At 34.2% G+C, this 72,089-nt stretch overlaps 3 protein-coding genes across 5 annotated transcripts in view; 1 reads left to right on the top strand and 2 right to left on the bottom strand.

Annotated features, from left to right (window-relative positions):
• Positions 1-13,936, top strand: part of LOC130230831 (transmembrane protein 125) — a 23,682-nt gene extending 9,746 nt beyond the window's left edge. For 2 of the 3 annotated variants that reach the window (XM_056460103.1, XM_056460104.1), the window contains 2 exons: positions 1,671-2,606; positions 9,796-13,936. In XM_056460103.1, the coding sequence (XP_056316078.1) occupies positions 9,861-10,529 (669 nt within the window). In that variant the 5' untranslated portion in view covers positions 1,671-2,606; positions 9,796-9,860 and the 3' untranslated portion in view covers positions 10,530-13,936. Of the gene's footprint in view, positions 1-1,670; positions 2,607-9,782 lie in introns of those variants that run through there. The other variant, XM_056460102.1, reaches the window with a different exon arrangement.
• A 6,245-nt stretch (positions 13,937-20,181) lies between these two features.
• On the bottom strand, positions 20,182-50,634 carry ap1m3 (adaptor related protein complex 1 subunit mu 3). The gene is made up of 12 exons (XM_056459085.1): positions 50,455-50,634; positions 46,793-46,949; positions 46,605-46,672; positions 46,053-46,183; positions 42,267-42,414; positions 38,875-39,001; positions 29,874-30,016; positions 27,376-27,447; positions 26,938-27,096; positions 24,831-24,956; positions 23,300-23,375; positions 20,182-20,757 (listed from the first exon to the last, which is right to left on the bottom strand). Exons 1-12 carry the CDS (start codon positions 50,494-50,496, stop codon positions 20,735-20,737), a joined length of 1,272 nt encoding a protein of 423 aa, XP_056315060.1. The 5' UTR covers positions 50,497-50,634; the 3' UTR covers positions 20,182-20,734.
• A 326-nt stretch (positions 50,635-50,960) lies between these two features.
• c6h1orf210 (chromosome 6 C1orf210 homolog) lies at positions 50,961-60,253 on the bottom strand. The gene is made up of 5 exons (XM_056459084.1): positions 60,126-60,253; positions 57,525-57,642; positions 55,729-56,098; positions 53,475-53,549; positions 50,961-53,372 (listed from the first exon to the last, which is right to left on the bottom strand). The coding sequence occupies exons 2-5, from the start codon at positions 57,627-57,629 to the stop codon at positions 52,966-52,968; spliced, it is 957 nt and encodes a 318-aa protein (XP_056315059.1). The 5' UTR covers positions 57,630-57,642; positions 60,126-60,253; the 3' UTR covers positions 50,961-52,965.
• Positions 60,254-72,089: the final 11,836 nt, after the last annotated feature.

The raw sequence follows: 72,089 nt of genomic DNA, 5'->3' as shown, positions 1-72,089 counted from the left end.
TATTTTGATGGTCCCATTAATGCATTTTGTTGATTTTTTTCTTGTCATGGATGTGACATCTTTCCATTATGGATGTGACAGATGTGAAACTGTCACCTGTGTGATTATGATACATCAAATATAATTGTTTGAACACATTGGCAGACACATTTTTGAGTATTTTTAAATTACTGTAAAATACATACAAGTTGTTTTGCTATTTTTGGTCAAATTAATTTTTATTGCATTTTTTAAATATTATTTTTACTGCATCTTTCAAGTTTTTCAAGCATAATAAAAGAATCATAAACTGGTTCATATGATGTGCATATTCCAAATCATTTCAAGTCATAACCAGTATTTTAGTCATTTCTTATTGATAATGTTCCAGTCAAGATAAACACTAAATCAGAGTATCCACGGGGTCTTAAAAAGTCTTAAAATGTGTTAAATTTCACAAATAAAATTAGGCCTTAAAAACTCTTAAATTTACTGAAAAACTTCAGTCTTGTAGGTCTTAAATCATTTTAAATAAGTCTTAATTTTCCAATGTCCATGTAAAGCTACCCAAATAGGCCAACATCCATACAGTCACCAACAACACACACAACAAAACCCTATTTAACAAAATGGTTCCTCACAATAACGTTTGTAAGTTCTCTATGTATTGATGGACCATACATGGTGAGGAAACTGACCAGGACGTACCGTTGTACACTTAGTTTATTATAGTTTTAAAGGTGTTGACAGACACATTTTTGAGTATTTTTAAATAACTTTAAAATACTTGCTTACACACAAAAAAAAAAGTTATGAGAGGTTTTGCTATTTTGGTAAAAGTTAATATATTTTTAATGGCATTTTTAAAAATACTTTTACTACATCTTTCAAGTTTGTAAAGCATGATAAAAGAATAATAAACTGGTTCATATGACGTGCATATTCCAAATCATATCAAGTCATAACCGGTATTTTACTTGTTTCTTACTGATAATGTTCCAGTAAAGATAAACACTAAAGCAGGGTATCCTAAACTCCTAAACTCACAGAAAAACTGTCTTGTAGGTCTTAAATCATTTTAAATGGGTCTTAATTTTACAATGTCCATGTAAAGCTACTCAATCAGGCCAACACCAATCAATCAATCACCAACAATACATGCAACAAAACTCTATTTAACAAAATGGTTCCTCACAATAACGTTTGTAAGTTCTCCATCTATTGATAGACCATACGTGGTGAGGACACTGACCTGGACACACAGTTGTACATTTAGTTTATTGTAGTTTAAAAGCTGTTGACAGACACATTGTCAAGTATTTTTAAATTACTGTAAAATACTTGCTTACACAAAAAAATAAGCGGTTTCGCTATTTTGGTCAAATTTAAAAAAAAAATTGTATTGACATTTGCATGGAATTGCTCATATATTAAATTTTCAACAAGACATCAGAATATAATGATATTAGTAAGATGAAACTACAAATGAAACTACAAATGAAAGTTGCATTTCCACCTTGCTGCAAAGGTTGTTCTGTTTTGCTCGCTTGAAAAGCAAAATCCACCCGGCTCAGATCTCCCCTCACATTAGTTTCCTCTCTTAACAATCAAAAGCAATTGGTTAAACCCTGATGAATTAGACGTATTGCACATCCTCTAACTGTCATTCTTTACTTCCTTTGTTTCCGCAGATAGTGACCTGCCTCATTCTGGCCTAGAGAAGGACTCAAAGACTTGCTCCATTGTTTTAGTCTAGCAACCGGGCAGAGATGAAGAGTATGCTAGACAAGGCATCAGCTGTTGTATGGTGACCGGAGACAAGACAAGAGCCTGCTTCATGAATGCTTGTTTCTCGGATACATCAGAGACCTGCAGTCAGAGATACAACAGTGTATCGCTTGACTAGAGAATGAATGGCGTGCTCGGCCTGCCACAATGCTCAGCATTCACACCTGTCGGGAAAGATGCCGATCGCTCTAAATATTCAAGAAAACCCACTAAACTTCAATAGCTAACAGCAATGTGAGCCGAAAAACAGGAGGAGGAATGCTGTCAGGGTTCTCCTTAAGCTGAACACCTCTGTCCTTGTTTGTGGATCACTTGCGCTCTGACAGCCAGGACATTTTGCCTATGAAATAACCTTGCAGGCATACTGAAAAAAACTAAGAGCTAATTTGGATACCTAACCAGCCCCAAGGCCACTACACAGACAGATCAGCTGTTTTTTTCATTGATTTTAGAAAGGAATCTTCCAAAACTTTCTATAACATCTCACACACTTTCAGCTGTCTGGTAGGCCTGGTTGTGTTTTTAAGGCGATCTTATAAATATACTTTCTGGAGTCTGGACTACAACTGTCGTTGACTTCTCAAAAGTGAAGAGGAAAATCTCCAAAGGAGCCGTCGCAAATCAAAACTGGAAGTCAGTGTATTTTTAGAAATGATTTTAAGTATAAGGGGACGAGAAGGACGAGAAGGACACAAATAATAAGCACAAACCCTGAGGTGATAAAGAATATTTCCTTGCTAGCCTTTTTTTTCTCTCTGCACTTTGTTGAACACTCCACTGAATGATAAACTGCCACATGGAGAAAGCGTCTCATCACAGAAACCTTCTCATTTTTTAGGGTAAGTATATTTCTACTAGAATATAAAACACTCATTCATAATGAGGTTTAAGCTTTACACAAAAGTTGTTGTTATTATTATTAGAATTACTATTATTATTATTATTATTAATTCATTCATTTTCTTTTCGGCTTAGTCGCTTTATTGATCTGGGGTCGCGACAGCAGAATGAACTGCCAAATTATCCAGCATATGTGTTATGCAGCGGATGCCCTTCCAGCTGCAACCCATCACTGGGAAACACTCATACACTCTCATTCACACACATACACTACGGACAATTTCAGCTTACCCAATTCACCTAAACCACATGTCTTTGGACTGTGGGGGAAATCGAAGCACCTAGTGTAAACCATACGCGAACACGGGTAGAACAAGCAAACCACACAGAAACGCCAACTGACCTAGCCAAGACTCGAACAAGCAACCTTCTTGATGTGAGGCGACAGCACTACCTACTGCGCCACCGCGTCGCCCCACGTTATTATTATAGTTATTATTATTATTATAGGTTTAGGTTACTCAAAAATTTTGATAATGTCATTATGCTCATCTTCAAGGGATAATTCACCCAAAAATTAAAATTGACTGATTAGTTACTCATCTTCAAGTGGTTCCATACCTTTATGAGTTTGTTTCTTCTGTTCGAAATATAACAAAAGTTTTATGTACTACTTTTATGACTCTTTTGGTTCATTTGTTCATTTTGTTTTATCACAAAAACAAGATTTTTACTGCATCTTTCAAGTTTTTAAAGCATGATAAAAAAATCATAAACTGGTTCATATGACATGCATATTCCAAATCATATCAAGTCATAACCAGTATTTTAGTTTTTGCTTACTGATAATGTTCCAGTAAAGATAAACACTAAATCAGGGTATCCACAGGTCTTAAAAAGTCTTCAATTTCAAAAACAAAATTAGGCCTTAAAACTCCTAAATTCACTGAAAATGTCTTAAATTTGACTTAGTGAAACCTGCAGAAACCCTGTAAATGTATGCTGAGTTAAACTTGAGTTAGTGAGTTACTGTAAAGTGAATCAGTCTGAAAAATGAACAAATCATTAGCGCTTACTTAAGATCAGGCAAAAGAATGATTTGTTTACACATCAAGATATTACTTTACAAACTAGTTTACAAAATTAGTTTTGACATAGAAATGCTGTCAAATGTTCAAATCATTTTTAGCACTTGATTGTCTATTATTTGCATGAGAATCCAATTTTTTTAAACACTGTAAATAACTCTAAATGCAGTAATTGCACAGTACCCCTTTAGTTATTTTTAATGGTGCCATAGAGTGTATTGAATTAAGTCAAATTGTTCTCTGATATTTACATAGGTATGTGGCTTAGGTCAGTGGTTCCCAAACTTTTCAGCCCGCAACCCCAAAAATTACAATGCCAGTGACTCGGGACCCCCAATATCCTCTGAGGTGGTAATAAATATATAAAAATTGCGCACACATACTCTTAGGCCCAAGTCTATTCATCATTTAATTTTGAAGAACTCCACTCGGAGACCATCCTCCATGTTCAGTTGTGCCTGTATTTATTTTTAATGTACGTGAGTGCCGTAAAGGTGTAAGACAGTTTAAAAGTCTTCAAAATTACCTAATCAGTCCAGGGGTTGCAAAAAATCAAAAGGCTGATGGCTTTTTTTTGGCATGTTGTTTTTTAATATATCTATTAACTATTATTCACTCAAATATGGTAATACTAATAGTTTAATGAAAAGAATTGGATTTTTGGAAATCACCAAGCGACCCTCCGATGGGTCCCGACCCCACTGGCTTAGGTAACTTCAAAAATATACTCAACAAAAGAAACTGATGGACATGTGTTTAGAATTTAAAGTATTTTGAGACTTTAAGATATATAAAAACAAAGGCAACAATTAATATCAACCTCAACATAAACAGATGAACTCAAGGGAAAGGACATTAATAGCTGAGTGATATGACACAATGCATAAATGTGCATTAAACATTCATACTCCCCAAAGTACCTGTGTTTGATGCCTCAATACAAGCATACAAGTATGTGGCAAAATTCAATATATACAGTTGAAGTCAGAATTATTAGCCCCCCATTTAATTTTTTAATTTTTTAAAATATTTTCCAGGTGATGTTTAACAGAGCAAAGAAATTTTCACTGTATGTCTGATAATATTTTTTCCGCTGGAGACACTCTTATTTGTTTTATTTCAGCTAGAATAAAAGCAGTTTTCAATTTTTTAAAAACCCTTTTAAGGTCAAAATTATAAGCCCCTTTAAGCCATATATTTTTTCGATAGTCTACAGAACAAACCATTGTTATACAATAACTTGCCCAATTACCCTAACCTGCCTAGTTAACCTACTGTAATTAACCTAGTTAAGCCTTTAAATGTCACTTTAAGCTGTATAAAAGTGTCTTGAAAAATATCTAGTCAAATATTATTTGCTGTCATCATGAATAAAATAAAATAAATCAGTTATTAGAGATGAGTTATTAAAACTATGTGTTGAAAAAATCTGCTCTGCGTTAAACAGAAATTGGGAAAAAATAATTCAGGGGGGCTAATAATTCTGACTTCAACTGTACTTGTTAAACTAACAAAAGATACATTTAAACTGACAATCTCTGTTTGGGTGTCGCTTAATAAATGTATAGTCTATATATCCCTTTTTGCATTCTCACACACAGTAAACAGATGAGAACTGCTCCTTAAAACCTGTCGCACACTGTATGAAAAGTGCCATGTTAAGCCATGCCATGACTTCTAAACATTGTTTTCTATATATGCACATCAGCATGACAATCTGCCATCTGTCCACATCACATCGAAGAATATAAAAACAAGGTAAAGATGTAGCATGGCAGGCTTTAGTCTCTCTACCTCTCATGTTTTCAAAATAAGATTCCCACATACTTAGTAAGTTTAACATAAGCTTAGATTAACTAAAAAATAAAGAGAATTTATCATTGTTGTAATCTCACTAGGAAACATTGTGGCCAATCAAACAAAGCCTGGGTTGCGCATGTTAACGATACTGTTGCTGCGTTCACACCAGAAGCAGAAGAAGCAAGCGTGAGTGATTTACATGTTAAGTCGCGATAGACATCCTGCGGTGCGTTTCACATGAATAAAGTGGCTCGAGTTGAGGATTTAACACGTGACTTACGCAAATCGCTCAAGTTGGAAAATCTGAACTTCAGCGGACATTCGCGCCGCGTTAACCAATCAGGAGCTTTCTCTTGTAGAGACGTGAATATGATGAATCGCCTGTTTTTGGTGTCTCGAGACACTATGCTCAGCTCAATCGAAGGCACCACTGAAAGCTTCCATCATCCAGGTATAGATTTTGGAGGAGTTTATGAACTCACAGAGCTGGATGCACCTCTGAATGGATCTAGTGGACTCTTATAGACAAGGCGCCAAACGAATTGACGCTGTTTTTCACCCTTCCTAAAGCACATAAACAGAGCTATTCTCTCAATAAAATCCATGTTAGCCATTTAGCAATGAAGCTAGAGTCACCGGGCAGATAGAAACCCTGCCCATGACGTGAAGTGAATTTGATGCATGGATAAAGTAAATTCCACGCACGAAAGCGAGTAAACTCAAAATGTTTACGTGTCTATTTACGCGCGAATAGCACAATTTATTTGCTCGTTCCACGTTTGGTGTGAACACAGCATGTGACAACGTAACAGTCTCCATTTTGTTCTGATAGATTGCCCTTTTACACTTTTAGTTTTAGAGTTTACATGAGAACAAGGAAACAATAGTGTTTGATGCTCTCCGTATGCTTTTATTATTCAACTATCCTTAGATATATATATAAAAAAAATTATTAGTAAAATGCCTTGTCTTTTGTTCTAAACCAGGATCTATATATTATGTGATTGAAAGAACATGAATCTGAGTAAATCATTTCAGGTGAACAATCATTTTTACAATCATTATATTATACAATAGTCTTATCACTGACTTTGGTGTTTTAGTTTCATGGGCTTTCTTGATTTCACAATTCCCTTTTCATGCTTCACCTCAGTCGCAGGGAAGCAGTATGTCAGCGATAGGAGACTCTGGTCCACAGAGACTTAATTATCAAAGCTTCAGAAACGTACATGTACACAACCCCTGTGGCCACACATGTGTGAGGTGACTGACTTTGAACAAACAGTGCAGAATAATGACACACGGGTTCTGGATGAAAAGAAGAGTTCGCCTTGGCCCTTGATTATAATGTATGCAGTGTAGTTTAAGAGCAGATGCAGTTTGCTGGTGCAGCAGTGCTGACTACGAAGCCAAAGCCACTTACAGGATTGTAAAGACAAGCTGTCTGTCCTGCAACCTTGAGGGTCACAGGGACCACAGAGACAGGCCATTTGTGAAGGAATTAAGGCTTCAGCCCCTGAGCAGGAGGGAAATTGTCTTTCTCACTATTTAAAATCTTTATTTTCTCTCAACAGGAATCCAAATGGATGTTCTTAATAGCCACATTAACAGCCTTTAAACTAAACAGTAGTTTTAAATTAAAGCAAACCTTGAGGTGTTTGTTCTTAAAGTTTACTGATTTTATTGAACAGATTTATAGATAAAGCTGTTTGTTCTTGTTTCAGAATAGAGTTTCTCACATATTTTTAAGAGTCTGCATATATTAGGGAGGAGTCACAGTGATGTGCATTTCAACATACCTCTTTTTTGCCTAGTGACTGATTGTGCATGTAACACTTTCAAGGTAATTGGATATATATATATATATATATATATATATATATATATATATATATATATATATATATATATATATATATATATATATACAGTTGAAGTCAGAATTATTAGCCCCCCTGAATTATTAGCCCCCATATTTTTTAACACATTTTTAAACTTATTAGTTTTAATAACTCATTTCTAATAACTGATTTATTTTATCTTTGCCATGATGACAGTAAATAATATTTGACTAGATATTTTTCCAGGCTCTTCTATACAGCTTAAAGTGACATTTAAAGGCTTAACTAGGTTATTAGGTTAACTAGGCAGGTTAAGGTAATTAGGCAAGTTATTGTAAAATGATTGTTTGTTCTGTAGGAAAAAAAACTTAGCTTAAAGGGGCTAATGATTTTAACCTTAAATGGTTCATAAAAAATTAAAACTGCTTTTATTCTAGCTGAAGTAAAACAGAAAAATAGACTATCTCCAGAAGTAAAATATGATCAGACATACTGTGAAAATTTCCTTGCTCTGTTAAACATAATTTGGGAAAGATTTAAAAAAGAAAAAAAAAAAATTCAAAGGGGGCTAATAATTCTGACTTGTGTATATATATATATATATATATATATATATATATATATATATATATATATATATATATATATATATGATCTATTTCTCATTGAATATAGGCAGTGTATTTTAGCACATTTAAACAAAACAGATTTATTAAACAGATATATTTATTAAAATAACATTTTAGTCACCAAATATATTTAAAAATTGAAAGATAAACAATTAAATTCAAGCAAAATATTGCAAAAATAAATTACAACCTACAAAATTTCAACTAAATTGTTAAATTAGTTTTGCTTCTCTTGATTTTTCCTCTTTAAATATTTGGATTTAATATTTTTCTATAACATATCAATTTGGGTGACTAGTTTTTGGACCATTATGGTAAGCTATTTTCTTAGATAAGCTCCAGATTTAGCTACAGTACTGATACAATATATATATATATATATATATATATATATATATATATATATATATATATATATATATATATATATATATATATATATATTCCTAATTCATTAAAAAAAACTAAAAAGCAGACAATACAGAATTTAACAAAAAAAAAAAAACTTTAATTGGTTAAGTGTATGTTACATAACCAAATATAGTAAAAAAAAGAATACTGGACTTAACGGGCAGTAATGGTGTTAGTTTTGTAAAATCTGGTAAGAAAAAACAAAGCTATAATTTTGTCCCATCAATTTGTTGTAAAAGTACATTTCCAGAAAGCCCTCCAAACACTTCATATTATGTTTTATATTAAAAATATGAGCTGTATAGTAATTATCATGAGTGTGTATACACTGAAAAAATAGTTTAGAAATGTTTTTATAAAATGTTTTTTATAAATAGGACAGTACTTTAAAAAGTGAGTAAATCTGTTGCCTTTAAAGCAACAAGTCCCATTGTAACTTACAACTGTTAAGTTGACTTAACAAATGTTTAATAATTATGCATATAGTTTATTTACTTTATTTTAAGGCAATAGATTTACTTTTTTAAGTAAGGTCAACTAATCACTTTAAAAGCAATGTGTCTACTCACTTTTTAAAGTAAACTACACTCAAATAAATGACTTTTGCTGCTTGTTCAAACTATTTATTTAAAATGAGTTGAAACAACACAATTCTTAAGTTGTTTTTGGGACAACCTAATTGTTTTATGTTGAATCCACTGTAAAAATAGTGTAACTTGGTGGTTCAGTGATTTGCCAGGTCACCTAACAGCAAGAAGGTCACTGGTTAGAGTACCAGCTGGGTCAGTGGGCCTTTCTGTTTGAAGTCTGCATGTTCTCTTCGTGTTTGCGTGGGTTTCCTCCGGGTGCTCTGATTTCTGTCACAATTCAAAAACATGCAGTATAGGTGAATTAAATAAACTAAATTGGCTGTAGTGTATGTGTGTGAAATGAGTGTGTAAGGATGTTTCCCAGTACTGAGTTGCAGCTGGAAGGGCATCCGCTGTGTAAAACATATGCTGGATAAGTTGGTGGTTCAGGCGACCCCTGATGAATAAAGGGACTAAACCAAAAGACAATGAATTAAGGAATGAAATTTGCAAATTTGTAAAAAAAAAAAAATAATAATAATAAAAATAAATAAATAAATAAGTTAAACTTAATTAATTTGTGTTTGGACATTATGAAGGAATTATGTGGAACCCAGTATTTTTTTACAGTGTAATCACTTTTTATAGTGTAATATATTGTAATATAGATTGATATAGCATTGTCAATAATAATGAAATAATTAAATATTTATTTATGAACACCGAAATGCCTTCCCATGACTAAAATGTTGTCACAAAATTGTTCACTGTGAATTAATAATTTATTTTTTTTTATAAAGATTTTTTTTCCCTTAATCTCTTCACCTAATTTCCAACATGTTTCTTCCAGGAACTCTAACCAGGTGTCCTCTCACAACTGGCAGCTTATCTTCATTACCCTACCAGTCGAACATCATGTCAGAATTGGAGGATTACTCTCCTCCGAGAGGGCACCCTCATCCTGACCCAGCCCGCATCCAGCAAAACCTCCTGGAGGAGCAGGTGGAGCTCTGGTGGTTCAGTGAGCCTCGCAAATCCCTATTATGCTACTGCGCCTCGGTGGCCTTGATCTTGGGCTGCGGCCTAGGTGGCGTTGGCCTGCTCTCCACCACCACCAGCCTGTCCAGCGAGTGGCGTTTGGGTGCAGGAACCGCTCTTTGTCTTCTCGCTCTGGCTGTCCTACTAAAGCAGCTGTTAAGCTCCGCTGTCCAAGACATGAACTGCGTTAGAAGCAGACGACGGATCAACATGCTAAAGAGCGGAGGTTTGTCTGACGTCCTCATTATGTTGATCACAGGAGCCTCTCTGCTTATTTGTGGCGCTGTGCTACTGGATATGGCCTTGGCGTACCACATGCCCAAACCTGGCAAGGCACTCAATGACATGTATATATCCGGGGTGGTGATGCTGGCAGGAGGGAGTTTTACAGTGTTTGCGGTTGGAATTTACGCAGCAGTAGCTTTCTTCTTGGACAGGACAGGGCCGGGACAGAGACGCTGGGAGAGGACAGTGCGAGTCTTCAGTATTTCAGCACAGATGCAGGGGAGAAGAGAGACGGCGTCGAGTCTGGCTCGACTCATATAACTGTGACTGCAAAATAAATACAGCAGAAGTCAAACGTTTACATACATCTAGCAGAATCTGCAAAATAAGAGAGATCAAAGAAAATGCATGTTCATTTTGATGAGAACTGACCTGAATAAGATATTTCATATACAAAATGCTTACAATTAGTCCATGTTGTGGGGTCAAATGTTCACCGATGCTCCAGGATGCATTAAGAGTTGGGGGGTGAAAACTTTTGGAATTTGAAGATTAGTGTAAATTTAACTTTAGTCTGCAGTGAAACATCTGTAGCTTTTGAAGTGCAGTACTGAATGAAAGAATAGAGATATTTAGGCACAAATATGAAAAATGTATTGTGTTCAAATGTTTTCACCCCCCAACTCTTAGGGCTCTATTTTAACGGTCTAGGCGCAAAGTCCAAAGCATTAAGGGCGTGTCAGAATTCACTTTTGCTATTTTAAGGACGGAAAAATCCGCTCTGCGCTGCGGCGCATGGTCTAACAGGGTTGAGCTTATTTTCTTAATGAGTTATAGGTGTGTTTTGAGAATAAACCAATTATCTCCCATTCCCTTTAAGAGTCAGTTGCGTTACGCTACGCCGCATTTGCTATTTACATGGCGGACTTTGTAAGTGGAAAAACTGAGCGATTCACTAGCGAGAAAACAGTTAAACAGACCAGATCACTCTCTTTCATGGATAGGGAAATGTGTTGTACGCACAGACAGCCATTAGCCTACATAATTAATTTAGTTTGTTAAGCACAAAGACTTGTCTCAAAACTATTTCTAAATTCAGTTCTAATTTCCAGCAAACGAATGAATGAAAAATAATAACGAAGTGTGGTCAAAAAACTGAGTTATATCCAAACACACATGCTATGCCCCATATGGTCCAAAACCTGGCAGGTGGGCAAATCTAAGCATGTTTTTATTAAAACAAATATAAATATGCATAAAATAAATAATACTACTACTAATAAAAACATTATACAAAAGCAAATTGTCATGAATAAACTGAAAAAGCCCCCCGAGATGAAGGCATGAGGGCAGTGGTTTTTATATTTATGTAGAAAATAATAATTTTTATAACATTTTAGTCCTTTAACTCTTTCATTTGTAAAGATATTTGTGTATTGCTGTACATCTTTTGTGTATTAAGCAATGTGTAAGCGAGGCGCACAACTAACACGCTCTGCGCTGGACTTTAGACCTGCTCTCAGCTAGCCTATTGTGCAGTCTATTTTAGTTCCTCAAAATAGCAACGCGCCAACAATGCGCCTTAACACACCTCTTATTTAGACTGAAACACCTATGAGTCCACTAAGTGGCGCAAATGGATTTACTGTTTAAACAACGTGGCAGAAGATGGGAAAATTATAGTCTGAAAATAGCAACATGTCATAGTAACTCGTCTTGCGCCTTATTGTGCCGGGTGTATGATAGGGCCCTTTATGTATTTTTGCTGTCTACGGGTATTTGAACTTCTTTAAAAATCATACAGTCATTTACGGCAGGAGTTCCCAAACTTTTCAATACGTGACCCCTAAAATAGCAATTCTAGTGACTCGTGACCCCTACTGTCCTCAGAGGTGGTTATAAATATACAAATATTGCACACACACCAATAGGAACTATAGACCATTTTGAGGAATGTAAACAAAAACAAAGGTCCCAATGTATTTCCTGTTTTACATTATTAATTTCTATAGCTTCCAAGAATCCAAAAAGAGCCACATATTGATAAATAATGTTATGATAGCTGTCTTAAATTTAAGTTATGATTTAATTGCCTCTTGTTACAGTTATGAAATAGTTTGATAACAAGCAGTAAATGTTTACTGGCCAATGACATCACAACATTGAAATAGTCTATATCAGTGTTTCCCAAACCTGTTCCTGGAGGCACACCAACAGAACATATTTTGGATGTCTCCCTTATCTCACCCATTCACTTCAGGTTTTGGAGTCTCTTCTACTGTTCTGGTGAGTTGATTCAGGTGTGTTGGATCAGGGAGAGCTTGAAAATGTGTACTGTTGGTGTGCCTTCAGGAACAGGGTTGGGAAACACTGGTCTATATAAACACAAACATATTGACACAAAAAAAGTGCAACAATCTAACAACCATATACTTTTTTACAGTCATAATTAATTTGTTTAATTTAATATTAACCTCACTTAATGAGAATGGTGGGCACAATGTTTATAGCAGCACAAAATGGCCGCCACTTGGAAATCATCCTCCATGTTCAGTCGTGGCCTTTATTTTTAATACTGTAAAGGTCTCAAAGTTTAACATTGTGCCGTAAAATCAACCTGCTACAACTAAAGCTAGTGCAGTGTTGTTAATCTAGCATGATAACCCCAGGGGTCACAATCCAATGGAAAAAAAAGAAAGGCTGATGGCTTTTTATTTGCATGTTGTTGTTTTTTATGAAACTATTAAATACTTTTTATATTATACAATTTAACTGGACTAGAACATCTATGTCAAGCGGCTTTGACACAATTTACATTGTAAAAGCACTAAATAAATAAACATGAATTCAATTGAAATACTATTGTTATCTTCTGTAGGTTATGGATAAAATATGGTAATTCAAATAGTTTATTAACATACATAAGATAAAAGTTACATGGCCACAATGACCTGACCCCCACTTTGGGAACCACTGACTTATGGAATAAGTTAAAATACACAAGAGATGCTGAAAAACCAAAGAATATTTAGGACCTGAAGGATTTTTTTGCAACTAATTATTAACAAAAAAATTAAATGTAGGAAAATTTTGCTAGGTCATTTTTGTCATTAATTCTCTTATTCAGAGCAGGACTAAATAAAAGATAAAATGCATTTTGTATGATCCCTCTTATTTTGCTAAATATTACTTTAAATGTAAATAATAAACACTTCAGATTCTGCAAGGTGTTTGTAAAAGTTTGCCTTCAACTGTATGCTATTCTTGAGCTAAAATCTTAAACTAAGGCACAAATCACGTGGGACATTTACAATAGCATTTCACAAACAAACTGATTCACATTTTGGCTCAAGGATTCAGGCATTAAACCTTTTAAAGCACAAACGTTTAGCTTTTTACATGATTCACACCAGTGAAGTACAGTTAAAAGTACTGAAAAAGCACAAAAACAAGCTAATTGATCGTAAAGCTAATTGATTTTAGGTGAAACATGCTGCTTTCTCTTCAATAGCCTCAATGTGTGTGTCCTTGACTGCTTTATTTATGCAGGCAATGGTGGGCATAGCGAACGGCTGTCCATCTGGAGATGGTTTTCAGCACCTTTGATATTTGTGTGAGAGAGCAAACTGACCGCCTGTGTCAGTTTGCATGTCTGTGATTTACATGTACACTACAACTTGTGCAGGTGACACTGTGGATCAAATAAATGATCAGAATGTGAATCTAAACGTGAACCCTTTTTTATTTCCTTATTTTTGTAAATGTTTCTAAGGAGAAAGGCTTTTTTTGTGGAAATACAGGCAAGTTGATTTACACTTTGATGCAAATTATTGGTATTTTGTTCTGGAGGGCTTGTGAAAAACATTCACAAACAGATGGAGGAAAACAGATGGCAGGTTGTAGTCGTTTAGTGGAAATCCATTTCAATTTGTACGCATAATAAACATTCAGGTTCGACCGTGAGAACTTGAGAAAAAATGCCTTCAGAATTGCAGGCACAACATAAAACTTTGGACATACCTTAGGCAGACGGATACACACACATGCGAGCTTGGACCACAAAACCAGTCAATGTTGCACAGGTATATTTTTGGCAAAATGTATACCCTATATCTAAACTAATTTATGATTAGTAATATGCATTTTGGACAACTTTACTGGCATGTTTCTCATTATTCATTCATTTTCCTTCGGCTTAGTCCCTTATTTATCAGAGGTCACCACAGTGGAATAAACCACCAACTACTCCAGCATATGTTTTACAGAATAAGGAATAAAACACCCATACACTCTCACATTCACACAAAAACTAATACACTACGACCAATTCAGTTAATATAATTCACCTATGCCGCATGTCTTTGGACTGTGGGGGAAACCGGAGCACCCAAATATTTCCAGTACCTTGTTGAATCTAGTCCAACTCGGTACTAGTACGGTGTACCTAATAAAGTGGCCGATGTGTGTATATTAGATGCACATCAAATTAGAAACCGTACATATTAGATTTATTCTAATGTGTGATAACATTTCCTTCACATTTTGAATAAAAAACTTTTTGCGTTTGCAGCAAGGATTTATCAGATACGTAACAGACAAACTGTACTGCTGATGGAAAAGTGTTTGGAAAAGAAACTGCTTTTTCCAGAATATCCAGTTTTATTAGGATGTAGACTGACTCCATTCATCCACTATAAAAAAATAATTTAGGACTTTATTCACATCTCAATGTTTACAGCATTTCAATTTAGTCACGAACGCTTAAGAGCACTTGCTTGACTCTCAAGAACCTGCGAAGTTCATTCTTGCATGTTAAACAGGTGTAGTTAAGCCTGTTCATGTTTTTTTGATTAATATTTATGTGAATAAAAAGCATGAACTAAATCATGCAGAGCAATCGTGTCTCTTCAAAAGACTTGATTTGTTTGGAAGACTCTCTGAATGGATGGACAGAAATCTCAGATTTAATTAAAATATCATCATTTGTGTTCTGAAGATGAACAAAAAGCCTTTGAAAGGATACAAGGTTAAAGGAAAGAAAACAGAATTTTCATTTTGGAATAAACCATCTTTCTTACCATGAAGCAACATTCCTTCCAGCAAGCTTTTTTTCTGCATTTAAAAGAAGTCCAATAGATGTCTAAACATTGACATATTGGCTAAAACAAGGCTACATTTGAGCTGTCAGTGAAAATCTAATAGAGACCTAATAATAGTCCATTAATAGACTAGTGATCACAGGAATGAATGACTACATGTGACATCTAGCGATTTTTGTATTTGATGACTAATCTAGATTTGGGCTATAGTTAAATGTCTATTAGATTTCCACTGACAGTCCAAATTCAGCTTAGTTTTAGCCAATACATCCATGTTTAGGTGTCTACTCGACATCTTTTAACCCTTATGTACTGTTGGGGATGTTTTATCCACTCTGGAGTGATTTTGAGTCTTAATTTGGCCATAGCTTTTTCTGTTTCAGCTAGCTGAATGATTTTTGGTGACCAATCTTATTTTGACATTATTTGAGAAAATGCTATGGAACTCAACGATGCACTCTGGGCAAATTTACTACCCTTTTGTTATGTTAGGGCTGAAAATATGCACTGAATTAAACTGCTGTAAAAATGCATCAGTTATATATTTTTTATAGATTTTTAGTTTTTTTTTTGCATAAATCTGTTATTCAACATCAGTCCTGATCAAAACTACTAAATGTTTTAAAAAATTACAGGATTTTAACTCTTTAGTTGCCAAATTCACAAATTATGTCCCTGATTTGGGGAAAAGAACCACACAAATGACGTATTATCAATATAAAAAGTAATTGTGGACTGGATTTTTAAAAATCTTTTATCAAAGCTTTGGACATGTGAATCAGCATTGCCTTTGATGCATTTTTTTTCCCCTAATTTACTGTTGGTGGCTGTTTTTGCTCCATTATATCCAATTTTTTTTTTATTACAAAACCATATAATCATGCATTTTTGATTTTTGGTGGTTTTCCTTGTTGGGAAGAGGTAAAATTTGTATTTTTTACTGTTGATCATCAGTTGGCACCATTAACCATTTAGATAGGCGATCCAAAAAAAGCTTAGTTTCTGAATTTTATATGGAGAGTATAACAGCAATTTAAAGTGTGTGTATGTGTGTCTATGCGTGTATGAGATAAATTACGCACTTATCTTAATGTGTCTGAGAAAATCAAAATATACATCTCAGCTCTCAGAACTACATGGAGAAACAAAGATGGTGTATTTATGCCCCATCAAATGTGGATATAATGGAAGTCAACGGGTCAAAAACAGCCACAAACAGTAAATTAGGGAGAATAAAATGAAAATCTAACAATGCATCAAAGTCAATGCTGTTACTAATCGTTTAAGTTAATGTCCAAGACCAGTCCACAATTACGTTTATATTGAAAATACAAAATTTGTGTGTTTTTTCACCAAATCAGTGGCATCATTTGTGAACCTGGTAATTAAAGAGTTAAAATCCAGTCCTTTTCTAAGCAATTTAGTCGTTTTGATCAGGACTGAAGTTGATTTACAGATTTATGAAAAGAAAATTAAAAGAAATATTTATCTGATGCAGTTTTACAGCAGTTTAATTCAGTACACGCTTTCATCCCCAACATACAAAAGGGTAGTAAATTTGAACATTGCACAAGGGTTAAACACAAAATTGCAGGATGATTTGTGTTCTCTTCTAATCACTACTAAAAATGATTAAAAAAATACATCAATAACAGAAAGCTACAGGCACATTGAAATGTTAGTTTAGTCCATCTCACATGTTTGAGAAACCCTGCAGCTGAGTCATTCAACCCTAAGCTGTCCTGTGAAGACAGAAGCTGCTCTGAAATGGCCAGTAACAGACTGGCGGGAAAGCAATTATGGGTGGGAGTGACTGGGTCGTGTTGGGCAATGCCTGTTCTTACCCACAACAAGCTGGCTATTGTGCAACAGCTGCTCAGTCACCATGTAAACAATGGCTGACTCTGTGACCCATTGTCACCCATCTATTGGCCTGTCATGTGTTGAGACCGATAAGAAAGTAAGCGGGCAAAAATAGCAGCGCGTACAACACCCATATTCATGGATGATTGAAAATATTTCATCCATTTTCTCATGCATAAACCAAGCAATTTATTTCAACAGCTGGAATATCCTTAGGTAAATAAGGCAAAACTGAGCTGCAGAAAATAATCACAAAATGCTCACCAAAACAAAAATCCATTTATTTTCCTCACAGTGACCTTTAGTGTGGTATTGAGCACAAAAAGTTGTCAATAAAAAAAGATCAAAAATACATATTTCAGATTTAGTGTGAAATAAATATCAGATGTTGTCACACTATTGACCTTTGGTTAATAAATGATGGAAGAAGTCGTTTTAATGTGACAAATAATATATTCTGCTGCCTCTGCGGAAGTGGCAGACGGTATTCACACACGCACACACACAGCACTGATAAAACAAGTAGTGTAATGCATGCTGAATGAAAGGAAAGGAAGGAGGATTTTCCCAGCATGAACACCTACAAAAAATACAACTCATGTTTGATCAGATGTGTTGACTTGCATTGATTAAAGAAACAAATGCAATAATTAATACAGTGTCAACATCAAGCTGTTTTATGTTGGTAATATCATTAAGCCTTTCAATTCAAAGTGTATAGGCATTTGTGGTATTTGGAGTCAGAACAAACCAAACCGTAGTCTAAGATACAGGCCGCTGTGGTGAAAATATAGTGTTACGGTGCTGTCCAGACTGTACGCTACCTTATTAATCATTGATTCTGAGCACAAGGTATTCATTTCACTGGGCCTGTGGTTGTGTTTACAGCGCTACAGACATTAGATCATATCACACTGAGAGATAGTCCCTTCACCAACTGCAGAAATGAAAATAAGCAGCTTATGTTAATATCTTGACAAGTAAAAAAGGATAGTTGAGCCGGAAAATGAAAATTCTGTCATTGTTTACTCACTCTTGTGTGATTCCAAACCTGTGTAGTGTTTCTATACTATAATTTGGTGAAACATTGAAACCAAAAAATTAAAAAGAGCAGCACACATTTCAATGAATATTCCTAAGCAGAAAGACTGTATTTTATTTATCTTGTAAAATGTACAGTACTCCAAGAAGTATATATATAAGTATATATAACTTAGAAAATCCTTATTTTAGTGCAGTTTTTGATTCACATGTAATTTTTCTGCTTTCATTTCATTTTTAAATATTTTTGTGTTTTATTTATTTTTATATCTATATAGTTTTTTTAGGTTTTAGGGTAACACTTTATAACTACACACTATGAATCATCTATTAAGCATTAGCAAATAGTGAATTCATTATTTGTTAAGCATTAACTCTACATTAATAAGCGTTAGTAAGCAGTTTATAACTGCAGATACAAATGCTCTATTCTTGACTTACAAGCACATTTAAAATGTGCTAATAATTGTTCTTTCATACATTGTTACTGATTAATTTTTCATTACTAAATTAAGTATTGTTTTATTTACAAATGATTTGTACTTGAGAGTAGTTGGGAGCTTTTAAGATAATTCAGAATAAGTCAGTAATTGATTAATAAACTATTTAAATCAACATTTATATGTTATTATTCAAACATGTACTAATAGTTAATAGTTTCTGTTAATAAATGCTTTATTAACTCAACTTCCTCCAGTTTTGTGACCTGATCTAGTGAGGAATATTTATGTTTTATAAATCCCTAATCAATAATAACTAAAGGCTCAGTATCAAATGAACTAAAAAGTTAAATTACTATAATGTTTAAATATTGCTGAATAACAGTTTCAAAATGTAACATAAAATTGGATAAAACAACAACAATATAATAATTTAACAATATATTATGAGACAACATTTTAATGTTATTTAGCAATGTTTAAACTGCGCAGTAATATCATTTTAGTTAAGATTGCAAAGATTTATTTTTCATTTGATACAGTTTCACTTATGTATCTTCAAATGAATAGAAATTAATAAAGTCTTTTATTTTATTTTTTCCCTGTTTAGAATATAATTGAGCCTTTAACTGTCATTTAGAACTTAAGAGATTTGTAAAGCATAAATAGTCCTCACTAGATTAGGTCACAAAACTGTATGAAGTTAAGTTAATAAAGCATTTATTGACATACAAATTAACTATTGATATATGCCTGAATATTAAGATATATAATGTTAATTTGAATAGTTTATTACTCATTTACTTACGCATTCTGAATAATCTTTATAAACCAGTAACTTCACTCAAATAACTAGTAAGTACTAATAACTAGTTTTGTTACTTAATTGAGTAATGAAAAAATAATAATTAACACAATATATAGGTGCATATATAGGTCAAGAATAGAGCATTTGTATCTGCAGTTATTACTAACATCTATTAATGTAGAGTTAATGCTTAACAAATAATATTTTAACTATTTGCTAACCATTTTTAATTGTTAGCAAATAAATGCTAACAATTAAATGATTCTTTTGAATCATTTATTGTTTAATAAATGATTCATGGTGTATAGTTATTATAAAGTGTTACCGGTTTGGATTTTTGGTTTAGTTATTTTTTTCCCCCTACGAAACGTGTAAAAACATACATTTTGATTGATTTAATAGATTTTGTCTGTACAATCAAAGTCAATGGGGTCCAAAAAACAACCCTGGACACCACTGACTTTCATAGCACTGATAAGCAAAAGGTTTAACAATAACAACCCTGACCCTTTGTAAATATAGTTTTTTTTCTGTGAAAAATATACAAAGATATTATATATGTTTTAATATATTTTATCCATAAAATTAAAGTCAATAGGGTCCAATACAACAACTCCATTGACTTATTCATTCATTCATTTTCCTTGGGCTTAGCCCCTTATTTATCAGGGGTCGCCACAGGGGAATGAACCGCCAACTATTCTAGCATAAGTGTTTACTGGGAAACACCATACACTCTCACATTCACACACACTCATGCAATATGTACTTTAGTTCAATTCATCTATACCGAATGCCTTCGGATTGTGGGGGAAACTGGAGCACCTGGAGGAAACCCACATGAACACGGGGAGAACATGCAAATTCCACATAGAAATGCCAACTGGCCTAGCTGGGACTCGAACCAGTGACTGTCTTGCTGTGAGTCGACAGTGCTTAACACTGAGCCACCGTGCCATCCCATTGACTTTTATATTATAGATTTTGTGTGTGCGTTTAAATGGAGAAAACACATACAGGTTTGGAACAACATAAGGGTACAGATATTAATAGATTCTAGCTCTGTAACACAACCTCTGGATTATAATTTAAAATCAATAGTTTCATAGGAGTTTCTCAGTAACTTTACTGTCCGACATCCTTCTTTAAATTAGTAAAACCTGATCTGAAAGCAAAGGAGAGGGTAGAGCTGTCCGACTGCTGTGTGAAGGCAGTGTCTGTCTGACTGATGAAACAGGACCGACAAAAGACACAACACACTGGCGCGGTCTTCTTTTAGTTAGTCCTCAGTTGATAGTCTATCAAAAAAACAGATACATACAAATAATTAATTGCATATAAAAAGAAAGGACATACAGTATAGATCAAAATGAGATCATTTATATACACTCTAATAACAAAGGTTACAGTAGGCAGAAATTAATAGGAAATGTAGAGACCCTTGCTTTGAATGACTACAGCACATCTGTGGATAAATCACATCTAGTCTCTCACAGGACATCATTATGCCCTCAGAATATCACTAGTCTCTCAAAACACGACTACTTTCTTGCAGCACATTACTAGTCTCTTACAAAATTTTGCTAGTCTCTCTCAGGACATCTCTGATGCTGTACTTTGAGAGACTAGAGATGTGCTGTGAGAGATCAGTGATGCTCTTCATCAGTCACTTTCACAGTTCACCAACTGCAGTCTTTAATATCCATAATCACTAAGGATTTTCTAGAGAATTTCAATCTGGTTTAGATCAGGACTCTGGACTGTCATTTCATTATTTACTTTTTTAGCTTCAGGGAACTGTTTGAAGCATTTTACGCTCTGGCCCCTATCTGATTAGAAAGATGAACAGAGTGAAGAAACCATGTTGCTGAAGTAGCTTCTGAAAACAAGTTTATTATGGCTTGTTGATGGTTCTGCTGATGAGAAGGGTTTGGTCACTACAGACTAGACTTTTACTTCAAAATTAAATGTTGAGACACTGTATGCTAAGAAACTGATACTCACCCTGTTCAGAGCTAAACTGGAGAGTAACTTTAGCTGCAGTGCTAATATGATTACCCATTGACATTCTCTGCATTATAGAGCATTTGTACTTTTGCAGATGACTAGCCTTTTGTAAAAAAGCAATATTCTAGAAATCACAGACTTGGAAAGTCCAGCCTATGCTGCTAGAGTGTGGCTGAAAGGGTCATTCCTTTGTCATTCATCTGGAAAACCTACAGTCAGAAGGTGTCAGTGACATTAGAAAGGCTAGCCATCTTGCAAAGTCAGTGAAAACTGGAAAGTTATGCTGCGTGTCCACCAAAGTGTTTTATACTCAGGCTGAGCATTTGTTTTCTGTTGTTGTTAATGGTAGCACTACGCTGCTGAGTGTGTGTTCTATGATCAGTTCTGAGCGCTCTACATTTTTCCAGCCATTGCAAGTTGTTGCTTATCAGTGTCACTTTTGAACTAGTCCTCCAATCACAGTCAAGGAGGGGCGAAAACAATACAAAGCAACTGTTAGTAAATAATCTGCTAAAGACCTTTAACATGTAATAATACAACAGGATACTCTGTATCATAGCAACCAACTTTAAATAAAAGCTGTGCTGCAAAAACGATCACAGCGAATCCTTTTTAGAAAGTTTCTGCTGTGGTAGACACTAGGCATGGGATGATAACCAGTTTTAACATGTTTTAACTATTTTATGTAGTATTTTAGGGCAACAGTATCTCCAGCATGTAAATGACCCCACATATCAATATAAAAATATTTAAAATGTTTCTTAAAATAATATATATTGTGTTCAATGGGGAAAAAAGTGGTTGGTTTTTAGCCTGACATATAAAAAGAACATATTTCAGAGCAGTAATCCCAATACTGTCAAACTGTGATATTTTTATCCAAGAATATTATACTGTCAGAATCTTATACTGACCCATATCTAGTGGACACAAATCCTACAAATTAAATAATTAAGAAAATTACCACCAGGTTCCAGATTAACACAGATAATTGGTATCTGAACTAATTTAGATTAGTGTTCTTTTTCAAATATCTAATTTAATGACACACAAAAAAGATATTTTAAAACCTGAAATAAAGGTGGAAACCTGTACTGAGTAACTTCAACAGCAGGAAGATCAAATACCATAGAATTTAATGGTTGCAGGTTTTCAACTTTCTTCAAAATATCTACTTTTATGCTCACCAGAAGAAATGAAGTCAAACAAGTTTGGAAAAGGTAAAATGGTGAGTAAAGGATGACAGAACTTTCAGTTTTGAGTGAACTATATAAGGGTTATACTGTAGTTCATTATATGTACCTTGTGAAATATGCTAAAAAGCTGCTATTTTACTCCTGCTAGTATTCCTTTTAGGAATAACCAGTGGCCTCAAAATCTAGAAAATTGTAGGTCTTTCTTTATTTTTGATCTCCACTGTAATTTTGATCAAATATTGTATGTTTATTTGAAGGCACTCGAATGTTATTGGCAGTTGGGTGTTTGGATATGTCTGAATAATTGCATTGTGGTTTAATGACTGCTTTGCATTTCTTATGAATAAGTGAAGAGGGTTGAAGGATTAGAATGACTCTCTCTCCTCTGGTGTCGCTGATGCAAATGGAAAACTGATAGTCTTCGTTATTTCCCAATGCATGTGTGAGTGTGTGTGTGTGTGTGTGTGTGTGTGTGTGTGTGCGTGTGTGTGTGTGTGTGTGTGTGCGAGAGAGGAACAGCAAAGAGCGCAAGGCTCATGTTCACTGAACTCTTAACCAGGGTGAAGGTAAACTTTATATCAGAATGATAATTGAGAAATGGACTGATGGTGTATGTGAGACTGAATTTGTTTCTCACCTCCGCTCTGAGTTATGTAACGCACCCACGGTAATGCCTGGTATCCACTTTTCTCAATAATCTTCAAGTATCGCACCTGTTTGTTATTAGAAAAAGACACAAAAATATTTTAACATTAATATAATACAACTGCATAATAACTATAGCAAATTGTAAAAATCTTAATATTACATAATTTAAATATAAATATTTTTTCCTTCACATCTTTATAGCATACACTTTTTTAAATAAAATCATTAAACAAAAAAAAATTATTAATAATAAATAAATACTCAGAAATAAAATGTACTTTAAATATTAAATATTAAAATTATTTAGAGAGTTACATCTCAATGATATTGATTTAATGCACAAAAGTAGTCAAAACATATTTTATCATTTAATTTAATGACATTTTAAAAATCTCTGCGAAATCATTAAAGAACAAGATATTAATCTAGTTATTTAGTTTTTCTTTTATTTTAAAATAAGACTTTCATACAAAATAAACTGCAAAAATCAGTCCAAGGCACTTAAAAAATGTGGAAAAAATATTAAAAAGCCTCTATTGACATGGTATCAAATATTTTTTTCACATTTTTCGAGTGCCTTGGACTGATTTTTGCTGTTTATTCTGATGAATCCCTTACCCAAAGAGCACCAACACATTATTTAAGCTACCCCTGAGCACTTTTTGTTTAATTTAAGATTTTCATACATCTTTTATAGTAGACTATTTAAAAACTAAATCTAAATCCATAAAACTAAGATCATTTTAAAAACATAACTCTAACATATTTTTACTTGAAATAAGATGAACATTTTATTTACACCTATATAACACAAAATATTAATCACACAAAATATTTAAAGTAATATAATTGGGCTGCAAAGGAGTGAATCTCCTATGTCAAATTTAATGTCACCCCATACAATACCCACAGATGTTTAAAATAACTGTCATGTTAGTATTTTCTTCTTCTGTTAGTGAGCACAACTGAAGAGTTCAGATGCAAAAACCTCTAAGTGCCATCTGGAATTTTCTTCTACAGTGAGCATTTCTCAGTTTATGTTCAGTTATTTCACGTTAAAAGCTATGAAAATGACCTATTCTTTGCCATAAATGTGAAATTACAGAATCAAGACATAGGAGCCTGAGAAAAAGGCTAATATTAGAAGAAAATTTCAGATGGCACTTAGAGGTTTTTGCATCTGAATGCTTCAATTCTAACCATGAAATCAGGCTTAGTCCTAAAATAATGCTATAAATGTGAAAATTGGCTGACTTTGGCTCACAGTAAGACGATAATAACATCTTTGTGTCAGGTTTCTAGTGAAAATACACAACACCTTAAACTTACAAAAGCTGAAATGCTACTAAATACAACATATTTAGTCAGAAGTGAGACCTGCTAGTGTAAAACAGACACTCTTTTTTAAAATCAGCACCCCAAAATGATTAAAAAAAAAACAACACAGCAAGCAAATATGATGCAGAACAGTGTTATGACAGAATGATTTGTAAGGTGATTGTGTGTTTTTTAATCCGCACCTGAATGCCGGACACTGTAAAATAAGGAATCTCAAACTTGACTGTGATGGGTCTCCTGCCCTCCAGTTCATCACTTTCAACACTCGGCAGTCCAAAATGAGCTCGCATCATGAACTCCTTTCCACCCTTCACACAGGAAAGACACATCATTAGTTTCTGACACATCTAACTGTCTAATTAACGCTGCAAAAATCATCACATCAGTACTAAATTCTCATTAACAGTTCAGTTTTAAACGAGTCTTATTCCTGAGAGGCTGATGCAAATTTTCCTCTTTTTGCAATGTTGCACAGCACAAGACATCATCAGGACTTGGAAATAAATCATAAAATAAATCTATAATAAGGCACAGAGTTGTCAGTTACGTATATGTCTATACTATGTTTGATGTCCTATTTAAGTCCTTTTTTTCTTGGGCAGACATTGCATTTGTTTAATTGATCCATTGCTCCTCTCGTTATTTTTTGTATTTTGTACACCTGCTCTGTGCTGTTTTTGGGACTTTTCCTGTAACTGTAGAGAACATAGGGAGAAAAATAAACTAAAAGGATGAAAGTAAAGCACAACATTTCTACATAGCTCTGAGAATTTAAGATACTGCTTGAATATTTGGTTGATTTCTCTGAATGTACTGTATTTATTAGATATGGCTTTGAGAAAATGTTAATATTGATTTTAATATTTTTATGAAATATAATAAGATAAGAAATCTGATGTCTGATAAGATTTCTTCAAAATTTCAGATAAAAAGATTTGACAAGAAAATGACAGTTGGTAAGACTAACAATAACAAAAAAAATATACATTTTGCCAAAATTGACTTTTAATTAATGCCAAAATTATATTGTTTTCATACATACATACATACATACGTACATACATACATACATACATGCATACATGCATACATGCATACATACACCACCTGACAAAAGTCTTGTCGCCTATTCAAGTTTTAGGAACAACATTTGGTATCAGAAGTGGCTTATATGAAACGTAAAGTCTTCTAGATTATGCTTTTTTACCAAAATAAAATATGATCATGCCTTGATTTTTAATTATTTAATTAGGATAGGAAGACAAAAGTGCTGAGACAAAAGTCTTGTTACTTAACAGAAATAATGTGCAGTATAGTATAAAGTCATGGTGCAGTGGGAAAAGAATTTATATTGTGTATGACTCCCATGAGCTTGGAGGACTGAATCCATACATCTCTACAATGACTCAAATAATTATTAATAAGTCATCTAAAACAGCAAAGAAAGCGTTCTTGCAGGACTTCTAGAGTTCATAAAGATTCTTTAGATTCATCTTCAAAACCTCCCCCTTCATCTTACCCCAGACATGCTCAATAATGTTCATATCTGGTGACTGGGCTGGCTAATCCTGGAGCACCTTGACCTTCTTTGCTTTCAGGAATTTTGATGTGGAGGCTGAAATATGAGAGGTAGCGCCATCCTGCTGAAGAATATGCCATCTCCTGTGGTTTGTAATGTAATGGGCAGTACAAATGCCTTGATACATCAGGCTGTTGATGTTGCCATCCACTCTGCAGATCTCTTGCACGCCCCCACACTAAACGTAACCCCAAATCAGAATTTTTCCTTCACCAAACTTGAAATTTCTGTGAGAATCTTGGGCCATGCGGGTTCCAGTACGTCTTCAGCAGTATTTGTGATGATTGGGATGCAGTTCAACAGATGATTCATTAGAAACAGATGATTCGTCGGCTACTTTTCCAAATGATCAACTAGAAGTCAAGTTATTATTTGTTGCTCTTACAACTGGGATCGGTGACAAGACTTTTGTCAGGCAGTGTACATGCATACATACAGTACATACATACATACATAGATCTATATCATTTATCTTAAAGTAAATTCACTTTCAGATTTAAAAAAAATCAAAGATCAGGGTTAACTAAAACAAAACCATAATCATTTTCATTCACTTCCATTCGATTTGTCAGGATGACACCATTTTTTTTTTTATGCAGTGTCCCAAATTTGGACAAAAGTAAATGCATCTTTAGAACAGAAACAGCTAATCATACATAAAAAATACATTGTTCAGATCCCAAATATCTCACCCAACACAATGCACTTACAGGGAAGGACTTGATGTTCCACTCCACAGCACTTTTCTCAGGAACCCATTTGGCCTGTCCTGTGGTGGTCTTGAATTTGGGTGAATCAGCATCACTGGGAACAGGAACTAAGATGGACACATTATTGGCAGTGGAGCGGCTCTTGAACTGACTGCGGGCCTGAAGAGAACAGATGAAGGAACTGTAGACGCAACTTCACAACCCAAGCTCAAACTTCCAAAGCTACTTTATTTCAGAGACTAAAGTTTGGGGGATATATGGCAAGGGCAATAGGACAGAGCATGTTTACGTCCGAATCTGACAAGTCTTTGGACAGAGCTCAGGTAAACCGTGAGCCTTTCCCCAAGACAGAAGCCTGAAAGCTAATTACTGAGAGCAGAGAGAGAGAAAGAGCAAGAGTCAGTGGAGTGTGTAGATTGTGTAGATGTGAAGCTCTACCTTAACCTTGATCTCTACTCGACTGTGAGAGAACTTCTCTATTACACTCTCAATCCATATTAGAGGCTTCACCTGTCAGAATGGAGAAAAGAGCAGACCAGTGAGTCTGTGCTGACACTTATTGAGACACCTGCTGTCAGTTGCACATGAAATCTCCTTTTGAATAAATTACATAAAACTGTAATGCTTGTATTACCAGTAAATGTATTGTATAAAGATCAGCTGTCCAACTACTGTACTTCACAAAATGGTCAAATAGTTCAGTGGAACACTGATTATCTCATCATATCTTTTTCTGGTTCTGATTTTTCAATGCCATAACCACTTTGTAATTAGTTTACACTTACATTATGACATTTATATTTCAATTTTAAATTTTTTTAAGATTACTTCAGCATTGCAAGGATTACAAGTAACAGTAGAGACGTTTGTGATCCTGGGTCCTGGTCTTAATTAGCAAAAATTCTAAATTAAAGGGCACCTAGGTTACCCCTTTTTTCATATTTAATATAAGTCTTTTGTGTCCCCAGAATGTGTTTGTAAAGTTTCAGCTCAAAACACCCATCAGATTATTTATTATAGCTGTTTGAAGTGTCTGTATTATAGCTGAAAAAAAGTTGTTGTTGTTTTTTTGTACTGGGCCTTTAAGGCTAGTCCTCCCCGCCCATCGTTCCCACGTGCCTGTCAGCAATCGCCGCCCTCGGCTGCCTCGGGAAGCAGATCTCACGTAACGTGTGTGAGAAATACTACAGTAAGAAGTTTAATAATCAGTATTTGATGCATTTTTTTGTGGAGTTGCAACAATGACTCAATAATAATAATATATTAATTCAAGTTGGTTAGAACAAAAACTTTATTTAATATGCTAAATATTCCTCCTATCGCGTGACATTGCTTTTATATAGAACATGGTTTAAATTAGCCTTTAGGCTCGATCATCAGACCCGCTCCTGTTGGTCCTCATTCTGGCAACCTGCGCTTGAGTTTGTTTTGAACCAGGAATGCAATACCTAGTTCAACCACTGGGTGTCAAACTTACATACTGCACCTTTAAGGAGAGTGGAAGATCTTTCCAAAGTCTTGGAGCTGCTACTGAAAAAGCTCTATCACCTCGACATTTCAAGCATGATCGCAGAACTGTCAAATAGAGTTAATCTTTAGAGCAAAGAGCTCTCAATAATTGTATCTCAGCCAATTTTTTTCCTATCGTAGAGAACTATACATCAATGGAGAGCTTTTTTTTATTGTAGATTAATAATAAAATTATTGTTATAATACACTTACGACTGGTTTTGTGGTCCATGGTTACATTTATAGTGTTTTAAAACATTTATATTTCACATGAATGCTGATCCTTGAATTTTCTTCTTATCAAATCATGAAAAAATATATACTTTCCACAAATTTGCTAATTTATAATAAAAATAATCATAAACAAAAAATAATATCAACAATAATGATAATAATTAAAAAAAAATAATAATAATAATAATAATAACTATTTATAATGTATATATAATGCAGCGACACGGTGGCTCAGTGGTTAGCACTGTCGTCTGGAGTTTGCATGTTCTCCCCGTGTTCGTGTCAGTTTCCTCCGGGTGCTCCGGTTCCCTCTACAGTCCAAAGACATGGTGAATTGAATAAACTAAATTGGCAGCCACTGTGTAACACATATGCTGGATAAGTTGATGGTTGGTATATAATGCATATACTTTAGAATAATTAGTACCAAAGCCAAAACAGGAACTAATCTAACAAAAAGAACTTGACATCAACCAAATATTAGTACAACTAAATTAATATTTTGGGGGAAAATATTAAATAAAATTGCAATAAACAAGAAAAAACAATCAAGAGAAAAATAAAAACTTCAACAATTCAGTGAAATTTCCTACTTTACATTCTTTTTTTGCAATAACTCGTTTGAATTTAAATGTATTATCTTTATATTTGTAGAGATGTTAGATGACCAAACCTTATTTTAATAGATATAACCATTTAATAATGGATTTTTTTAAAGCTTTCAAAAATTATTAGCTATATTCACTGAGAAATTGATGATAATATTCTTTTTCAAAAGGGGTGTGTTCATTTCCGCTAAGCACTGTATATCAGTTTGAATGTTTCTCTCTGTTTACATACCAAACACTGCAGAAATAACTGGAGTAGCTCACCAATATACTATCCTAAACATAAGCCTTGTTTCATGCTTTTGTTCTGACCTTTTAATTCCAATTTCTTTTAATTTAATATTCTTTCTGAAGTTTTCCTTGTTTTCTCAATGTTCATTTGCTTGTTTGTTATGTTTTAACCAACATACCAAATTAACCAATATTCCAAATTACCAAATACTTAAACAAAAAATCATCTACCACTAAACACAACTAATCATTTTACTTTAATTTGCCATTGTAAATGCAGAGTACACACTTCCTTTGGCCCAAATCTATCCCCACATGTATTGATTGGGAGAGTTGTGTAGATGCAGCACTGACCGTGGTGTTGAGCCGATAAGACATGAGCTCAGATTCTCCATCAGGTGGGATGAAAGAGATGGTCCGGTCATTTTCGAAGCGAGACAGACGCACACACTGATGAAACTTCACATCTTCCAGCTCCACAGACTTGGTCTTCTCTCCTGAAAGTAAAAGAAACAAGGTCAAGACTAAAAAAAAGTGAAGATTATATGTTGTTATTTAATTTATTTAATCAGTTAGAAGCTGCACATGCAGACACACATCATAAATCACAGAAAGCTCCAATTTACACCTGGCATTAAGATGCTTTGTTTTTTAAAAAACATTTTGAGCTTTTCCACAACTTCTTTGCTGAAATACAGTTTTGTGAATGTTTTATTGCATGTATACTATCTTTAATAGTATACAGGGGCAACATACAGGGGCACAATCTCACCAAAATGCCTTATCCCTAACATAAAATGATTTTATTTATATTAACAAACTCAATTTAATTACTTTTGATGCTTTATTAAATGGGTTTAAATGTAAAAGCATGTATATAAATGATAAAATTTCATAAATGATGTATTAGGAATTAATAGGAAATAATAAAAACGAAATATAACAATTTGGTAACACTACACTTTAAGTAACAATTCACTCCATTTACTACTGGCTTATTATTAACTATTTGCTACTGGCTTATTAACTGTTTATTAGCATTTATAAAGTATGATCTTATTTTACATCCCTAATCCTACCCAATACCTAAACCTAACTACTACCATACTAACTATTAATAAGCAGCTAATTAGTAGCTTACTGAGCCACAAGTCTTAGTTAATGGTTTGTTAATGGTTTGTTAATAGACTGAATTGTACATTAAAGTGGCCAACAATTTATTTATTTTTACTAACATTTCTTCATTCATAAACTAATTCAGAAATAAAATTGGTCTAAAACGATGTTTTCTTTGTTATTCAATATTGCATATTCAGTATTTTGTTTCTTTTCTTACTTTCAAATAAAAATGTACTTGTGTAAATTAGAGATCAAATCAAAGGGGCAGGGTCTTTTTGGACCCATACATCTGAAAGTTATGCGGAATTTAAAATATTATAGTACAAAATTGATGTATAATACAAACAAAACTGTTTAAATAAAGACTAAATGATGATAATTTGTGGAAATAAAAATAAGATATTTCATAAATAACTGGAATAACCAATTACAAAATACAGCTCTTTCAAAGATTTTGAAACAAAAATCAAATGGTTAAACTGATTTCACTGCTTTTAGCATTTAACAGTAAAATGCTGACAAAAATGAGTACTTTTTGAGGGGATTTTTTTACTGTACTGATAAGATACAGAGGTTGTGGTCTGCACTCAACAGTATATTAAATAAACAGCAGGTGATACAGAGACCACCATTTTGGCTATGAACCTTCATCAGAACAATGCAAACAAAAATGTACTTGTACAAATTAGAGAATATCAAAAAGGCATGGTCTTTTTGGGCCCATAAATCTGAAATTGATGCAGAATTTAAAACATTATAGTGCAAAATTGATGCAAAATACAAAAAAAAGTTTGTTTAAATAAAGATTAAATGATAATGATTTGTGGAAATAAATAAGGTATTTATTAAATAACAGCACTGAAAAAATGATGTCTGTAAAATTGTTGCAAACAACTTAAATGTGTTGAATTTAAACAAACAAATTAAGTTTAATAATGTTAAACTTAATTTATTTGTTTAAATTCAGCCCAAATAAATTGTTTACAACCACTTAATTTAAAAAAAATTGTAAATCCAAGGAATCATCTTTAAATAATTTTTTCCAATGTGGAATTCCAAAATACAGCTCTTTCAAAGATTCTGAAGAAAATCTAATGGTTATTTAATTTCACTGCTTTTGGCATTTAAAATTTAACAATAAAAATGTTGACCAAAAATTTGAGTTTTTTTTGGGGGGAGGGATTTTTTTTTACTGTACTGATAGGTGGTCTGCACTCAATAATAAATTAAATAAACAGCAGGATATATGGAGACCGCTCTTTTGGCTATGAGCCTTCATCAACACAATGATTCACGGTCTTTTGATGCCAAGTCATTTCAAGTGTTCACAATCAATTGAGTCACAGACTCTTAAGTTAAATTCTTAACCGTTAACCAAAGGGTCACACATCAGGAAGAAAAAAAAAAGGATTGTATATAAGGGGGGGGGGGGGGTACAACAACCAACATTTGATATTAAAACAAATATGAATATATGTTATTAATATAATATTATTGTATGTTATAAAGGTTTGTATTTACATAATATATCCATGTAATTATGTATAAGACACACACACACTGTACATAAAATACAAAATATAAAAATGAAAGGTTCATTCTGCTGTGGTGACTCCTGATAAAACAGGGACTAAGTCGAAGGAAAATGAATGAATGAATGAACGAATGCATGAATGAATAAAAATTAAATATACAGTTGAAGTCAGAATTTTTAGCCCTCCTTAGCTTTTTTTTTTTTTTTTTGCTTTTTTAAATATTTCCCAAATTCTGATTAACAAAGCAAGAAAATGTAATTTTTTTTTTCTTTCAGAAGAAGTCTTATTTGGTTTATTTTGGCTTGAATAAAATCGGTTTACTAATTTTTAAAATCCATTTTAAGGTCAAAATTATTAGCCCCTTTAAGCTATATTGTTTTCGATAGTCTACAGAATAAACCATCGTTATACAATAACTTGCCTAATTACCCTACCCTGCCTAGTTAACCTATTTAACCTAGTTAAGCATTTAAATGTCACTTTAAGCTGAATACTAGTGTTTTGAAAATATCCAATATTTTGTACTGTCATCATGGCAAAGATAAAAGAAATCAGTTATTAGAATTGAGTTATTAAAACTGTTATCTTTAGAAATCTGTTGAAAAAAATCTTTTTCTGTTAAACAGAAATTGGGGAAAAAATAAATGTAAAAAAAATAAAAGTAAAAAAATATTTATTTATTTATAAAATATTTATATATTTATTTATTTATTTATTTATAAAATATTTATATATAATTATTTATTTATATATATATATATATATATATATATATATATATATATATATATATATATAAAATATTTATATATATTTATTTATTTGTTTATTTATTTATTTATTTATTTATTATCTAAACATCTACTTTATGATCCGCTTAGAAAAAAAAACACACATCTTAATACCAGGTGTAAAGAAGGCCGCAGAGCGTTCTAATGTATCCTGGAAATTGCAAACAATAGCACTTCTGTGTGAAGGTAGTTTATTTGTTTGACCTCAGCAAAGGGAAAGGCAGTGACTACAGAAGAGCTTCTTAATGACTTCGGGCCTCTGAGCCCAGAAACTCACTAATACCACAGTGCTGAGGGATTTCAGTGGAGTATATATGTGTGTGTGTGTGCGTGCGTGTGTGTGCGTGTGTGTGTGTGTGTGTGTGTGTGCGTGTGTGTGTGTGTGTCGTTCTCTTTATATTTATGAATGTACTGCACTCTGTCCAGGACTGACATTTACAGGGGGAACATGAAAGCACTCTCAGAGGTTCGAAGGGGGAACACACAGGTCAGATGAGGAGCTCTGGGTGTCCGTGTCCTGCTGGGAGACACTGAAGCACCTACTGATGGCATCAACCGCAGAGACTAAAGGTCGGGATGGGGTTGGGATGCTCTCTTATAGCTCTCTGATTGGCTCCCCAGGGCCCACAGGCAGAGGCTTCAGGGGAAAGTGATTGGTGTTCTGAAGCAGAGGTGCACTTTTAGGTACACAGCTCCTGACGCGGCTGTATGAGCGCTCTAAAGATAGCAGGTTTGTCTGGTCGTTTATTTATCAAATATAACAATACAATGTTTTGTATAGTGTTAATATTATTTGTAAAATACATAAAATGCAGCTAATAATTTACTCAATATATGCGATGAAAGTGATATTCTGTAAATAATATTGTAAAACAATAATATCAGGTTATGGTCTGCGGCCGTTAATGGAAAAAAAATTACAAACTACTTTTATTACAAATGAAAAATTTGTTTAAAATGTAAACCTAAATGTTACTTGTAATGATAATTTCTATTAAAATAGAGAAAAAAATCCCAATATACAGTTGAAGTCAGAATTGTTAGCCGCCCTGTTTATTTATCCCCCATTTTCTGATTTTTTCAACACATTTCAAAACATAATAGTTTTAATGACTCGTCTCTAATAACTGATTTCTTTTATCTTTGCTATGATGACAGTAAATAATATTTTACTAGATATTTTTCAAGACACTAGTATTCAGCTTAAAGTGACATTTTAAAGTCTTAACCAGGTTAATTAGGTTAACTAAGCAGGTTAGGGTAATTAGGCAAGTTATTGTCTAACGATGGTTTGTCCTGTTGACTATCTACAAAATATAGCTTAAAGGGGCTAATCATTTTACCCTTAAAATGTTTATTTTAAAAATTAAAAACTGGTTTTATTCTAGCCAAAATAAAACAAATAAGACTAGCAAGGCTAGCAAAGTGCTATAGGCCATGCTAGAGACCATGGTCTTTAGCCTCCTTGTTAGAGCAACTGACTCCCATGCAATCGCCGGTTCAATCCCAATCCCAATCCCAGGGTTGGGTGCAGTAGAACTGGTGGGTTACATATATATACACACCCACAAATACACATATCTATCTATCTATCTATCTATCTATCTATCTATCTATCTATCTATCTATCTATCTATCTATATATATATATATATATATATATATATATATATATATATATTACTGAATTTATGAATGAATGAATAAATGAACGAACGAATGAACAAACAAACAAACATTAAGTCAATTAAATCAGTAAATAATTACAGTTCTAGTGATTTTGATATATTGTATTAAATCAATCAATCAATCAGTCTTAAAATTTTATTTCATTAATTTAGTGTAAGTAAATAAACATTTTCTTAAAATGAATGAATGAATAAAAAATCAAATACAATAGAATTTATTTGTTGTATTAAAATAAAAATACTTATTGTCTAAAAATTCTATCATGGATTCAATAATTTATTTATATTATATTAGTTGTCTTAAAAAATTGATAGGCTACAATAATAAATAAATGAATTAATTTTTTTATTAGTGGCTCTACAATAAATAAATTACTAAATAACTGGTATTAACTATTGTAGCAAACTAACTAACTAAGAAGAAGCTAATAATATTCTTTCAAAGAAGATTAATGCTGTCCTCATTTAATGTCCTAGTTTCACCTTGACCAAAACGTTTTTCTCTTTGAGCCTGTAGAGGGCAGTGTTTCATTTGTCATAATCTTCTTCTGCAAAGAAGCTGAAATTTCTGGGTTCACATTAGGACCGAGCATGATGGAAGAACAGAATGACACCTTCTACCTTCAGCTGTGTTACTACAGTTTATGCCACAATGCAGCCTTATAGCAGGGTGGGGCACAAGAAGCAAGCAGCTCCATGTCACTTCCTAGAAACCGTATCTGATATAAATGAAAACAGCTTCTTGTAGAATTAAATGTTTTCAAGCTGCAGTAAAGATAGGATAAAGGAATAGTTCAACCAAAAATTAAAATGTATGTTTGAATAACTATTTCCTGTTGAACACAAAAATAATTAGAATTTTGACCACTAACATCCATAGTAGGAACAATATGAAGGTTTTTGACTCGTTCTTTCCAACATTCTTCAAAATATCTTCTTCAGTGTTCAACAGGAAAAAGTAAAAGAGTAAATAATGCCAGAATATACATTTTTCAGTGAGCCATTGAGAAAAAATGGGTAATTAATAAAGAAAATAACACTGATCTTTATTTATTTTAGCTGAAGATGATGGCAAAAATTTATTTGATATTAATTCCCGTTCTGCCATCTTGTTCTAGACTGAATAACTGTTTCTATACTGCACATGCTGAATGCATAAGTGAGATCTGGTCTGCTGTGAAATGAACACCCGCTGGTTTAGGCCTGCGGTGGGGATTAACCAAGAGAACCAGATGAATAGAATTCACCTAACAAGTGCAAATTAGAAAGATGCTTTATATAAAGTGCGTAAATGCGATCAACTGACTGCCAGACTAACAGCCCTGGGAATTAAGTTTGATACTGCACTACAAAAAAGTCAATTTACCACTGAAATGCGCAATTTGTGTTGTTCGTTCATCTGGAACAGAACTGCGAAAATGTAGACTGATAAACAGGTTAAAATTACCCTTGCAATTACAACCTTGTAAAGAAATTTAATTGCAATTCTGGCTATATTAAGGGCACAAACTGTACGATTTCTTAAATTAAAATAGCAAAAAAAACACTATAACAGTGTTATATGTTTTTGTTGACTTATGTACTTACATTATTTTAGATGTTTCATAAGTGGTCTAATCAAAATCATAGCAAATTTAAGTAGTGACATTGTATCGCCATTCTAATGACATCCAACATCCTTGATTTCTGGTTTGGTTTTAAACATAAAGATGCTATATGGAACTAAAGATGCTTTAATATGTTGTGCATTTTATTAGACAGCACAGATCAGCATTATATCAGAACCTTAAAATGTATTAAGTATGGTAAAACATCACTGCTTTTACCCCACATGATCATGATGCTGATTTTGTGCTGCATCACACTCGTTTCTCATTAGCAATGGCTTCAGTGATCTCGTTTTACTTTGACAGCTTTCACTACCATGATAATAAGTTTTGAATACTTTAGCTCATCCATGAACATGATCTGTGCAGGAGTCCCGTAGGATGTAACGAAGATTACAACTCCCACGATTTCACATGACGTCATCAAACTACACCTTTGTTTGTTGTCAATACGCACCATCTAGCAGCCAAAATTACATACTGTGCCTTTAATTTATTAAAAAGCTTCTATTATGGGTTTTTGAAAATTACCATCCATGCAGTGTGTAACACAGCTCTAAGTGAATGAAAACATCCAGCTGTTTAAATCTGAAAGTGCACCATGTTTAAAAATATTGATTCGTTTGAGTCAACTCAGAGTCAGATGAATGATTCGTCCTTTGTTCGGATGTTTTGTCAACATTGATACGGGACCTCACCAAATATGAAGTACCAGATCAGATAAAATGTGAACGCGCCTGTGAGAGATCATGGGATTGATCATGACACAAAAATTACTATTACTGAAAGATGGATGGCCAGCAAGCGGCTGTGGGGAATAAAGGGTCAAAGTTTGTTTTCACAACAATACCACAGTATACCATGTGCTGTGTTTGTTCCTGACATTTTTCTAATGATTGATGCAATAACCTACCCTGCAGCACAGGATTCGTCGGCCGTTTGTTTTTAAAGAAAGCAGCAGCAAAGACTACTAATGTATGGGACTTTGGTACACAGTTTATATGAACCAGTTTCTTCTTCCTCCAGATCCTGTAAGTGTTTCTCCATCATACATAACATGAAGTGTGTCGTCTCATTTTCTGTAGTTTGCAAAATATGTCTTTGTGTTGTAACTTGTAATCCCTCCACGTGACTTGTAAACATTCATCTATTATAGAGACAGTGCTTGTACTGCATCTCTCAGGTTAAATCTGAATGGGCTATTTCACATATCACGCCCAAAACCATGTAAAAAAAAAAAAAAAGCCACACTTCTTCCTTCACCGATTTAAATGCGTTAAATGTTTGTCACACGCAGTCACTTTTCAAAAGAAATCAACTTTGCCACTGTGTGGATTAATACTGAATGTGTGTCATTGTTATTACTTGGGGTTAGGGTTAAGAGTAGAGTAACACGCTGGTGTTTAACTGCATTGCTTTAATGCACTCCTGCATTGGTCTCACACATAAACTCTGTGCTACTTCATGACCGTGGTGGTCGTTTTTCTCCATCTCGTTCTGAAAGCAGTCGACCAATCACAAAACCCTGGGTCATCGGACAAATCACAGTAGATTAGCCTCACGCAAGGGAGAGGTTTGGGAACAAATGAATTGCTGAACAAATTATATGGGAGTCATTGGGATAATTAGGTAAAAATAAATGCATATTAAAGACAATGAAAATGTTTTTTGACCTTACATGCTTATCAGCCTGTTGTTGGAGACCCCCAAAACCAAAATACGACATTTTATATTGCATAATAGGCTTTTTAAGAAACATAATAGTTTTCAACTGTATTGTAAATGTATTATATGATTTTTTTATCTTATTGTAAGGAATATCTGCTCCAAAAAGATGGCTAAGTAGACATTTTTGACTATGTTTGCAAATATTAGATATAATTCTAAAAAATATATACTGTTGAAGTTAGAATTATCCCCCTGTATATTTTCCCCCAATTTTGGTTTAACAGAAATAAGACTTTTCAACACATTTCTAAACATAATAATTGTAATAACTCATTTCTTATTTATTTTTATCTTTGCCATGATGACAGTAAATAATATTTGACTAGATATTTTTTTAAGATACTAGTATTCAGTTTAAAGTCCCATTTTAACTATGGTAATTAGGCAAATCATTGTATAACAGTGGTTTGTTCTGTAGACAATCAGAATAAAAAATATTGCTTAAGGAGGCTAATAATATTGACCTTAAAATGTTTTTAAAAAATTAAAACTGCTTATATTGTCAAAATAAAGCAAATAAGACTTTTTCCAGAAGAAAAAAATATATAGGAAATACTGTAAAAAAAATTCATTGCTTTGTTAATCATCATTTGGAAAATATTTGAAAAATAAAAACAAGACGGCTAATAAAAAAAGACGAATAATAATTTTAACTTTAACTGCATATAAAAGTCAAAATTACAAGGTATAAACTCTAAATTAATAAATATAAATTAAAAAACTCTTTGAATTATATAAACAGGGTACATTTACAGAGCCACCACAGCAAAGTGGAAATCATCTTACAACTTGTTTACTTTATACCATTCTCTGCAATAATGTAAGAAAATATTTCACTGTCAAAATAATAAGCCACGTTTCAGTTTTAGACACACAAGTGTACTCACGTCCGGTGATTTCGAAGAGCACTTTATCATTGAGTCCAAGCCTCAACTCAGGCATGCCTGACAGAACGACTTTGAGTTTGATGCATCCCAAAATCTCACTCCGCAGAACGCTGCCCGTAGCACTGACCTACAACGAACAAAAACACTGAAGATAAATGCAAAGCACAATCAAAAGTGGCAAGGTGCGATATTGCATCATCACCATTACTGCCATCTACAATTTATTACACTCCATCAGGCAGGGCAGTAACCGTGTGATTTGTGCTATAACGCTCTGGCAAAAAAGGGAGTTGAATTATGCAGCTACAACTATGAGAATAAAATATATTAATGAAATATTAAAAGTATACATAAAGCTAGACTCTGAAGGTAGATCTAAAACATCCAAAACAGTGGCCTCATCATACTCTCAAATACAAGAAGCAGAAAAAGCCAGAGCGAGAAGTCTGCATGGATGAATAGCAATGCAGAATTAGAAAGCGATGAGACGTGATTTAGCTCTTAATCAAGAGTGGTGCTGCTCAGTGCTACTGTCGGCCAGCGTTTAGACCTTGAGCCTGAAGAGAGCTAATGAATCCATCAAAAGCCAGTCCAGGCTGAGAGTTCAAAAAAAAAAACAACAAGAGACAACAAGTTCTTAAAGACGGCAGCTGCTTCCCCTATGTCTCAATGTAAGGATGTCTGAGACACGACCCTCGACCCTGAGGAATATGAAAGACGGAGGTGAAGTACAGTAGGATGATGAAGAGATAGCGTGGGCTGTTTGATGTTTGTACTGTAGAAGCATGTGGAAAGATGTTTTCACGGAACATGGAAAGTGCACTCTAAAAATGATGAGTTGTTTTGTGAGGCAAATTTGAGTAAAATGTGAAAAAAAAAACAACTGTTGGAAGGAAAGGAAAATACTTTCTGCAATTCTAAATGGTTTATTCTTGCAGAACTGAGAGATGTAAACTAAAAATTCTAAGACATTCATTCATTCATTCATTCATTTTCCTTTCGGCTTATTAAATATTATTTCGGCAAACTATTCCAGCGTATGTTTTACACAGCGGATGCCCTTCCAGCTGCAACCCAACACTGGGAAACATCCATCCACTAACATCAACACACACACTCATACACTATGGCCAATTAAGTTAATATAATTCATCTTTAGCGCATGTCTTTGGACTGTGAGGGAAACTGGAGCACCCGGAGGAAAACCCACACAAACACAGGGAGACATGCAAACTCCACACAGAAATTCCAGCTGGGCCAGCTGGGACATGTATAGGCATGGGCCGGTATAAGATTCTGACAGTATGATAACCTTGGATAAAAATATTATGGTTTCACAATATCATGATGTTGTGCTCACTGTTCTAAAATATATTCTTTTTAAACGTCAAAAACTTTTTTTTTCCCTTTTGAAAACAATATATTTTATTTTTTTTTATATTTTCAAATTTTTGCAGCAGTAAACACGTCAGGCTATATAGTTCAAATGAATCATTAACTTCTGCTGTCATATTTTTCCTGCTGGAGATATTGTTGTCCTAAAAACAAATAAAATGTAAATAAAAAAATATTACACATACTTTAGGAACGGTATTACAGAAAATGTTGGCTGTTTTAAAACCTTGACTTTTCCAAGCCGCGGTATACCTTGAAAACATCTATACATGAACCAGTGACCTTCTTGCTGTGAGGCAACAGTGCCACTGAGCCACTGTGCCGTTTAGATATACAATTAATTCTGACAAAAAAAAAACATTTATATGGTTATATTCTACAGTTCTCTTTTTTCATTTTTTCACATTATTTGTTGTAATTTTGAGTGTATATTTCACAATACTAACTTTATCTCTAAATTGCGAAATAGAAGGCACAATTCTGAGAAAGGATAACTCATACTTATAAAAACCATTGTGTGAGAAACTGTGAGATATAAAGTCCCCATTACATTGGTGAAAACAGTTGTCCATATACAAGAGATTCAAACTAAAAATGGTATAATATGGTATTCAATATTACAATACAATGTGTATTGCTTATTTATTATTACTATTATTATTATTATTAATTTATTTTCTTTATTTTTATTGTATTATTCAATCAAAAATACAGTCAAAACTACAGTAGTTTAAACACAGTAAAATTTAATAGCAAATTCGATGGCTGGTTTCAACTTTGGTAAAAGTACTTGCCCAAAAATGTAGTGCTAGTAAAAGTATCTGTTTTAAATATTACTCAAAGTATGAGTAAAAAGTAGACATTTCAAAAGTTGATGAAAAGCTGATGCATTTACATGTAATTTGAGGATGTTATTAAGCGTAACATTCTATAGTGCATTTAGTTATTGTCCAGCAGACACACGTTAAGACCTTAATATTAGGTTAGATTTAGGTTGTGATGTCAGGTGACCAAAATTCAATGTCTAGCCGGTGTCTAAGGACAATGTTATTTTGATGTCTAATAAGGACGTCAAATCACGTTGATGTTTGGTTGATTTCAGGTTGTGTTGGAAAGTGTCCAAAATCTAACATTGAGCCAACATCTTAAACCAACGTCATATTGATGTCAAATATTGACATTTATTCTTAATTTGTTATTATGGCAATTAAAATAAAAGCTGTAACATCATTAGACATTGACATTTGGTTGATTTTAGGTTGTACGTTGGCCTGACGTTGGGCTCTGACGTCAACCCGATTTTCATTTTCAAACAAAACGCAATGTCCCCACGACCTTGGGGTACAACATCAATCATTTCAGTCAACATACATCATCTTCTCATCAATGAGATGCATCTAAACAGTCTCTGGGTCAATGCATGTTAAGTTTTTGGACATCTATGTAGACACATTCAATGCTTCCAAACTGTTTGCTGCAATTTTAAAATGCCCATTTCTTGAGGTAGTTCATTATGATGCGATTGACCTTCTATGTGTGATTTGATTGGACGGGAATCACAGGACTAAAGAAAAAATTATGTAATGACTGCAGATTGAAGGAAAATAGTGGAGAAAAAGTACCAATACTGCACTAAAAATGTACTCAAGGGAAAGTAAATTACACATTTTTAAAACTACTTAGTAAATTAGAATTCCTGACAAAAACTACTCGATTACAGTAGTATTTGTAATGTGTTAGGTTACACCACAGTATATTACAGACATACAGTAATTTGGTCATTTTGATGGCAAAGCTGAACCAGTCTTGAGTATTCACGCTTCATGAAATGTAGTAATGTAAGAACAAATTCCATGAAACAGGTCAAGAGAAAAAAATTGCACCCACACAATATCAATATGCAGAATAATGATGCTGAATGCCCAACCTACAAAACTATCTAAAATGTAATTGTTGACTGTGGACAGTAGTCACTTCAGAATATTTAATTAGCTTACCAAAAGATTGACAGACTCAATGACATCCATAAAGACTTCATTTTTCCTGTACTTGATGCCCTCTGACCTCCAGGACACAGCATTGGTCACTGTAGCAGGGGGTCGTGGTGCGCCCACCTCCAGCTTGTGCCCCTGCTGGGTGATATACCTGGTATGGAAAAGAAAGAAGTCCATGCTAACATTAAAATTGACCAATTATCAATATAAATGAATATCAATCAATATCAATAAATTAACAATAAAAACAAGCTAATAATAAAAGTTAGCTATAGACAGTCAAAAATACAATGTATTGTGATCATAATGAATATAGATGATACTGTTTTGCGGGCATTTCAAAATACGAAGATACATTTTTTAAATTATTATTTAACCTTTACTAATCGCCCTACTTTTTGAGTTCAGAGTTGAAACTGATCCTCATGTGATGCATGGATTTTCCAGATAATAGATTTATTATATTAAAGATTTTATTTCATAGGGCTAATCACAATCAGTCCTTTTTCCTTTTAGTAACATTAACATAACATCTTATGTTGTAGCAAATGTTTTGATGTTAGTTAGCATTAGCTAATAAGAGCTACTGTGAAATGTGTTACCTATTGTACTTTATAAACCTTTTGCAATTTAGTTTGATCCATTTGTTTAATCTGAACATTTATCTACAAAATAGACAAAACACAATAGTTATTTTTGTTATTATACTGTACCTATTTAAGTAACCCATTTTTAATATTACATCAGTATGTGATAAAAGCTTCAGCAATTATTGTTCCAGCAAATTTGATGCCCAGTCAGCTTATTTGATAAGCATTATTTGTCATGACATCTTTCATCTGATGTGTCACAGACTTACAGATGAGATTAGATTTAAACAAAATCAGTCAAGTAACTTTAGTAGGTTTGTAAACAGACCTCTGGTGTTACAATACTGAGAAAACAAGAGCTCATGGGAAAACATGGCTGCCCCTAGAGACAGACCGACACCTGAACTTGTTTTTCCATTTCTGTATTTCCATTATATACAGTAATGCAGTGTTTACCTCAAGGCACATCCACACAAACACAAATGAAATAGAAACGAATGTTAAGACTTACATTACACAGTGCAATGGTGCACATTAGCATTCAAGTAAATACACCAAAACAAACCCCTTGAATGTTCAATAATTGGAATTTCTCGTTAATTTCAAAGTGATTCTGCATCAGTGTTGTTTTTAAAAAAAGGTCTGAGATCTGTGTGTGTTAGTGTGTGTGCTTCTTTTAACCTCAAGTGTCTCCAGCTGACAGGGTATTGTGTTGCTGTCAGTAAGAGCTAGTGATAATTAGCTGTCTGCTAAGTGGATGCTTGCCAAGCTAGGAAACTGATAAGAATTTAGAAACAAAGATATTTATGAAATGATATGAACTTATATGAAAGGACATTTTAACTATATTGTTAAGTTAGCAAGTTATACATTTATATTTATGCACAATTCTTAGAACACAATCTATAATATACAGTATTAAAAAAAAATTTATTAATAACTGTTATATTATTAATGGGCTGCACTGGGGCGCAGTGGGTAGCGCTGTCGCCTTACAACAAGAAGGTCACTGGTTCAAGCCTCAGCTGGGTCAGTCAGCATTTCTGTGTAGAGTTTGCATGTTCTCCCCATGTTTGAGTGGGTTTCCTCTGGGTCCTCCGGTTTCCCCCACAAGTCCAAAGATATGCATCTTAGGTGAATTGGGTAAGCTAAATTGTCCGTAGTGTATGTGTGTGAATGAGTTTGTATGGGTGTTTCCCAGTGATGGGTTGCAGCTGGAAGAGCATCCGCTGTGTAAAACATATGAACATTACGCTGTGGCAACCCCTGGTTAATAAAGGGACTAAGCCGAAAAGAATATGTTGCTTCTTTAACTGCTAAACATCAACAATTACAGCAGAAAACAAAAACCCTAGAATGAATATATAAAACAGTGTAACCACCCCACATATAGTTTGGGTCAGAAAGTAAATTATTTGTATATATATGTCCCTTTTTTTGTTTATTTCTATTTATTTACCTCTATTTATATACTTCTATTTAAATCACTAAATACATTTATAGTGAGTTTGCACTGAACAGTTCAGCTGCATTTCCTGAATTCTAAGTGGCAGTTGATAGACTTGAGTTATGGTGATGACTGCAGCGCATCCTCAGACAACAAAGAGGACCGTAAAGCAACAACTAAATCTCGTCTCTCTCATTTATTACCAAGGTTAGTTAAATTAATTAATTACATGTCATATCAAACTGTAATTCACATGCTTTAATGTACAAATAATTCGCTTTGACTTATTGTTTTATTAATAATTTTAAGATGTTTATGTCATTTAGAAGTTAATTCATGTATTTTAATGTCATTTGATTTCATGTAAGTGTTATTCAGAGTGTTTTGTGTGTACGTTATTGCTTACCATAACTACTTAACTGAGTTGTCTGCCTGACACATTAATGTTCATTCAGTTTGTGATAAGGATTATAGCATTTCAGTACAAATTCATTCATTTTCTTTTCGGCTTAGTCCCTTTATTAGACAAGGGTCGCCACAGCGGAATGAACCACCAACTTATCCACCATATGTTTTACACAGCAGATGCCCTTCCAGCTGCAACCCATCACTGGTAAACATCCATACACTCTCAATCACACACATACACTACAGACAATTTAGCTTACCCAGTTGACCTATAGCGCATGTCTTTGAAGTTGTGGGGGAAACCGGAGGACCTGGAGGAAACCCACGCATACACAGGAAGAACATGCAAACTCCACACAGAAATGCCAACTGACCCAGTCAAGGCTCGAACCAGCGCCCTTCTTGCTGTGAGGCAATCGTGCTAAAAATTGGGCCACCGTGACGCCCTTTCTGTACAAATGGTTAAGGTTTCATGTTGTTATTTGTTTATTTATTGTGATGTGATTTGATTTAAGTATCTATACAGTGTGCCATGAATCATGAGCTATTTATGATTATTATTTTAATGAAATGAAACTTTTACCTCACTACTTTTCAAAAAATCCTTTCATACTATTTACTTCACTGCAATTAAAAAAATAAATAAAAAATTATCAATATTTTGAACTGGACACATCGTCATCAAGAGATGCTAAAACCTTTGTGCTAAACCCATGTTCTATTTTTGAACCAGAATTTTTTTCCATTTAACCTGTTATATCTGCACTGACCAATTCCTTTGTGAACTGGACTGACCTGATTTGCCTGATATGTGTGCTTTTGCCAAAACTAATTTAGTTTTTACTCATTTTACATACATTTTGTTAGCCTCACTTAATTGCACACTTAAACTATAAGTATTCATCAGCAGCAGTAATCAGTATATGACACGTTTTAGTAATAAAATGAAATACTTTCTCTAAAGTATAAATAAACATTAATTCATTCATTCACTTATTTAATAAGCACATTTTAGCCTTAAAAAATAAATACATAAAAACTATACTAAATTAAAACAATACTTAATACTTTTACTAGAGAAACTTATATTCGGGTATCTGTAATTTTACCCAAGCACTTGACTTGCTTACTTTCTCCATCTCTGTTTATCCAATAATTTCTCTATGTACAATATAACACTAATTGCATTCTGTCAAATTGTGCCCTCTGCACAAGGCACATATAGTGATTATGAATAGCACTGAGCTTGAATAGTGAATGCTGACCCCTCACAGCACTGTTAGTAAGGGATGAATGGTGTTCTCTGAGCAGAGACGGTTGAATGCTCAATCTGTCAGAACTTACTCTAGCAAGATCTTGCTGTCAGTGGTTTGAGGGAATCCAAAGTCCATGACTTCATCCATTAGCTCATATACTGTCACGAAATTGTCTCTAATGCTCTCTTCTTCCAGTGACTTGAAATATTCAGTGAAAACCTGCAAGACAAATGATGACTATTAATGAAAATAAAAAATGAAAATGATGTCATCAGTTACTCGCCCCCCACTTGTTCCAAACCTCTTTGAATTTCTTTCATCTGTTGAAAGCAAAAGAAGATATTTTGAAGAATGTTGGAAATGGGTAACCATTGGCTTTCATAGTATTTTTTCCTACCATGGAAATTAATGTCTACTGGTTTCTTAATTCTTTTGTGTTTAAGAGTATCTCATAAAGGTTTGTAACCACTTGAGAATGAGTACATTGTAATTGTTCACGTTGGGGTGAACTATGCCTTTAAGGATATATTATGTTGAGGAAATGTGCTATGGGTATTGATGTTTACACAGCCAACTATATTATGCAATGTAAGCTTTTATGGAAGGGGTTGTCATGTTGATGGATAGAAAACACACTTACCTCCACTAATTTGTACAGGAAGGAGTATACAAGAGCAGCATTGGTGTTTTTCTTTGTCATCGCAACCACTGAGTAAAATCTGTTAAGTGGTAAACAGACTACACATATGGAGAGCTATTACTAGACAACAGTCGGGTTAAATATTCACATTAGAAGTGACAGATTGTTTACAGTTCAGAGGAGGATACAGTACAGGTTGCTGTGCTTGATCCAGAGGAAATGCGTCGGGCCGTGAATAACAACTGGCGACAACTCTGCTTCTTCCTCTCTCTTCATCATTATGGGCATGAAGTTGTCAATCACGCTCATGTCAATGTTGCCCATGTAGTTCCGACATATAAGCACCTTAAAGATGAAAACAAAGAATGTCATGAAATAAATCATTGCTTTTTTTTCCTTGATGACACTCAACTTGCTGAGGAATGTAAATAATAAAAATGCTGATTTATTTTTTCATTAAACCTGCTAAATCCGCACTGACAAATTCTTTTGTGAACTGGACTTACCTGATTTGCCTGATTTGTGTGCTTTTGCCAGCACACATTTAGTTTTTAATTATTTAATATACCTACAGTAGCTACATGGTCTTTTGTTATTATCACCTATTTAAATGTTCTCTAAAGTATAAATATATTTTGTCTAAAGTATAAATAAACATTAATTCGTTTATTTATTCATTGAATAAGTGCATTTTACTCTTAATAGTTCAATAAATTAAAACTTCTGAACTTCTCATTACAGTATATGTTAGATAAAAATTACCAGCATGAATTTTACGCTTGAAGCATTGATAAGGCATCAGTTATGAATAGGTATGGGGCGATGCTTTTAACAAACAAATTTTATTTAGTTTTTTAGGGAACTAGTTTTTAGATAGAACACTATCTACAGCAGAAAAGGAACTTCTACATCATAAACTACTGGTCCAAAATATTAAAAATGTTCTTTAAAATAAAATATATGGTGTTCAATGGTGGAAACAAGTTGTAGTTTTTTACCCAAACGTTTAAAGAGAACTTATTTTGGAGCAGTAATCACAATACTGTAAAACCGTGATATTTTTATCCAAGGTTATCATACGTCACAATCTTATACCGGCCCATGCCAACTTATGAATTCATTACAAATTACAGAAAGCCATGTTCCTTTAGGCTATTTAAGGAAACCACCAAACAACCTGCCTCTCACATGAAATCACAGCAATAGAAAATGACATATGTTGCTCATGGTATATTTTGTTGAACGTTTAAGATGACAAATCTGAAACCTGAAATGTCTACATTTTTGTGAATCTGAAATATGTTACTTAGAGTACGTTTTGTTGTACGTTTCAGATGGGCATACTTCCTGTACACATCCACGAGAAGAGGGGGCTTGCACACAGATCACCTAGCAAACGACTGACCTTAACCCTTCCTTAATGGTGCAGTAAACGGTCTGTGCCAATAGCCTAGTGGTTAAGTGCACTTACGTATAGCACCACGGCGACCCGAGATCGATTCCCGGCTCCCGATTCCTTTGCCGACCCTACCCCTCTCTCTGCTCCCAATGCTTTGCTGTCTGTAACCTCAACTGTCCTATCTCAATTAAAGGTGAAAAACCCCTAAAAAAAATTCAGGCATAGGATTACAATAGGTAGCCCTAACTACTGTGGTCATCTATTTGGTAAACGTTCATGACTTCAGAAGGGGTAGCTTTGGACAGCAGGGAGATGCGTGCATTTTTAATGCTATTTATGCTAAATTTTGCATTAACCCAGATCTCCTATTGAATTTTTAAACCCAAACAATAGTGTTTTCACTATATATCATATTGTTTACACAGCAAACACATAGTTTTACCTTGATTTTATTATGCTTTATATCTCTTTTGTGAAACTATTCTTCACTAGACTCGAAAACTCGAACACTGTGCATCACAAGTACAATACAGTACAAAGTGAGCTACTGATACTGAGCAAACTGAGCACACTTCAAAATATCCAAATGGAGACTGATGAGGCAAACATATATTTGATTACAAATTATGGACATTGTTAAGTCTTTCTTGTGGAATTTATTTGGGGTTGTGCAGGATGGAAACTATTTTTTCATCAAGAATATGTTCCTTTAAATACTGTTAAAAACTCTACTGCCCCACAGCATTCATTTTACCTTCAAAGTGCAGTCAAACATATTGTACATGTTTGCAGTTTGACAAAAATGTAGACTGAAGCACATATTTCCAATGAGGTTGTTGAAACATCCTCATCATATAGCACATGTATAAAAAGACAATTACCAACTTTAAAACTCTAGAAAACTGTTTACTCTAAGAAAAAATATATATTTCTAAAATAAATTGACACCAGCCATCGCACTAAAGAGGTTTCCTATGACCTCAAAATTCTTCAGGACACTTACCAGTTTTGTTTGCAATGGCTCAAATCAGCCTTAGATAATATTAACCACACAACCAAAGAAAGCTTTGACATCAATATCTTTACTAATCAATCTAAGATACAATCAATAGTCCAGGTCACTTTTTTCTTCATTTCTATTCTGTTAACAGGTGCATTCAAGGTTTATAGTAGGATGAAACTTAAAGAATCAGTGAAGTCTGACTTTAATGTGGCTGGTGTTGAGGTATTCCTTCAAATGGAGATATTGGATTGCTCTAGGGCACAGACAAGAGCGCTTTCATCAGCACTGCCAAAATCCAGGGGTATATTGGAGGGTAATCCATTCCACTGAGACCCTGAGGCTCTGTTTTCATGGAAATACTCCCATTCACACACTACATCTCACAAACTAATGTGCTGTGATCTTCTCTTGAAATACCAATGTAAAAATAAATATATTAATGAATTAATAAATAATGATGATTTATTTTTTCCTGACTGTAATACATTCAAATTTATCATGATAGAAGACACCCACTAAAATGTCATTCAGTGTAACAATAGTTTATTTACCAAAATCCTCAGTCATATGTAGAACAAGAATCAAATGACAATATTAGAAATAAAAACAAGAGCAACAATGTTAGTGTTATTTATTTATTTTTTTCGTGTCAATAAATTGACAATAAAATCCTACTGATTCGATTTATAGATCACAGTACCATGCAAAATACTAAATAATAGTAATATACTTTTTTTATACTATAATAAGTTATACTACAATAAGTTTTCTATTTTTAAAACATAACATTTACCATGATCTATTATTCATTTATGTATTTACATAAGTACAGATTAAAAGAATTGTTTTATATTAACATATATGCTACACTGAATGACGATGGAATTATGTATTTTAACATTTTCACAAATGTTTGAATTTTAAAACAGACAGTTTATTAACATTTAATACGTTTTCTACGTACATAATATCACTTTTGACTTAATAACAAAAAAAATACTACAAATGCTGTGGGCAGTACAGTAGGCTGTTAAGTAGCCTACAGTAACTTAATTTACAATAATAATAAAAAAATACTTCTTGACCACATCCCAAAAGACTAGGCTACATTTTAATTATCAAGTTGTTGTTGTTGTTGTTTTTGTTGTTGTTGTTGTTGTTGTTTCTGCAACAGCATTTCGATTTTAGTATATGAAACGCGAAAGGTGAAGATTTCAGTTTCATTCAGTGACAGTCCTGTTAACTTTGCGTGTGATGTGGAGGCTGTATCTTTTATCATCCTGACATCATTAGTTAGGCTGTTTGAAAAACCTCAAAGTAAGTAAATACAATTTATGTTGCCAACTGATCTTTACACCACGATTATTCTTTGCTATACAGCTTTCAAACAGTGTGACACAAGAGTATTAACTGTCCGACCTTTCTCCGACAGGTGCACGCGCACTTACCTTGCCTTTCAGGTCCAGGATGAAGATCGCGGACGCAGCCATCCTCGTCAAAGGTGTTGGACGACAAGAACTAACTGACAGGTGTCGAAGTTTTGCAAATTTTGCTAAAGTTTAATTAGCTGAAATGCCGAAAGATCTTCCCCATCCCTGACACGCGAGTCTTCCGGGTTTGTAGGCGTCTAACCGGTTGTGCAGCCTGAGCTTGTTGCTGTGTTGATCACCGCGACGCGACAGAATTACACCGCTGCCATTATAATCAAACGCATTTTGTCGCGTCGCTCGATTGTAATGTAGAAAGAGCGTGACGCAACTTCAGCTCCTTTTAGGTGAAACAACAGACACATATAAAATATTAACACTATTTTTTAACATCAATATTATGTCTAGTATGTTAACTTGTGTCATTTATAAATCACAATATATAATAATAATAAAACTGATAATTTATCGTTTGGATTTAGTAATGGGCACAACGGCGGCGCCCAGTGGAAAATATAAGCATACAATTTTCTCAACAACAATTTAATTTAGAACTGAAGTGAAACACAAAACAAACACAAAAAAAAAGCAATAGACTAAATGTACAGCATATGGCCCATAACGCTAAATTTAAGAAAGGCAGATATCATGACATTTGATTAAAGATTATTAGTTCATATAAGCCTACTGTACATTCAAATTTCATAAAATTTTGATTCACATCTTTTCAAACAGTATTGTAAAAAGAAAAAATTGCCAAAATGTGGAAATTTCTCTGAAATAGTTAGAAAGCATTAGGCTATAAAATAATGTTCCTCGGTTATATTTTAATGTGGCTTAAAGGAACAGTTCTCCCAAAAACAAGATTTATTGCTGACCAATCATTTCAATTTTATACATTAATGTATTGTCACCTGTTTACCTGTATGTTGTTGTTGTTTATCTCTCAAAGTCCAGTTGTTCTACAAAAAAAATTACAAATAACACCAGCAAATTAAGAAAAGATCTTCATCAGTTTGACAGCACATGCTGCAAATCCTCACAACGCAAACACATTTCAAAAGCCACAGCATTTTCCCACAATGCAAACAAATTAATAAAACGCCCTGCATATTCTCACAGCACAAACAATTTACGAAAACGTGCTGCATTTTCTTACAATGCTTGCAAAAAGAACAGAAAACAATGTAAATGTTTCAAGGGGACTCAAAAACATGACGGACACTGTTGTTCAATGACTATTGCTTATTTTAACATCCTTATTTCCTCGTCTTTTGTGATTTGTTAGCCTAAATAACCATTGCTGCATACCAATTCGCAAACTATCCATCCTAGATAGTATTTGAAAATAGAATTAGTATGTAGTATGAATGGTAATATGTTGAAAAGAGTATGCCAAAGGTTCCCGGATGGTTTACTATTTCCAGTGTAGAACCGTCCATTCTCTAATCGCTGATATTGCCCACATTACATTGCGCGTTGGACGTGAATTTGATTAGAACTACAAACACAGGTGAAAAGTGTAAATAAACTACAACATGGTGGATGCGAGAGCTCAAACATCAAATAGACAGGCTTCAGTAAAGTTGTTTAATTGACTATTAATTAATATTTAGCCCACTGGAAAATATATAAATCGCATTTTCTGTGTTATATTTCATTATTAACAACAAAACTGAACTTATATAAAGACATGTTTGTACATTATAACGTCTGAATGCATAATTATCCAAACACATGATGAGATTTCTCTGCATGAAAGACTCGTGAATGGGAGATTAACCTGCTGCTGCTTCTCCAATAAGGTAAGAAATTAAATGTGGATGATGCGTGGATGATTGACAGGGCTCATAACTAAGCAACATAACGATTTGTTAACGAGGAAGTAGTATGTCCCAAAGCAAACTCTTCTGTTACACAATCAAAAGTATATATTTTTCCTTCACAAAAAAAAGTACATACTTTTAGGGCGTAGTATAAGTATGCGAATTGGGATGCAGCACATAACGCAAATAGCTGGGTCCGTCACGTTTTAGGGTCCCCTTGAAACATTTCATTGTGTTCCATGCTATTTGAAAGTGTTGTCAGAAAATGCAGTGCGTTTTCGTAAATTGCGCTGTGAGAAAATGCTGCATTTTTTTTATAATTTGTTTGCGTTGTGAGAAAATGCAGCACTTTTTTAAAAAATGTGTTTATGTTGTGAGGATTTGCAGCATGTGTGCTGTCAAATGGATGAACATTTTTTCTTAATTTCCTGCCGTTTCTTGTAATTGCACATGATTTCTTAAATTGCACCCCATTAAACTCTCTTGGCCACTGTATTCATGGCCTGAGGGTGAGTAAATTCTTGGGTGAACTATTCCTTTAAAAGTTCAAATACCTGATGGATCTATTGCATGTTGATTTTCTTGTCAATGAATCATTCAATTATTAGTTTAACCACTGATTATGCAATACTAAATGTTTTTAGTGACTTCTCAATTAAAGTTATTACAAATATCATCAAATAGCACAACATTAGACTCATCAGGACTAACCAATACTAAACTCAATCTCCTCCTCATCATCATCATCATCATCATCATCATCAGTCAATGTTGTTTCTCTAGTAGCTCTCTCAGTCTCACTGGCTTGAATGTAGTTGTCTTCAATAAAGCCATCGTCATCTTCCTCAATGTCAGGTGCAACCGCACGGGTCCCGGGGCCGCCATGGGTCGCAAACCCCACCTCAAAATTGCCAGGGTCACACTGACTAGTGGCGTCTACCTCGCTGAGTCTGGAGTGTCTGTAGCTTGCCAGATACCTGTGTACAACTTTGCATTTGGCCATTACAGCGATAAAAACAGAGAGGGTGATTGCTGACACCAGAACAGCAACAAGAACCTTCCAGCTGCTTGAAGAGTTTTGAGGTTTTTGATCCTTAATAACTGCTTTCGTGCCTATAAATGGTATTTAAATTGGTTAGTTAGTTATCAGAGGAATGCAAGATTATACATTTGGAAATCAATGGTAATGAACTTGGATTAAAAAAAGGTTTTAACCATTAATTGTAGCGTTTGTTTCCACCGTGAGAAGTTTACGAAGGAGGGCTCCACGGTTGGCATCCTCAGATTGTCCTGCCATGAGAAAAACAAATGAATGGTGGTGAGATAAATGTGTATGTCAATGTTAAATATTCAACATAAGAATGTCCTGTGGCAGTCAAATAGTTTATTACATATAAATATAATTAATGCAGAGCAAACTATATTTAAAAAGTTTGTCAAGACCAACATTGATGATCACAAATTTTGAAAATGTGTTTAAATTGGACAACATTTATTCATTTGTTTTCCTTCAGCTTAGTCCCTTTATTAATCAGAGGTTGCCACAACGGAATGAACCGCCAACTTATGCAGCAAATGTTTTATGTAGCAGATGCCCTTACAGCCCCAACCCAACACTGGAAAACACCCATACACTCTTGCATTCACACACATATACTACAGACAATTTAGCTTATTCAATTCACCTGTACCGCATGTCTTTGGACTGTGGGGTAAACTGAAGCACCCGGAGGAAACCCACACTAACACGGGGGGGAACATGCAAACTCCACACAGAATTGCCAACTGACCCAGCTCGAACCAGCAACCTTCTTCCAGGCAATTGTGCGACCCACTGCGCCATCGTGACGCCCCATTAGACAACATAATGAATGTAATTTTTGCCCCTTCTAATGTTTAACTTACATTATAAATGCAATGTATGAACAGTTTAACAGGCATTTCATGTTAATTTTGCAGTAACTTACTGGCAGCACTGTTGCCAGTAAGTTACCGCATCTGCCCTTTTACAGTAGCTTACCTGTAAATATGCTTTACAGTAGCAGAGCCCTAATGCAATTTCATTTTACAGTAAAATAGCCTTAACGCAACTTCTTTTTATGGTAAAAAGCCCTTTTTAATTTCACAGTATGAGCCTTTTTACAGTAATTTTCTGCAATTTATTTTCATTTTACACTATCTGTACAAAACCTTTATTTTTAGTATTTACTATTGAATTTAATAAATTCCAAACAAGTGACACATATTTTTATTAACTGTGTCATGATTACTTTGATTAAAGTAGACTACCGCAAATTCTTAATATGCAGTAAGTTACTGTAAACGTTTTAAAATGACCCACAACTAAGTGCATTTTACAGTAGTGAACTGTAAAGAATGTATGTGGTATTTCACTGGGTGTTTTTTCACTAAATAACTGTAAAATTGTGGCAAAGTCTAACAGTGGACCAAAATTACCTATTTATTTAATTACTATATTATTGGTTTATTATTATTTTGATTCCGTAATTTAAATTGATTGGGCGACACAGTGGCGCAGTGGGGAGCACGATTGCCTTACAGCAAGAAGGTTGCTGGTTCAAGCCCTGGCTGGGTCAGCTGGCATTTCTGTGTGGAGTTTGAACGTTCACCCTGTGTTCGCATGAGTTTCCTGCGGCTGCTGCAGTTTCCCCCACAGTCCAAAAACATGCGGTATAGGTGAATTGAATAAGCTAAATTATTCATAGTGTATGTGTGTGAATGCAAGAGTGAGGGTTTATTTTTGTTTCCCAGTGTTGGGTTGCGGCTGGAAGGGCATCCGCTGCGTAAAACATACAGTATGCTAGGTAAGTTGGTGGTTCATTCTGCTGTGGTGACCCTGGATTAATAAAGGGACTAAGCCGAAAAGGAAATGAATGAATAAATTTAAATAGATTGATTAAATTATTGATTTAAATATGAAGAATAAAACAAAAAGGAGATAATCAAATAATAATAAAAAAACAAAAATACAATCTAATGAAAATGTTAAGAGGTAAATAAAACAAAGAGTATTGGAGTACTTTTTAGTCTTTAACTTCCAAATACTGTTGAATTGATTGTGCTACTTTATTTACAAATGTTTCAAATTGTTAAATGTCATGCGTTAAAATTCCCTTAAACCTTAACCTGAATTAATGTAAATAACTGCAATATTTTGAAAATTCGGTAAAGTTTGAAAGTATACTCACTTGAATTTTATGATGTCATATTAAGATTATCATATTGATAATATGTTAGTATATTTATTACCTGATGGATACTGTTACACCATTTGACATTTAAAAAAAACTATTGAATTATTGTAATCTGTCAAATAAGTTTTATTTATTTATTTCATTTTACAAAAAGGAAATGTAATATAATATAGTATAAATCTATCTACCTAAAAATTTACATACCACATCAATTAATAAACAGTTCAATAGTGAGAAAACAAAAGCATTCGTACCATCAATGTTAAGCAAGCGCTTCAGTTTGTCCGCTTCGTGTCTGTTTGGTTCTCCTCTGATTTCCACGAACTGACTCAATCTTAGGTTGGAAAGGCTGCTCAGAGCATCTTCCTCCACTGCGGCCAGTTTACATCTACTCAAGTCTAGCACTTTAAGAGAAGTAAGCGTGTAGAGATGCTCTTTTAACAGTAGGGGGAAGTAGTTGCCTGAAAGGTTTAGTGTAACCAAGTTGCTGAATTGATTCAAGCGCTTGAAACTGTCAATGCGAGTCAAATCTAACAGATTGTCAGACAAATCCAAGTAGGTCACGTTCATCCAGATGTGCTTCGGTATCGATGTAAGTCTTTTCCCACTGCAATCAAACGCAGCCTGAAGAAAGAATTAAGAGTTATATAATTATGAAACTACTTGTGCAATGGAAATAAACTGTAAAATTATTTATTGCAGTAGGAAGTCAGCAAAAGGGACATCAGATAAATCAGACAAATGAGCTTTTGTTGTAGAGCTGTTTTACAGTAAAATAACAATGGTGGGGAATTTTTCTTTTATTTATTTGAAAAATAACCGAATTTTTTATGTTTGTTAAAATTAAGGTTTTATTATATAAATATTATTTCCATTTTCGATACCTATATATTTGTATTAGCCTACATTGGTTTCTGTGATTATGCAATTTTATAAATATTGTGCAAGTTCATCATTCTAATTATATATATATATATATATATATATATATATATATATATATATATATATATATATATATATATATATATATATATATATATATATATATATATATATATTTATATATGTATTATATTGCAAGATATATTATACATATATTGTTGTTATTGTCCCAATTTACAGATTTAGCATGTTATAGGCCTTGATAAAATTGGACATTCAGAATTTAGCTCATGTACAACATCATATTTAAAAAGATAATACACTGCCTAATGTGAGAAACTTCATTTTAGTTTTGCTAAATTAGTAAATTGGAAAATGTTAGAAATATGAGCCTGCAAATCAGAATCGAATCAAGTCTAAATAATTGAATTCATATACAGTCCTAAACACCATTAAAAATCCACTTAAATAGGATTTGTACATATAACCTAATGTAAGCATTTTTTTGAAATCACAAACTAGGAGAAATTGTGTGACCTGCTGTCACAAATGTACCTGAAAAATGGGTGTAAAAAAGTTATCAAATGAGTTCTTATGAGAGAAAACATCCCGTATTCCTTCAAAAGTATATAGTTATGATCTTGAAAAAAAGAAACTTTGAGAATTAGTTTAAAACATATAGTTTGTAGATGTATTGTTATTTGATACATATTTTACCATTAAGCACTCCAGATTCAATTACTTCACCCTACAGAATGTTTTACAATTAAATATTATTTATTTAATTTTTAATCTCTTTATAATCATTGATTAAATTGACCAGCAATTTTCTAGGTGTAATTTATTCCAAAGTAAATCAGATGCCTCTTTTATTAGATTTAGATTTGGTTAGATTTTTTTTAAACGACTATTAAATGATAAAGTATTATTTAAAAATAAATAAAATATTACAATTATTGTTAAACAAAAAACCAGCAGATCATCTGCTTGTGTTTACAAACATAAAACAAGACATTTATTTTCTCACAAGATAAACCACTAGCAGATTGGGTAAACCTCTGTCACCAAAAACAGGAAACAGTGCCTACAAACAGGATACTTCTGATGTAGCAGCGCTCGCTCTGGCTCAACAAAAGAGGCCCGAGTGACTGTTGTTTTTCCTCACCGTCTCTCTGTTGACCGTACATGGACCCACAGTCTGGAGAGTGTAGCTTGATCCTGAGACCCAAAAACATAGGAGCACACACACTGTGTGTGTCACACACCCCATGTTTTCCTGCTTCCTGCACAAATCACAATAAAAGGCCGATGATAAATAGCAGCCAGAGAAGTGGCCTGAGTTGAAGAGTTTGAGTCCAAGTATGTTTCTTAAATATAAAAGCTCATATTAGGCTTTGGATTTTTTTTTTTTTTTTAGTTTGTCAAGGGCAGGGGTTCCCAAATGTTTTCCTACAAAGGGCCAAAAAGCAAACTTGATTGAGGGCTGTGGGCAAAATATATTTACCAAACCTTACATATTATATTTGCCATGGGTAATTTCCAAATTTATTCTGTAATATTTAACATTTATTCCATAACATTTAATAATGAACTTATTACAGTGAAAAACAAACAATTGTGTCTATTCACACATATGCACACAAAAAACTGAAACTTTTACATGCTGACACATTCAAGAACCCACAAGACTCAGCAAACATCTACTGTAAACAATAATATTGTGTACATGTGACACACATAGTAAACATTCAAACATGAGAATGTAGGATTAATGTATAGATAAATTTGCCAAATAATACACCCTGAAAGGATGAACAGGAACCTCGAATTTTGAACCGATTTGTTTTATACATCATATTTGCATTATTTTTAGCAAATAAATAAATGGACTTATGATTTTATATTTAAATTATTGTTATAATGTTTGTAGAACAAATGAGAACAGAGACCTGAAACTAACACATTAGAAAATCGTCTGCATAGCACAATTATGCAGTTTCATGATCATTATGCAAGCATATTTATCAAAAGATAAATGACTTCCTGGAAATAGCATAATAAGAGCAATAAAGGGTGAAAAATGCAGTTTAAAACAGTAAAGTTTTGTACTAGTGAAGTAAATGTCTAGTGCTACAATATTCAAATCTACAGTTAACCCTTTAATTATGTTTAAGTTTGACTATAATGTTGTGGATCAAACTGACCGGATCATAATAAACAATATATTTATAATGCATTATCTTTAAAATATATTTAGAATAAATTAAAAATCATAATTTCAAACTGAATAATTTTAAAGTGAATATGTGTGGCCGCACAACAAATTCACAAAAAATAACCATTAATTCAACAAAATCTAAAACAGTAAACAAATTTCCATGTCGATGAGCTAGAATCAACTCCATATGTAAAAACACATGTATGTTCCACCTCAAAGGCTTTGCATTTCCTTCTTATCTCCTCATGACATCCACAAGGACGGCTTTTAGAGGATTCAGTAAAAAAATTATAGGAGCCTTTCCTTTCACTCCCTCACTCTCTCCCACTATTCATTTGGCTGTAAACAGTCTTCATGAGCTACTTTTATCTCTTCCTGTCTCAGGACGGCCCTGTAGCAACAGCATACCTGTAAGATCTAAAAATCCAGCCAACTTTCTCTATTATAAATGTGGGAAAGACAAGTTGTGGTTAAAAAAGAACTGACTCCTTATACTTGCACATTCACAGATACCACAACAAACACGACAAGTCTTTCACTTGACCTCCTTAAGAAATAAACACTACAGTACACACACCCTCCATCCTCTATTCCTACGCTGTTTGTTACTGATTACATTCTCACTAAGGACTTTGCATTGTTGTTGTTGCTACATAATAAGAAGTATTATTCTTCAGAACTGTTATTCTTCGAATTTTAACTGCACAAAGCTTTTTGTTCCATGTTATGCCATAACAGACTGCATGTTATTAGTGCAGTGCACAAAATGACATTATATTAATAGGAGATGTGTTAGGCTTACCTTTCAGATCTTCATGTACTGTATTTGACAGTGTTGTCTAATCTGTCTAATCTTTTAAACATGGTTAACTGTACTGATTTCCATAAGAGTTCACCCTAGTTTTTCGAGCTTGTTGTGGCTAACAACAGCAAATCAAATGGCATGAGGGTTGACAGGGTTGATAGTAATGTGTGATCATTAAACATTAAACTAGCGAACTAAAATGACGTATTACACTCTTTAAAATGGTTATGAAAGTTTTTTGAAGTTGTTTTGTTCTAAAAGACATGGTTTTTAAATGGATAGTTTACTACTATTGAAATATTTACTCATCCTTGTGGTTCTTAACCTTTATGAGTTTCTTTATTCTGTCGAACACAAATGAAGAAATTTTGAAGAAAGCTGAAAAGCTTTAACCATTAAATTATTTAGGAGGAAAAATACTATGGAAGTCAATGGTTAAAACAGGTTTGGAACAAGTGAAGGGTGAGAAAATGATTTGCAGATTTTTAATTTTTAGGTAAACTGTTGCTTTAAAAGAACCACATTTCTTAGTGTGATCATTTTATATATCTAAAGAATTATTTTAAATGGTGGCGATTCTGGGAATACCCATATTCATCGATGCCAATAAAGACCTTTATTTTTACGAGTGTAAGAACTTGCCCTCCAAAGTAGTCACATGTCAGGCTTGTTAGAAGTTATTACAAACATTGTACTTGGTATTGTACTTGTTTAATATACACTGAAAGTGTTGTGAGACTTACCTGAGAAGGGGCTCTTCCGGTTATTAGGAATATCTCAAAACTGATGTTTTATTCTGATCAGACGTCACATTTTATCATGAACAGGTTCATTTTTGTTAGGCATTTCCAAGATTAAGGAAATGGCAGGTAGGTTGTGCAAAGGTTGCGGCAGGTAGGTGTGTCTTTACCATGTCATTCTCGGATTCAGTTAATTTGTAACCGAGTGTGAAATGGAGCTCTGCTTTCTCTCTTTCACCTTGCTGTTGACATTTGCACTGATGACCGAATAAATGATATTAATCTGAAGAGTTCTGTGTAGTTATTTAGTTTATTTTGGATTTTTAGACACTAGTCTTAGTGGTGCTTTATCTAAAATGGATGTAGGCCTTATTTTTAATTGCATTCTGTGATTTCTTTTTTTAAGTGTACTGTATAGCAAGGATAGCATTAAACATCTAACATAGAGAAACAGACAACAACTCCCCCTCTTAATAGCTTTTTAATAGAACTCATGTCATTTATTTCTCTAGAAAAGGTTAAATTTAAATTCCATTCAGGGGTTTACTGACCAATTCTATAAAACTTGGACCCCCGTTATAACTTTTTTTTACTCTTTGACCTCATTAGATTGTCAGGACTGAGACTTACGTCAGGGGTAAAGTTGTCTTCATGTTGTACTGTGCCATCTGGTTGTGTGAGCATTCTCCCTGAATTGTATTTATGTTATTTCCTTTCCCTTTTTACATTTATGGGCGATATACTTTAATATATAGTTTCATTGTTTATTTTGTGTATATTTAAAAGAGTCTGTATAGTTTTCTCATTTGATTCTCATTCCTCCCGAAGGGTTTGAGGGTGGGTGTGGGTACGTAATGTTGGATAGTTCTAGTTTGAACTTGGGCCTCAAAAAATTAAAAAAACGAAAAATGCATACAATGTGTTGTTCTCTGTTGTGTTTTCCTATATTTTACCTGTCTATGCAATAAAGTATATATTAAAAAAAGAAAAAAAGAACAACAAATGATAAACATCAAATGTTATGCAATCATAATTATACATATTGCATTTGGCAAAAAATGTATCATTTTAATGCAAACAGCATGGACAGCCTTAAAGTGATACACAAAACTGAAAATTCTATCATCATTTACTCATCCTTCACTTGTTTAAAACCCGTCAGAGTTTCTTTTGTTGTATTTTGAAGAAATCTAAAAACCATTGACTTCCAGTACTGTAACCATTGGCCAGTATTTGTTTTTCCTACTATGGAAGTCAATGGTTTTCAACGGTTCAGGTTTTAATGGTACAGGTTTTCAGCTTTCTTCAAATTACCTTGTTTTGTGTTCAATAGAAGAAAGAAACCCATAAAGGATTACAACCACTTGAGGGTGAGTAAGTTGTCAGTACATTTTCATTTTTGGGTGAACTTTCTCTTTATGAATCATTTTTAAAACTGTAAAAACTATATATGTATTACAGGAAATAATGTGAAGCGACACAGTGACGCAGTAGGTAGTGCTGTCACCTCACAGCAAGAAGGTCGCTGGTTCAAGCCTCGGCTGGGTCAGTTGGCGTTTCTGTGTGGAGTTTGCATGTTCTCCCTGTGTTTGCATGGGTTTCCTCCGGGTGCTCCGGTTTCAGCTGATACAGGTGAATTGGGAAGGCTAAATTGTCCGTAGTGTGTGAGTGTGTATGGATGTTTACCAGAGATGAGTTGTGGCTGGAAGGGCATCCGCTGCGTAAAAACATGTGCTGGATAAGTTGGCGGTTCATTCTGCTGTGGCGACCTCGAATTAATAAAGGGACTAAGCCGAAAATAAAATGAAATAATGTGAATTTTTTTTTCTCTGGGAAAAATAACTTGGGAAATATTTGAAAAATAAAAAAAAATCACAGAAGGGGTAATACTTCTGTTTTCAAATAGAATAGTTATTTACGTATAAGTCCTGTATATACACAACAATTCAAACACACACACACACTTTAATCTACATTAGCGCGTACACACTGCTGATCACTGACAATTTGTGACAAATATTTTATTTCTTTATATTAATATAAAAATCCTTATGTGCAAATATTTATGCTTCAAACATAGTTACTTATATTTGAGTGACTACATTATAACATTTGAATGCTGTTTTGGAACAGACAGGCCACAAATTGTCTGAATTGCTAAAAATTTCAATAAAAACATTTTTATGAAATAACGTAAATATTAACATCTAAACCAATTCCCTAAGTGATCAACAAGCATTAATCTACATGAGCACAATAATTTCCATGAATTTTGTATAATCACTGCTAACCAAAGAGTTTGTGCAGTGTGTGTGCAAAGAAAACGAAGAGAAAAGGAAGGACAGAGACAAAGAGTAAGAGTACAGCTGTGATGGCCTCACTCTCTTTAACAGGAAAAAACAGCCTGAGCTCTTCCACAATGGACCATATGTCTTATAGGAGACACAAATGGTCAAGGTGTCCATGTTTGTCACTTAAACTGCTGTTATTGCTGTTTGCATGAGAGCATCTGTCAGCATCTGTCATTGCACCATTATATTATTTTTCTTCTTTCTTACTTTCTCTGCATTCACTTTAACACATAACCCTTCACACAAACAAATCACACCTGTCTTAAAATAAGGTGGTCTGTAATTAATGCATATCTGGTATGTCAAATTATTGCATTTAAGCATTTTTGAGCATTGTGCTTTAATGCTTGACCTGACCATACAGTATACTTCTAATGCAATATCAGAAAGCATCTGGTAAATGCATTTGTTTGTTTAGTGTTTTTCCTTTGCTAATCTTAGTAATTTGCCAAGGCATTTTTGAAATATGACCCAGACATCTCACTTCCCAGACCTATTGTTTAGCTAGGAAGGCTCATGCATCTGATCACTTAGGTGGTCTCACACTCCACTTTGGCATCTGAAAAACACTCATTTCCTTTGGTAATGGAAGCTGAAAATCCAGTTCCTTATGAAAGAAAAGTGATTTGTCTGAATGCATTTTAATCAAGCATTTTATCATTAAGAGTGTTTTGCTTGGCTACACACTTTGAACACACACACATTCTCACGTGTGATGTGTTTTTCATACACTGTTAAAAAGTATATTGTTTTTAAAATTCTATATATAAAACAAAGATTGCTGTAGAAGTTCTTACTTCAGTCTTTTACTTCAAATTTGACCAGTTGCATAATGTTTTTTCGTAAATATTTGTAAAATGTACAATGAATTAACATTTTTAAGTTACACCAAATTTTTCACTACATAGGGCTGACAAGACAGCTTTTTTCACCCAAAATGTTATTTAATGGGATTGATGAACTGTAACAATTGCATGAACAGAATAATCTAGTATCATTAGCAGCATAAGTGATTGATTTTTATTTAACTATGTATTGTTGTTTTTATCTTTGTTTTATTTCATTCTTTTAAAAGAATAAAACCATAAATACAACCCCAAATCGGGCGACGCTGTGGTGCAGTGGGTAGCACTGTCGCCTCACAGCAAATCGCCTCACAGCAAAAAGGTAGCTGGTTGAAGCCTCGGCTGGATCAGTTGGCATTTCTGGTATAGGTGAATTGGGTAGGCTAAAATTGGCCATAGTGTATGTGTGTGATTGAGTGTGTATGGGTGTTTCCCAGTGATGGGTTGCAGCTGGAAGGGCATCCGCGGCGTAAAACATTTGCTGGATAATTTGGCGGTTCATTCCACTGTGGCGACCCCTAAATAATAAAGGGACTAAGCCAAAAAGAAAATGAATAAATGAATAACCCCAAATCAGAAAAAGTTAAGACAGTATGGAAAACGCAAATAAAAAAAAACTAAGTAGTGATTTCCAAATTTACTTTGTCTTGTAATTCATTGCAAACAATATGAACACAAAATATTTCATTCAGATCTCCAACACATTCCAAAAAACAATATGAACACAAAATATTTAATTCAGACCTGCAACACATTTCAAAAATGTTGGAACAGGGGCAATTAAGCGCTAGCAATCAGGTAAATTGGTTAAATAATGGTGGGATTTGAAACAAATGATGTCAAGAAAGGTCTAGTGCTTTAGAAGCAAAAATGGTCAGATGATTGCCTGATTGCCAACAAATATGTAAGAAAATTATTTAAATGTTTACTGTAAAGACAATGTTCTTCAAAGAAAGATAGGAAGACATTTGGATATTTCACATTTAACAGTGCATAACTAAAATACATTAAAAAAACATAATTAAAAGATTCAAGGAATCTGAAGGAATTTGCATTTGACAAGGGCGCAAGCCTAAGCTGAACAACCGTTATCTCTGACTGCTTAGGTGGCAGTGCATCAAGAATCGTCATTCATCTATAAGCTAAATCACCACATGGGCTCAGGACTACTTTGGCAAACCTTTGTCAATACACAAGTACAACAATACGTAGTTACATTCACAAATGCCAGTGAAAACTGTACTGTGCCAAAAGGTAGCCATATGTTAACAGTATCCAGAAGCACCATTGACTTCTGTGGCCTTGGAGGAATCTGGGATGAGCCATCACACAGTGGAAACATGTACTGTGGTCAGAAGAATCAGTATTTTAGGTATTTTTGGGGAGAAATGGACACTGTGTGCTCCAGATCGAAGAAGACAAGAATAATCTAGACCGTTACCAGCAACAAGTCTAAAAGACTGGGTCTGTCGTGGTATTGGGTTGTGTCAGTTTCCTTTGCAAAAGTAACTTGCAATTCTGTGATGTCACCATTCTGATTTGGAGTTGTATAAAATTGTTGTTGTAGTTGCAGGGAACTATTGTAATTTTTTTATAACATTATTTCTTATTTCTGACCAGTGTACTGTGTATGTAAATTAAATAAGAACAAATCATGTGTTAGAAACATAAAACTTTATGTCTGTTTGGATCTATATTTGTACTAGTTTCAATTACGGTTCTACAGTGTAGTTTCCTCAGTGTCTTTTATATAGTACAGGTACATTGTTTAGGCAGTTTACACTTGTATTGTATTAATTTTGTTGAAGTTCTAGGTTTATTTGATCAGTTCTTGTTATTATTGCAATATAGACACTAGCAATGACACCATTCAATGCACCAATTAATACATATTTTATTGACTCTTCTCATTAAATCAGTAAACTGTTGAAACTTTGAAGAGGTTTAGCAACAAACGGAATATGAAAAAGAAGTTTAAAAAAATATATAACAACTTAAATACATTTCCAAATAATACAACAGAGCTTATATTGCCAAACAAAGTTCTACACAATAATAAGTTCTGGGAATTAAACTACAGGCTTGAAAACAGGAGACTTTTTAAGGTCTACATACCACATTAAGTACTGCTTTGTGCAGTTTTGAAATACCACATAAAACTGTTGGCAGCAGTTCATTCATTAAAATCACCATTAGGACATTGTGATTGATTCTGTAGTTTTAGCAGCCTCTGAGATGTCATTAAGAACCATTGTGCAAAAGTGTTCTTCAGGAATAACCAGTGCACTGTGGTACCAGCAGGAACGCATGCTTTTATAAGTTCTGGTTTGGACCCAGTGCATGCTGGTTGAGAGGTGAGTGTTCATAACTCTAGCTGTTTTTTAGTAATTCTCATGGGAACCAAGTGGTAGGCTGAGCAAACACTCAGCAGACAGGAGACCAGCAGTTCTTCCTGTTTCTGCGTGCTTACTGTTTGATTCCTGGCAGTTTCCTGGTCACATATCAGCTCCCGCAGCACTGCTTCCGGCCACAGAGTCTCCACTGACTGCTGCCGCTGACCGCACTCTGTGTCACGCTCCCATACACTCTTCTTTGCATTGTATTGCATGGATTGATAACTTTTTGGTCATATTTTTACTTTCGACTTTTGATTTGTCTGTTGTTACAGCCCACATAGAAATCTGATATGGCAACATATGCAAACAACATTTATGTCATACACAACCTGAAAAAAGTTGTGTCACCCATACAAGTTTTAGGAACAACAAATATTAACTTGACTTCTAGTTGATCATTTGGTATCAGATGTGGCTTAAATGAAAGGCAAAGGCCTCTAGATTACGCTTATTTATTTCATCAAAATATAATATGATCATGCCTTGATTTTTAATTATTTAATTAGGACAGTAAGGTCTGACTTTGCTTAGACAAAAGTCTTGTCACTTAACAGAAATAATGTTCAGTATAGAATATAAAGTCATGGTGCAGTGGGAAAAGAATTAATATTCTGTATGACTCCCATGAGCCTGGACGACTGTATCCATACATCTCTGCAATGACTCAAATAACTTATTAATAAAGTAATCTGGAATGGCAAAGAAAGTGTTCTTGCAGCATTCCCAAAGTTCATCAAGATTCTTTGGATTCATCTTCAATGCCTCCTCCTTCATCCTACCACAGACATGCTCAATAATGTTCATTTCTGTTGGCTGGGCTGGCCAATCCTGGAGCACCTTGACCTTCTTTGCTTTCAGGAATTTTGATGTGGAGGCTGAAGTATGAGAGGTAGCGCCATCCTGCTGAAGAACTTGCCCTCTCCTGTGGTTTGTAATCTAATGGGCAGCACAAATGCCTTGATACATCAGGCTGTTGATGTTGCCATCCACTCTGCAGATCTCTTGCACGTCCCCATACTGAATGTAACCCCTTATCCCGAATGATTTTTCCTTCACCAAACTTGACTGAATCTTGGGTCAATGCGGATTCCAATAGGTCTTCTGCAGTATTTGTTATGATATGATTGTGATGCAGTTCAACACATGATTCTACCTTCTGCCACTTTTCCAAATGATCAACTAGAAGTCAAGTTTTTTTTGTTGGTCTTACAACTGGGATCAATGACAAAACTTTGGTCAGGTAAAAGGGGGGGGGGGGGGGGCGCGGCAGGCCAGAGTCATGGTGGCAGGCCACATTAGATGTGATCTAGAAAGTGAAGAGCGGAGGAGGGGGGTGGGTGGTGGGTGTTGATTGACCGTCAGGCCAATTACATTAACGGAATATGCATGGACAGGCTGGATGAATAAATGGACAGGCTGAAAGTTGGATATATAGAAAAAATTTGATAAATGGACAGATGGATGGGTGGATGGATGGGCAAATTCATGGATCATTGATGAATGTCAGAAATATAACTGAATGAATGGGAGGATAGAAGGTTGAAAGGGAAGAAAAATGGAATCCATGGATGGATGGATGGATGGATGGATGGATGGATGGATGGATGGATGGATGGATGGGCACTTTAATGGATCATTGATTAATGGATAGACAGATATATAAACATATTGATGGGAAGATAGAAAGTTTGAATGAAAAAAATGAGATGGATACATGCATGGATGGACATGCTGAAGGTTAAATGGTTAGAACAAATGGATGGATGGATGGATGGTTGGTTGGATGGGCAAATTCATGGATCATTGATGAATGTCAGATATATAACTGAATGAATGGGAGGACAGAGGGTTGGAAGGGAAGAAAAGTAGATTCCATGGATGGATGGATGGACATAAATGAATCATTGATTAATAGATAAAAAGATATATAAATAAATGCATGGATGAATGGATGGATAGATGGATGGTTGGGAAAATTCATGGATCATTGATAAATGGATAGACAGACATATAAATAAATGGATGCCAAGGTTGAAGGTTGGAAGGAAAGAAAAAAATGGGATGTATGGACATGCTGAAGGTTAAATAGATAGAACAAATGGATGGATGGATGGATGGATGGATGGATGGATGGATGGATGGATGGGCAAATTCATAGATCATTGATGAATGGATAAACAGATACACAAATGAATGGGTGGATGGATGGAATTGGAAATACACATTAAAGGACTGATGAATCAAAGTTGAATGAACGGATAGAGGCAAATATTTTGTAAAATGTATTCAGAATAATATGATGGCCGCAATACAATTGGAATAAAAGTCCTTATGGGTCTCAACAACATGACTCTACTGACCTGTTATGGTTCACACTTCCTCAACTTTCATCTGAATTAATGACACTGCATCATTTACTGATTGAGGAAAATGGGTCAGACCTGTTCACCTATCAACCAGACATTACCAAAACTACAACTTGCACACATGCATCATTTTCTTCTGGGGTCATATTCATTTGTTGATGTTGAACATAATAAAGCAACATTTTGGCTGCCTTCTTCATCTTGTGCTTTAAGCGTGTGCCAGCAGAAGTCCAAATCATTCACTTACACATTGTCTGAAGTGACACACAAAGCTGTAACAGATCTAAAAGCAGCAGATCTGTAGGAAACACAGCTTCTTCCGTCCATCCTCTCCATCGCACTCTCCAAATTCAGTCTGTGTAGTGACCTCTTGCTGACCATACGGCACTTCTCCAGCATATTGTATGTTTTACATGGATGTGAATGGCACTGCGAGTGGGACTCATGGAGAGATGCCCCTGCTGTGTACGGAACATGGATTTCCACTGTTCCACCACACCTAAAACCAACATGGAAATGACAGGCTAGACTGATGTTTATTGTTCTTACAGTAGATAAGATCAAATACATGTAAAAAATTTCAAGACCACAATGCATGTGATGCTGTAAATGAACAGCTAAAGTCATAAAGAGCTGAATTATGAGTTAATGGTTCGTGTGAAAGTAGGTTGTTGCCGAATTTCACATAATCTTCTACCAATTAAATATGTTTGGTTGGTAATATTTTTGTCTATTATAGATAAATACATTAATTATGGTAGTATTTATACCAATGCATGATAGCATACTGATGATTAAATGCTGCCTTTAATGTCTGCTGCCTTAAATTATGGAGTTCTTTAAACAGGATGGATTTTGAATGGCTATTTTAATCGTTCATGAGCTGGAACAAAATTGTATTGAGAAATGTTGCTCCTTTGGGCAGCGAAATACCTTTTTAATTGTGTCTTATAATTCTATAGTTGAGAAGTGCTGTACTTTTCAATTTAAACTTATTTTAAGAATTAAATCTTCATCTTTAGAATTTCTGTCCTTTGTGTGAAGGCCTTTATGTTTACCAAGGCTCTATTTATTTAACAACAAATCTTGTAAAAAAGAGTCCTTGTAATGTGAAGTGGACGCTGATAACGGAGGTGCAGATCCAAATGCAGGTTTATTGAGAATGGTCAGGCAAGCAACGGTCAACACAAGGGAAAACAGAGGTATACAGGCAAATCCAGAGTCGTGGTCAAAGATCAGGCAGATGGTCAAAAGGCAGGCAGCATGCAACGTAAATAAAAAAAATAAGGCAAGACACGGCAAGGAAAACGCATCGTAATGTTTATAAAACTGTTTAACAAGACTCAGCCACAATGTGTGTGTTTGTGCTGTTTTTATAGTCCATGTGATTACATCATGAGCGGCTTCAGCTGAGACTGTATGTGTGTGCAATCACCTGAACTAAGAGCATGTTTGTGTAAGAGGTGCATGACTGGATCTTGTAGTCTATGACGTGGCGGATTTGTAGTCCTTTGGCAATCTACAGCCACTAGATCACTGGTGATCATAACAGCAATATTGATATCATTGTAATTTTATTTTTAAACTTTTTAAAATATATTTATATATAGTGCAAAAAATAAAAATCTAAATGTAAAAAAATGGTAATGTATATTACAATACAAATACCGTTAAATAAACTGCCAGCATTTCTACTATTATTTAACAATGTTAATATTTATTTATTTAATATTTATTTATTTTACATTATATTGTTCATTCTACATTCATTTTCCTTCAGTTAGTTTATTAGTTTAGTTACTTAGTTATTTATCAGGAGTCGCCACAGCAGAATTAATCACCAACTTATCCAGCATATGCTTTACACAGCGGATGCCCTTTCAGCTGCAACCCAGTACTGGGAAACACCCGTTCACACAGATATACTACGGCCAATTTAGTTTATTCAATTCACATATACTTGCATGTCTTTGGACTGTGTGGGAAAGCACCCAGAGGAAACCCACACCAACACAGGAGAACATGAATACTCCACAAAAAAACACCAACTGGCCCAGCCAGGGTTCAAACCAGCGACCTTCTTGCCGTGAGGCGACAGTGCTAACCACTGAGCCACCGCGTTGCCCCATTCATTCTACAAAAAAATTTAATTAAAAGCAATTTTACTAAACCATAGACAAAAAGCCAGTCATGAAATGGAAAATGAAAAGTTTGAAACAGGATGAAAAGTCAATTCCTCGTATGTGTGAACATACCTGGCAATAAAGCTCTTTCCTGGCTCTTTCTGATTCTGATTTTTCACTTATCAAACGTACATCTGACAAACTTTTTCTGAAATGTTTAAAAAAAATGTTGTAGGCTGGTGCATGATTTCATCCTTTATAAACTGATTGTATTGTTGGAAGATTTATTGTTGGAAGAAGTTGCTAACAAAATGGAGGAAGATTTTAATGCCAGTTTGCACTCAGTTGTGAAGGATGGCTGTCCACGGGAATCACCACTCATTGGTGCAGAATATTTTCAGATGGCTGATAATGACAAGAACAAAGAGATTTTACAGACGTAGTCCTATTATATTTGTTTGAACCACTTCTTACCCTAAAGGCAGTCCAGATACAAGACATGTACAGATAGCCCCGCCCTAAAGAAATTCCATGTGACCAGAAGTGAAGACAAGTCATTTCAAGGAGGAAGAGAAGTTTAAGGAATTAGTAAGATATTAGGAGCTAAATGAATTTTTACAAAATAATTATAAAGAAAATATAAAAGTGCAAAATAAGTGAACAAATACATCAGTTATAACACTCACTACAATATACATAAAATAAGAAGAGTACATAATTCAGACTTTAATTTTTTAACTTCAAAGGGTATCAGAGCTGAGATCAAGATCCCATAATGCATTGATAGCATAAATAAATATAAAACAAGCATGAATCTTTTTTTTGTATTACTGCAGTAAAAACAAAACAATTACAAAGTTCATAAAACAAGCAAAAAATTGTACAAACCACACAGAAATTAGCATGAATCATTTGCTATTTTTTATAGCATGAAAACATATTGTTATAAAATGTGTTATGTATAAGTGTTATGATTACTCTGTGGTTAGAGACGTTTGGATGGTTTGTGTAGGAATGAAAGGAAATGTGAATTGAGCATGTAAGAAAGGGCTGGGTGAAGATGTCTCTGCCTACACACGTACACTCTTGAGACAAAAGCTGAGGCACGGATGTGCCCTCTCACCTCTTTTCCCCTTCCTTTATCCTTTGTTTTTTTACTCTCTCTCTTTCTCATGTACTTACACTTTTCACATCCTCAAATTTCAGCTTTCCTATCCTTGACCCTATGTTAAAGATCCCCTTATCGTCATCTGACTTGGTAAAAACACAAAAGACTTCTTTATTTCACTCAAACAACTGTGTTTATTATTTCACGAATATAAATGGATTGCTCATCCATGCCACATGGAAATATTTACATGATTGCTCATGCTCCATCAGGCCTGTAGTGAATTTGTATGAGCTTTCACCAAACATCATTCCAAAACATGTGGGTGTAGATGACGGATTTTTCAAGAGAGGTTTGTAATTTCTGCTCACTATCACAAAAGGATTTCCGGCAGTGACTTAAGGGTATTATGGAGCACCTATAGGGAAGGGGGGGTCCCAGAGTAAGCTTCCTCAACAGGACTGCTTGCCCATGAGATCGGCTCCTGTATCGCCAGCTCACACTCTCACATTTCCACATTCAGAGTGGAGCTCAAGGAGTGAGTCGGTGCGTGTGGAGGCCTGCCAGTTCCCATCACAATGGGTGGAAATGGGAATTTAATACAAACTTTCTCACATAGGCACAATGCATCTAATAACACTCATAGCTGCCCCCTCCCTGCTCAATAACATTTATAGTTGTTTTCATGATAAATTATTTTTGTGTCTAAGATTCCCACCATTTAACTTGCAAGTAGTTGCATAGCAAAATTTCAATAGTCCATCCAAACTGAAAGCCA

This window comes from Danio aesculapii, chromosome 6 (genome assembly GCF_903798145.1).
Source record: "Danio aesculapii chromosome 6, fDanAes4.1, whole genome shotgun sequence".
NCBI classification, from domain to species: Eukaryota; Metazoa; Chordata; class Actinopteri; order Cypriniformes; family Danionidae; genus Danio; species Danio aesculapii.
This window is presented reverse-complemented; position numbering and strand designations above follow the sequence as displayed.

Bases quoted from the DNA above. Each gene is read 5' to 3' on its own strand.
- ap1m3 (XM_056459085.1), bottom strand. From the start codon at position 50,496: ATGGCTGCGTCCGCGATCTTCATCCTGGACCTGAAAGGCAAG. The intron at 46,673-46,792 runs GTATCCTCCTCT...GATTTTACTCAG, and splicing joins CAAGCACAGCAACCTGTACT to TGGTTGCGATGACAAAGAAA. The intron at 27,448-29,873 runs GTCAGTGCTGCA...CCATTCTGACAG, and splicing joins CTTATCGGCTCAACACCACG to GTGAAGCCTCTAATATGGAT.
- c6h1orf210 (XM_056459084.1), bottom strand. From the start codon at position 57,629: ATGGGGTGTGTGACACACACAGTGTGTGTGCTCCTATGTTTTTGGGTC. The intron at 56,099-57,524 runs GTGAGGAAAAAC...TTCTTTCTTCAG, and splicing joins GTACGGTCAACAGAGAGACG to GCTGCGTTTGATTGCAGTGG. The intron at 53,373-53,474 runs GTTAAAACCTTT...TACCATTTATAG, and splicing joins AACAAACGCTACAATTAATG to GCACGAAAGCAGTTATTAAG.